The sequence below is a fragment of the Rutidosis leptorrhynchoides genome, chromosome 4 (assembly GCF_046630445.1).
Source record: "Rutidosis leptorrhynchoides isolate AG116_Rl617_1_P2 chromosome 4, CSIRO_AGI_Rlap_v1, whole genome shotgun sequence".
Lineage (NCBI taxonomy): Eukaryota > Viridiplantae > Streptophyta > Magnoliopsida > Asterales > Asteraceae > Rutidosis > Rutidosis leptorrhynchoides.
Window position 1 is genome coordinate 96,822,241 of NC_092336.1, and position 72,089 is coordinate 96,894,329.

The 72,089-nt window shown below is 34.1% G+C and overlaps 1 protein-coding gene and 1 non-coding gene across 2 annotated transcripts; both read right to left on the reverse strand.

Annotated features, from left to right (window-relative positions):
• Positions 1-31,079: 31,079 nt before the first annotated feature.
• TRNAD-GUC (transfer RNA aspartic acid (anticodon GUC)) lies at positions 31,080-31,151 on the reverse strand. Its single transcript has one exon. It is a non-coding gene; the product is annotated as a tRNA-Asp (tRNA).
• Positions 31,152-38,612: 7,461 nt separating this feature from the next.
• Positions 38,613-47,857, reverse strand: LOC139844519 (pentatricopeptide repeat-containing protein At1g26460, mitochondrial-like). The gene is given in 12 exon segments (XM_071834741.1): positions 38,613-39,296; positions 39,400-39,542; positions 39,637-39,742; positions 39,845-40,056; positions 40,445-40,582; positions 40,659-40,865; positions 41,938-42,209; positions 42,212-42,311; positions 43,817-43,924; positions 44,996-45,230; positions 47,182-47,471; positions 47,473-47,857. Coding segments are annotated over 9 exon segments (1,839 nt in total). The 5' UTR covers positions 47,791-47,857; the 3' UTR covers positions 38,613-39,296; positions 39,400-39,542; positions 39,637-39,742; positions 39,845-39,885.
• Positions 47,858-72,089: the final 24,232 nt, after the last annotated feature.

Below are 72,089 nucleotides of genomic sequence, written 5' to 3' on the forward strand. Positions count from 1 at the left end.
TTTAATGATTTGGCAACTAAATTACATGAACGATACGCCGTTTCGAAGGTAATTAAGCATACAACACAACCTAACACTTACAATTAACATTATCAAGCATTTAAAGCATCAAAATTCAATTTACTTCTATCAAACCCTAACTCAAAATCACAAATTCAACAATCTTGCATATGAAACTAATCTATGTCAACCTACATACCAATTTGAAGCTAGTGATGTTAGGAACACAATTAAATCATGAACTTTCATCATTAAACAACATATGAACACCTAAAACTCAAGATTAAGCAAGCATTCTTTCAATATGAACTAGTTACACCAAAATAGCAAGAACAAGCATACAAAACACATAATCATACTAGACTTGAGCCATAGACACTAATTAACAACCTTTTAACTCAAAAATCTCAAGAACACATAAAATTAGTGATTTTAGAAAGTTACCCAAATTTGATGAAATCGGTATGGAATCGAAGAGGAGATCACGAGGAGTTCAAATATGTAATTTGTTTGGCCCGAAGCTTGACCGATTGAATATGGATGAAGATTTGCTTTTTGATGAATTTAGAGAAAGAGTGGAAGTAATTAGGAAAAAGAGAAAATGAAATGTAAAATGGTGGGGAGGTGGTTGACTTAGTCAAAAGGCTAGTCACCACTTTAGTGTTTTGGCGAAACTAGTCCCTCGAGTTCGGTTACGGGTGCGTTAAATTACCTAAACATGATAATTTAAAACGCGTATTAACGGGAGATGTTATAAACATATAACGGAGTTTTAAATAGTTTAACAGAAAAGTAAACGGAAAAAGGCGGGATGTTACATAGGGTGGGCTTCTAAGTCCATGTACAATTAAAAAGCCCAAGTATGTATGTAATTAACAAGTTAGTCCAAATAAAGCCCAAGTAATTAACTATTAACCATAGTTAATCAAAATGATTAATAAATTTAATCATGAATGTAAATAATATTCTAAAAATATTATTCGTGAAAGTTTCGTGTGTCACAAAGACGTTTCGGGCATTCAAGAATCATGTATGGTAGCAAGTAAATGTATAGCAATACATTCGTTAAATCACAAGTATTAATAATAACCATTATTAATTAAGGATGGAAAAACCAGGGTCGTTACATTACCCACCTGTTAAAGAAAATTTCGTCCCGAAATTTTAAGGAGTGACCAAACAATGGTACCGTATTCGAATAAGAAGGGCGTATCAAAGTTCCGTGAGACTCGTGGGCTCAGAAGTAAGTTATTTACCTTGAAAGGTACTTCGGCGTATGAAAGTGAGAATAGGTATATGCCGTTAATTAAGTCTCTTGTCCTAAGAGGTCAACAAATTGATTTCGTTTCTGCTTAACATGGGTATGTCATCAGAATGTATCTTCACAAAAGGAAAGATGGTGTGTTTAGCCTTACAGGCACCCTCAGTAAGCTGGATGTGTGAAATGCATCCTGAATATTTCTAAGCTCATCTAAAACATCGAGCGCTTATGTCGTAATACAAAGCTGACAGGTAGAATGGAAAACATGATGATCACAACCATGCGATTTGATGTCTGGATAGTGTTAGCCACGGACTTTACTAACCCCTTGATTTTGGAAGGAGACCATAGGCATAAGGAACCCGATATTTAAGAACGTTTCATTTGAATAAGTGAATTGAAATTTAGCTAAAAGTGATCAATCGGACTGGCAAGCCATAAATATTCAAAGTGACTTCAGAATGGTCTGAACGAACAATGAGGGATATCACCTAGTTTACCATACTGCAGGTGAACCTATCCTTGGATGAAATGAAAACACAGTTTCGCAATGTAACTTCATCCTTTCAGCTACACGTTGAAGTTAGGGTTAACGTTAACTAGAGCAACATACAGTTGCAACCAATGAAGGAAGAAATGTGTAGAGTAACCACATCAGTGTCGTAATGTTTTAAGCAGTCCCCTCTTAAGGGATAACAAGATTCATAGGTTCTCAAAGTATCTTATATTACATTTCTGAAAGAAAGTCGCACGAAAGGTGTGGTCTTGAACGAGAGTGAACTCTTCGAGTGGTTCATTTTGAATTTATCCGTGTACTTAAGGGGATGTGCGGATGAGAAGATACGTGAACCCTTGGTCCTAACGAATGGTTTACTCCGAGTGAAAAGAATCTTCAAAAATGATTCTTGTGTCTCAACATACTGATTCATAGAGATGAGGTTTACGAGGGGGTTGTGATTGGCCGTGAAGTATTGAGAACAGTAACCCACCTAGTACCTTTCCTACAATAGGATGACCAATGAGTGTGCCTCAGAAAACTGATTTATCGGCCCGCGTTTTGTCATGTCTAGCTTTAAAAGAACATTTTATGGGTGCAAAAATTTTTCTAACAAAATTTTATAATACCGCCATCCAAAGTGACTCAAGAGTTTTTAACAAAGATCTTAATAGTAAGTTTCATCTCTAACAGAGGGCGAGAAAAAGTGTGATCCATACGTGGTGTCGTCTAATACGAAAACCTTTTATAAAATCAACTAAGGGAGTTTTGAAAAATAAAACTTTTAAACGTTTGTTGTGACAACGTAATCGGGATGAAGTTCCTAGTAAATTCAGAAGTAGGTACAATGTGTACCATTTTGCACAAAACTATTTGACTTAAGTTGAATAACTCAGTAAAGTAGCGGTCTTTAAATAATTTGAAGATATAACTTAGTATCAAAATAAGTAAGTATAAATTTATGCATATATGATTTTATAAGTCGTATAAGTGGCAGAAAAGTTTTTAGTACTCTCATTGTATGTAAATCTTGTGAAGACCGCACAAATAAACATCGTGTAAAAATTTTGATAGCTTTTCGTATTTCAGTGGTTGCGATTTGAAAAAGGTTGAGTGGAAAATCTTTGAATCATCGGTTGACCGGTTACTAGGTAATGAAAACAAATGACATAAATGTAGTTTTGGTAATTATCAGGACACAAGTCTTTGGGCCAAAAATATTCACGTGCGAAACCGTTATTAATGAAATGACCCGTTCATATACATTATAAACGATTCACAATGGTTGATTACATCGCGAGGTATTTTGACCTCTATATGATACATTTTACAAACATTGCATTCGTTTTTAAAAGACAAACTTTCTTTACAGCGAAAGTTGACGGCATGCACACCATTTCATAATACATCCAACTATAATTGACATAATAATAATCTTGATGAACTCAATGACTCGAATGCAACGTCTTTCAAAATATGCCATGAATGACTCCAAGTAATATCCTTAAAATGAGCTAATGCACAGCGGAAGATTTCTTTAATACCTGAGAATAAACATGCTTTAAAGTGTCAACCAAAAGGTTGGTGAGTTCATAGGTTTATCATAACAATCATTTCAATATATTAATAGACCACAAGATTTCCGTTTATAAATATATGTACACTCACAAGTGTATAAGAGTATTCTATAAATTGTAGGCACCCGGTAACAAGCCTTAACGTTCATGTTTTACCCTCTGAAGTACACCAGATCAGATGTGTTCAATATAACCTCGAAGTACTAAAGCATCTCATAATCATGATGGGGTTTGTCAGGCCCAATAGATCTATCTTTAGGATTCGCGCCTACCGTACATAGACAAGTAGCTTAATGTTACCAAGCTAAGGGTATATTTCTGGTTTAAACCCACATAGAATTAGTTTTAGTACTTGTGCCTATTTCGGAACACATTTATAAAACAGCGCATGTATTCTCAACCCAAAAATATGTATATAAAAAGGGAGTAATGAAACTCACCGTACTGTATTTTGTGGTAAAAATACATATGACGTCATTGAACAAGTGTATGGTTGGTCTTGGATTCACGAACCTATATCATTTGTGTATATTTTAAAACGTGTAATCGTAATCGAACAAATATATATATTATTATTAAAGATATATTTTTTATTAATAACTTATTTATTTCATTATATTTTCATTTTATATATTTTTAAATAAAAGTATAAGTTTTGTTATGTTATGTTATATGAGGTAAATATATTTATATCATTCCTTTGTTAAGACAGTAATTTAGTAATACAAAATAATATTTAAGGTGATAAAATAATTATAATACCAATATTAATAATAATGATAATAGTATTATTATTTCTATTAATAATAACGTAACTGATAGTTTTTAAGAATAATCTCATAATAATGATAATAGTAGTAATAATAATGATATAACAATTGTAAATATAATAATACTACTATTTAATGATAATAATAATAAATCGTAGTATGTTAGTAATAATAATAATTAACTTAGCCATAATAATAGTATTATTCAAATTGGTAACTATAATAATAATAATAAAAAAAAAAATAATAATAATAATAATAATAATAATAATAATAATAATAATAATAATAATAATAATAATAATAATAATAATTTTGATATGAAAACTACCTCAATAGATGCCTAAAAAAAAAGCTTCCACGAACGAGACTCGAACCCGCGACCACTCGTTTACACACAAACACGTTCAACCAATGGACCAAATTCATTTTTCTGATATTAATCCCATCTAAATAATTATAAACCGTTTTCTTATATCTCTTTTTCTTCCTTTTCTTTAACATTAAATTGACATCATAACATCAATCATCTTAATTCTATTATCATAATCATTTAACGGATCATCACAGGATATCATCATCATCAATATCATCGTACATCATCATAATCACAAAACCTCATCCTAATCGTTATCATTACTTTATGATTGGTATCATTAACATTACACCACCATTATCATTGTTATCACCATAGTATACCCGACACCCTGTCTCATCGAACTTTGACAGAAACAAAAAGGGTTTACCTAAACTAATTTGATATTGATCCGGCCCAACATTTGGAACAACATGACCACGCCCCAAAATGAAAATAGATCACGGTAGCCCAAATCAAGTAAACAAGTCCAATATTTCTGAGATGGAAAACAGGAACAAAGATTGGGTTGGATTCAGCTTGTTTGTTACATCGAATATAAAACAGAAACATGAAGGTGGTTGTTTGGGTTGTGAGGTTCGAATAGGAACTCAATAAATGACTGTACGATCACAAGGAGTAGCAGCAACAATTCATCAAATATCATCATAATCGTCATCACTATTTTATGTGTTTCTATACTCCAAAAAAAAATAGAATTAAGGAAACAAAGACCCACAAGTTAGTGGTCCACTTTAGAACATGGCATCCCAAGCATCGACCTACTTCATCTCTAACGTTTTATCATATAGTCAAACCTCACAAATTTAGTGGAAGACAAATGGTAGGGTCTTTGGTTAATTAATGTTGACCCAAACTGATTTGTATCCAGTGGTTTCATTTTTCAAAAAGAATATAAGTGGGGTTAACTTGGCTAAAGTTGTTGGCTAAAGGAATTTTTAAAACATCCCACTTAATATTAAATCAGGGGTTATGGCTTAGAGAATTCTATCAAAAGTGGCAGTAATAACTCGAGTGGGATATAGAGTCCAAGAGGGTAAACTTTATATCATCATCTTATATATATATATATATATATATATATATATATATATATATATATATATATATATATATATATATATATATATATATATATATATATATATATATATATATATATCACCTTCGTGACTTACCCCAGCACCCTCATCATCATTATCTTAAACGTTCACGTGATATCATCCTAATCATCCTCACTCTCATCGTTCTTGCTGTTAACAGACATTATAAGTTGAAGCAAGAAAGAATAATGGCAATAGAAGCAGCTTTTCGACATGATTAAAAGTAAACAGAAACAGAAAAGAATCATGGCAGTAGTATTGATGGTGTAACGGTGGTGACGGTTTCAATTGGCGTTCATGAACCCAATAGAAAAAAAAAATATGAAGGGAGAGAGATAGAGAGGTAATTCGTTGTATGTTTGATACAAGTATAAATGAGTAGAGGTGGTGCAACAGAAAGAAGTAATGGGTGGAACCAAACTTACAATAGCTCGATGGACATGGTGCTGGTAATCGTGATAGAAAGTAAACCGAACCTTCGTCGTTGATCATTGATATTGTTGTAGTTGATTGGTTGGGGTGGTGGTGGAGTTTTAATGAGTTCACGAAGAAATTATAGAATATATCTAGTGAGAGAGGAAGAAAGAAAGTGATGAGTTGTAAGAACAGAGGTAAAACGTGTTCTTCTAGTTTTTCTATTTTTCTTTCTCTTGAATTTGTAGTATGTAACTTATGTAAAGTCATTGCCTAATGGGTGTATCTATTGTAATTAATCATACTGTTAAGTGAAGTCGACGTATAACAAATTGGAGACACAAAATATTATTGCTGACAAAGAAAATAATGGATGAGATTGACTGCTAACAGATTCTTGTTTAAAGTCTTTGATGTATAATCAATTAGTCGACAGATTTATTCTCCAAGGACATAAACAAAATTAATAAAAAAATAGAAGTGGATAGCCAACTAATTTTGGAATTTGTTGTGTAGATTGTATTTGAGTTGTACAAATGATAAGGATGGTTTACCAATTGCAGAATAAATCGAAAGCTTATAGTGATCTAATAGAAACCTGATCCCATTCTTTTATAATTTTATCAAATTACTATTAACAATTAATATATATAAATAATAATACTACCTTTAATAATAATAAATAATATTACTAATAATAATATAATTATATTAAGGATAAATGATTGCTGTTAATAATAATAAGAATAAGAATAATAATATTTATAGTAACCAAAAATAATACTTAAGAATAATACTAATTATAATAATATTAGTAATTAATATTACTATATATATATATATATATATATTTATACACTCAATTGTTCGTGAATCATTGGGCACAGTCAAAGGGTCAATTGAATATATGAACATTGTTCCAAAATTTACTAGACTCAACATTACATACTTTGCTTATGGTATCGAAATCATATAAAGATTAAGTTTAAATTTGGTCGGAAATTTTTGGGTCGTCACAGTACCTACCCGTTAAAGAAATTTTGTCCCGAAATTTGATCGAGGTTGTCATGGATAATAATAAGAATGTTTTCATGACAAATATGAGTCGATAATTAAAGTTTTATCACCATCAGGTGATTTGAATAAAACAACTCGATTATTCGAAGCGTACGAGTGAAGTTATCACTAAATGGTGAAATGAGAAAGACATGCTTCATCATAACTTTTGACTAGTCATGGTTGAATTCCGAAATTCAAGGGATTTAAAAAAAAATCTTCGAAATCCATAAGATTTGATTCTTCGGTGAGTAAGGAAATTATGATCTCTTTAATTAAATGCGATCATCTGCCTCAATTGCTTTGTCTGATATTTTCCCTATAAATTTACCTTTTCCGTTCCATTAATTCTCACTACTTCAATAATTTCTTTCTTAATTCACATTTCCAACGAGTTTGAAAAATGTTTAATCCAGTTCTGATCCTTGTTCTTATTCTGACTAACGTATCTGTCTTTATTCTCTTCCAACTCCCACCGGAGGATTCTATTCACTTATACTATTACCTTGGGGTTATAGTATTTCTAATTCTCCCGTGTCTTTATCTTGCTATTCGTATTGATATACACGGTTTGTAATTTCTGTGTTGGTGATCGGCTTTATATTTTTCGGATCTCCATGCTATTGTTTTCTCTTCCCGACTTCAAGTCAAGCGAATAATGATCCAGAACTCGTAGATATAGAGTTTCGAATGATTATAACGTTCTAATCACGAAGGAATGTATTCTCACGATTTGATTGGTTAAATTACCAGAATCACTGAGAATGGAACTATCAAGAATATACTTTCTTGATATGTTCAGAAGTTAAGCAGAATGAAAGAGTTATGTAACATGGCACATGTTGACGTTATGATCTGTGAATCATCACGTTCCATTAGAAACTCATCATGACTTACTGTAATATAATCACGTTGATCAAGTGTCATTATATTATACTAACTCATGCATCAGTTCCCAACATTACTTCAATAACATTTATATTTTAAGCTAGAAAAGTTTACAGAATATAGAAACTAACAGTTTCTATATGATGTAACACTGATAGCACGAAGAGATTAATGATTTTAGATAAGAATAGTTATGAAAATATCTTCAGAAATATGGAAGATATTTATAATGAAAAATATGACGATATCTTGGAATTTCTAATATCAAAGGATGGTGAAGAAAATTTGTCCGCAAGAGTTTGGAGTCAGAAGCAAGGTATTCGCTAAAGGTTTCATCAGAAACAGCATCATCAGGATTCTTAATGTACAAGTTTAGTCCTTGTGATTTGGTCGTGGTCTCCTTCATGGTTTTCTCAATCTGTTTTTCAGTACCAAGTTTTCAATCGAGCGTTACTAACACTCCCCTCTTTATCATCAAACTTTTGGCTGTTTAGACCATCTACAATTTTTCTGTTTCCTCTACATTTAATGCTACGATATCTGAATCATCGGTTATCAATTCGAGGTGGTTTTAGGAGAATTGTGTTTTTAGATGATTAAACGCTGATGGTACTATAGTGGAATATGAAAGATTCTCCGGTAACAATAAAAGTGCATGCATATATATCAAGGTTATAATAAGGTTGTTTTGAACGAAAAGTCGAAGTTGTCTTGCTGGAGTTGTGACAAAATTAGCTATTTTCGAACAGGATTTGCAAAGTTATTTTAGATAATAATAACGCTAAAGGAATTAGCACAGCTACGTGTTAAATGTTTACTCAGGTTCCGAGTGTTTTCGGGTGCATAACTATATACATCAATCTTTTCTTCCGTAGATGAAGTGCGGTTGGTTCATCCTCTCGATTGAGGTGTTTTTAAGAATCATAAAAGGTTTAGACGTAGATTGTAATCGTCAAGATACAAATGAGGTTTAAGATGAAATCAAGTGGCAAACTTGAAGAATTGTTTAGGTTCATATATTATAATCAATATTTTAATTCATTTTAATTGTCCAATATTATTAGTCCACAGTCGATAGTCCACAATTGACAGTCCAATAATTCATATAAAGTTTAATATATAATATTCGAATTAATTAATACGTATCGTAACTCGTGTTCATGTCTCAGACTCGATCACAACTCAAAGTATATATATTATTGTAGAATCAACCTCAACCCTGTATAGAGAACTCGATCATTACTGCATATAGAGTGTCTATGGTGATTCCAAATAATATATATAGATGCGTCGATATGATATGTCAAAACTTTGTATACGCGTCCCGATATTTAAAGTGCGTAAAATAAATAACAGAAATTAAATGACGATAAATAAAATTGCGAGAATTAAAATTGCGATTATTAAATGTAATAAGTTAGCTAGGAACAGTTAGCTAGGAACAGTTAGCGTGAATTCTTAACAAAATTATTCATAGTTAATTTATTTGTTTCTAACAAATTTTATTTTTTTTGTCCAATGTTTTCTTCATTATGCCACTTGTTGGATTCTGATAGGTCAAAATCCAAATATAAAATTAAATGAATATGGTTATTCTATGGTGAACGGATTCATATTTTTGTAGATGTAAGTAGGATAGTAAATGAATGTTGAATCAGATTTGAAGAATATACCGTGTAACTTATTAATGTGAAATTTAAATATTCCTCAGGTATTACCTACCCGTTAAAATATTTTCACCATTAACAGTTTGTACAAAAAAAAATTTTAATTACAATCCTTATGAAAATATATATACATATATATATTTTTTTTCAGATGTAATCATGGATTTAATGAGTTAATATAATATTAATCTCATTTGATTTACCGTTAGAACAAGAGTATATAATCTCTAAAATATTAAAGATTACATAATCGCCATGTCGAACGAAGATAAATGATGTAGAACGATTCGTAGAACGATAATTATACTCGAGGTACAGAATGAGATGTTGAGGCGTGTGATGTTGAAACTTAGGTTGTTGGTGGTACTGGTATTGATGTTGGTGGTACTGTTGGTGCTGGTGATGTTGCTGAAGCTGGTACATTTTGCACCATATTTTCCAAGACTACAACTCGGGCGCGAAGCTAGTTGACTTATTATATTATTCCGAGATGATTGTCGGTAGGAACGAGCGAATGAATAAGGTTTAGAATCTGAGTTGTGATATAGTCGTGGCGAGATACTCTGGAAATGAGAGAGAAAATGGTGTTTCGGACTGGTTCGCCGTTAAGTGCTTCAGGTTCTTTGCCAAGAGGGAAATTTGGTTGATGGAAAAGATCACCTTCTTCGCGTCTCCATTGATTCAGTCGACCACGAACTCAGACCCAATTCTTTCAGAATTGATGATGGCTGATTGGCTGATCCATTCCAGTTACACTGCCTTCGGAGCTTAGGTGAATATCCATGTCGGAATAACTATCGGAATAGCTACCGGAATCTGAGGGACTCGAACTGGTTGAGGGATTCATCTCATACGAGCAGATGAAGGATTTTCGATAAGAAATAGATTATAGGATGTAGATTAGTACCCTGCAATACATAATTTACATATGCATATATAATACTAAAATCCCATAAGTTACTGAGGAATCTACGGAAGCTATCAGGCAAAGGTAACAATAACAGATACGCTAAGATATGAATTTATCTATACACTGTCTATGCAATAGAGGCAGTAAGACGTGTCTAGACTTTAAGGATGATAAGCAAATTATTTTCGACACGAAATGATAAGCAAAACTTTTGACATGCAGACACGGTCGAAGTCCAGACTCACTAATGCATCCTAACGACTTATCAGTTAGACATACTAATGCAGACCTGGTTCGCTAAGACCACCACTCTGATACCAACTGAAATGACCCGTTCATATACATTATAAACGATTCACAATGGTTGATTACATCGCGAGGTATTTTGACCTCTATATGATACATTTTACAAACATTGCATTCGTTTTTAAAAGACAAACTTTCTTTACAACGAAAGTTGACGGCATGCACACCATTTCATAATACATCCAACTATAATTTACATAATAATAATCTTGATGAACTCAATGACTCGAATGCAACGTCTTTCAAAATATGCCATGAATGACTCCAAGTAATATCCTTAAAATGAGCTAATGCACAGCGGAAGATTTCTTTAATACCTGAGAATAAACATGCTTTAAAGTGTCAACCAAAAGGTTGGTGAGTTCATAGGTTTATCATAACAATCATTTCAATATATTAATAGACCACAAGATTTCCGTTTATAAATATATGTACACTCGCAAGTGTATAAGAGTATTCTATAAATTGTAGGCACCCGGTAACAAGCCTTAACGTTCATGTTTTACCCTCTGAAGTACACCAGATCAGGTGTGTTTAATATAACCTCGAAGTACTAAAGCATCCCATAATCAGGATGGGGTTTGTCAGGCCCAATAGATCTATCTTTAGGATTCGCGCCTACCGTACATAGACAAGTAGCTTAATGTTACCAAGCTAAGGGTATATTTCTGGTTTAAACCCACATAGAATTAGTTTTAGTACTTGTGCCTATTTCGTAAAACATTTATAAAACAGCGCATGTATTCTCAGCCCAAAAATATATATATAAAAAGGGAGTAATGAAACTCACCGTACTGTATTTTGTGGTAAAAATACATATGACGTCATTGAACAAGTGTATGGTTGGTCTTGGATTCACGAACCTATATCATTTGTGTATATTTTAAAACGTGTAATCGTAATCGAACAAATATATATATTATTATTAAAGATATATTTTTTATTAATAACTTATTTATTTCATTATATTTTCATTTTATATATTTTTAAATAAAAGTATAAGTTTTGTTATGTTATGTTATATGAGGTAAATATATTTATATCATTCCTTTGTTAAGACAGTAATTTAGTAATACAAAATAATATTTAAGGTGATAAAATAATTATAATACCAATATTAATAATAATGATAATAGTATTATTATTTCTATTAATAATAACGTAACTGATAGTTTTTAAGAATAATCTCATAATAATGATAATAGTAGTAATAATAATGATACTAACAATTGTAAATATAATAATACTACTATTTAATGATAATAATAATAAATCGTAGTATGTTAGTAATAATAATAATTAACTTAGCCATAATAATAGTATTATTCAAATTGGTAACTATAATAATAATAATAATAATAATAATAATAATAATAATAATAATAATAATAATAATAATAATAATAATAATAATAATAATAATAATAATAATAATTTTGATATGAAAACTACCTCAATAGATGCCTAAAAAAAAGAAAAGCTTCCACGAACGAGACTCGAACCCGCGACCACTCGTTTACACACAAACACGTTCAACCAATTGACCAAATTCGTTTTTCTGATATTAATCCCATCTAAATAATTATAAACCATTTTCTTATATCACTTTTTCTTCCTTTTCTTTAACATTAAATTGACATCATAACATCAATCATCTTAATTCTATTATCATAATCATTTAACGGATCATCACAGGATATCATCATCATCATCATCAATATCATCGTACATCATCATAATCACAAAACCTCATCCTAATCGTTATCATTACTTTATGATTGGTATCATTAACATTACACCACCATTATCATTGTTATCACCATAGTATACCCGACACCCTGCCTCATCGAACTTTGACAGAAACAAAAAGGGTTTACCTAAACTAATTTGATATTGATCCGGCCCAACATTTGGAACAACATGACCACGCCCCAAAATGAAAATAGATCACGGTAGCCCAAATCAAGTAAACAAGTCCAATATTTCTGAGATGGAAAACAGGAACAAAGATTGGGTTGGATTCAGCTTGTTTGTTACATCGAATATAAAACAGAAACATGAAGGTGGTTGTTTGGGTTGTGAGGTTCGAATAGGAACTCAATAAATGACTGTACGATCACAAGGAGTAGCAGCAACAATTCATCAAATATCATCATAATCGTCATCACTATTTTATGTGTTTCTATACTCAAAAAAAAAATAGAATTAAGGAAACAAAAACCCACAAGTTAGTGGTCCACTTTAGAACATGGCATCCCAAGCATCGACCTACTTCATCTCTAACGTTTTATCATATAGTCAAACCTCACAAATTTAGTGGAAGACAAATGGTAGGGTCTTTGGTTAATTAATGTTGACCCAAACTGATTTGTAACCAGTGGTTTCATTTTTCAAAAAGAATATAAGTGGGGTTAACTTGGCTAAAGTTGTTGGCTAAAGGAATTTTTAAAACATCCCACTTAATATTAAATCATGGGTTATGGCTTAGAGAATTCTATCAAAAGTGGCAGTAATAACTCGAGTGGGATATAGAGCCCAAGAGGGTAAACTTTATATCATCATCTTTTATATATATATATATATATATATATATATATATATATATATATATCACCTTCGTGACTTACCCCAGCACCCTCATCATCATTATCTTAAACGTTCACGTGATATCATCCTAATCATCCTCACTCTCATCGTTCTTGCTGTTAACAGACATTAGAAGTTGAAGCAAGAAAGAATAATGGAAATAGAAGCAGCTTTTCGACATGATTAAAAGTAAACAGAAACAGAAAAGAATCATGGCAGTAGTATTGATGGTGTAACGGTGGTGACGGTTTCAATTGGCGTTCATGAACCCAATAGAAAAAAAAGAAAATAATATGAAGGGAGAGAGATAGAGAGGTAATTCGTTGTATGTTTGATACAAGTATAAATGAGTAGAGGTGGTGCAACAGAAAGAAGTAATGGGTGGAACCAAACTTACAATAGATCGATGGACATGGTGCTGGTAATCGTGATAGAAAGTAAACCAAACCTTCGTCGTTGATCATTGATATTGTTGTAGTTGATTGGTTGGGGTGGTGGTGGAGTTTTAATGAGTTCACGAAGAAATTATAGAATATATCTAGTGAGAGAGGAAGAAAGAAAGTGATGAGTTGTAAGAACAGAGGTAAAACGTGTTCTTCTAGTTTTTCTATTTTTCTTTCTCTTGAATTTGTAGTATGTAACTTATGTAAAGTCATTGCCTAATGGGTGTATCTATTGTAATTAATCATACTGTTAAGTGAAGTCGACGTATAACAAATTGGAGACACAAAATATTATTGCTGACAAAGAAAATAATGGATGAGATTGACTGCTAACATATTCTTGTTTAAAGTCTTTGATGTATAATCAATTAGTCGACAGATTTATTCTCCAAGGACATAAACAAAATTAATAAAAAAATAGAAGTGGATAGCCAACTAATTTTGGAATTTGTTGTGTAGATTGTATTTGAGTTGTACAAATGATAAGGATGGTTTACCAATTGCAGAATAAATCGAAAGCTTATAGTGATCTAATAGAAACCTGATCCCATTCTTTTATAATTTTATCAAATTACTATTAACAATTAATATATATAAATAATAATACTACCTTTAATAATAATAAATAATATTACTAATAATAATATAATTATATTAAGGATAAATGATTGCTGTTAATAATAATAAGAATAAGAATAATAATATTTATAGTAACCAAAAATAATACTTAAGAATAATACTAATTATAATAATATTAGTAATTAATATTACTATATATATATATATATATATATATATATATATATATATATATATATATATATATATATATATATACACTCAATTGTTCGTGAATCATTGGGCACAGTCAAAGGGTCAATTGAATATATGAACATTATTCCAAAATTTACTAGACTCAACATTACATACTTTGCTTATGGTATCGAAATCATATAAAGATTAAGTTTAAATTTGGTCGGAAATTTTCGGGTCGTCACAATTAAAAAGTGAGGTACGAAGGATAGAGCACGAGGATGAGAAGTTAATTGCTTCTTGAATTTGCAAAGTGCCAAACAGGTTATGACTAGTACTAAAGTCGGAATAATGATGGCATTAATACTACTAAATGAGAATCCCTTGGAATAAGGCAGGACTTAGAATTATGTAAGAAAGAGCATTTTTCCAGCAGGTGTGGTGAAATAAATCCATGGGGTAACGCATTAGTTTTGAATGGTTTAAGTGTTAGCGGATGCCCGAAGGCCTTGCATGACGTGGTAGTCTGTGCCCTTATCACATACGCATGAATCTTTCAATTTCGACGGTTATAAGGCCTTTATGATGACTTGGATACGAATAACACGAAAAGTTTTATATAATAAGCAACGAAAGTTTTATAGAAATTGTTCATGGTGACAATGTAGGAGAAGAAACGAAGTTCTTAGTAAATTAGGGTTATGTACCACACGTACCGTTCAAAGTATAATATCTTTTAAATGAAAGACTTGGTTTGTAAAAGTGAAGGTAAAGTTTCATATGTATTTGTCAAAAGTAATCATTTACTTTATTTTATGTAACGGGTACGATTTCAAAATTTTGTATGAATGGCAAACAGAATAAAATTATTTTTATAAAGCTTTTAGAGGATAGCATAGTAAAATAGTGTGTATAAAATTTTGGCAAACAAAAATGTTCATATTACGGGGGTTACAAGTTGAAAAAGATTGATGAGAATCGAGTAAAAGACTTTTGAAAATTTCGAGTGATATTTGAGGTAACAAAAAACCATTAATTAATTTTTTTTTTTTTTTTTTTTTTGTGATTGACGACTATTAGTAGGGCATGAGTCCTTTGACCAAAAAAAGCTTAAGTGTGAAGTTGTTGCTTATAAGTGAGATACGAATGGGAGGGCATGACGATGAGAGTTAACCACTCATTGATTTTTGGAAAATTTCGAACTGGTATGACTAATATCGAAATAAGAAGGACGATGTTGTGGTTATCATCGAATAAGAAATTCCTCGTGACACGTTAGGATTTAGAGTTGTGTAAGAATGAGTATCAAATGAGATTCTTGGTAAATCTTCAATATAGAATTTGGATTGCTGAAGTGACGGAATACAATTTCCTTTTAGTATCGTTGTGCAAGTTTGTCCATTGTATCGGTTTCTTTCATGGCTAGAGGTGAGCAGTTTTGGCGAGATGGTTAATAATAACCCAGATGATTTCCTAACCTCATACCGTCTCTGGTAGTTAATGATGAATTTTTTCCCATTTCCATTGTGGGATTTCGGGTTGTTGTCATGTAACTAATAAGGTTCAGTTTTCGGGCTACATCTCTCCCCATAATAGTTTCACCATTCTTGCGAGGTATACAAATAAATTTTCCCATTATAAATAAATTCCGCTTTCATCCTTGAAAGTCAGTTCGTTCCAACTATTTCATCAAAGCTTCCTAGTTCGATGAGTATTAGGTTAATCTTAAAGTTCATCCCAAATCAAATCTTACTGTACTACTGTTAAAAATTCTATCAATCTTCTCGAATAACATATGCCTGTACGTAGGTAACTAATCCGTTTTAACTACTACATTAAAACTCCCAAGTTTGGTTAATATGAGGTCATCTCCAAATGACCCACCTGTTAATCTTAAAGTACTACCTTAAATTATTCCTCTATCTTCCTCAGTTTACCATTTGCTTGTGTCCTATAGAATACTTAATTCCCATGGTTGTTGATGGTTTATTATTCATGATAATGCTAAGGTTCTTAGATGTAAGGTTTCTATCATTCTAGTATTAAACAACTCTGAAACAATAAAACGTTGTGCCGAAACGTACCCTAACAAGAATCAGGATCCATGCAAGTTTCCATAATGATTTCTTTACCGCAGGTAAGTTTAAAGTTTTTCCTATATGAGAACTTTCTCCTTAAATGTCCAGGGTGTCGATATTTATAACAAATTTTCGGGTTATCAATTCTGCAATCAAAGCCCTTCTTGTATGGTATCTGGGCTACGTGGTTATTCCTACCTTTAACAGACTATAATGCGTATGCTCAAATGATCCCTGTCAAAATTTTCCCTGGATCACCCCATATCCCTCATGTAGTAACATTGGAACTTCTGCATGATTTACTTCAATATAATCACGCTGGCCTGGCGTCATTATATTGTACTAAATCGTACGTTCATTCCAATATCATTTCATATGGTCAATGTAATGTGATCACTTCCAATTATACACAATTTCATCTAACTGTGCTTTAACCATGCTATCTCAAAACAGAATCGGCATAACTAATCTCACAGCTTCTCGATGTGGGTGCGTAGGTTCCGTAGATCAAGTATTAATGCCTAAGTGTCCCGAAGTTTCTTCAAAGGTTTGGATTCAGGTAACGTTGTTAGGTTCCTTCTAGATATTCATTCCGGGCCTCGCGTCGGGTTGTACGTGTAGCAAGTAGTGATACAATATGTCTCGAGGCGACTCGCAAGTCTTTGGGTATGGCTGAGTATTAGTAGAAGACACTATGACCTCACTAAAGGGAATGCCTTTCCGACTTCTCCAATGTCTAGGAGTGGTAGGGACCTAAGTGCAGAAGTGTTGTTAGATCGTTGAGCAGTCGTGAAGAATGAAAGAGTTAAGTGACGGTCATGAAAGCGTACAGTGTATGTGTCAACTGAACAATCTTCTAGATTGCGTGAAGAAATGTTTCGATCTCTGGAATGGTGGAACAGTAGCAACAGGTGGATTACACTACTAGTTCTTAGGGTTAGACGAGTGGGAAAGTAGTTCAGGAAAACATCTGAACCGGGAAGGATGAGTTCTCCAAGTCGGTATAGCGGATAGTAGACAGGTAGCAAGAGCGTAATCAGGCATAGCAACTACAGCAGCCTAGATTGTTCACAGCAGTATGTAGCATGGCAATAGTAACAGTATCATACCGAGGTAACATGCTAAAGGCAGATAGTGGCATGTAGTAATATATCATAGTAGCATGCAATCGAAGGCGAATAATAGCATGCAGTAGTGAAACATGTAGTAGCATACGGCATATAGCAGTAAAAAGTAAGCAGTAGCATGCAGTAAGTTCAGCGGAAACAAGTAAACTAGCAAGTTGTAGATTAGTCCTATTAGTGAATCCTACTCGGGTCGGTCTTAGACTCACTAATGCAACCTAATTCCCTACAACCAATGCTCTGATACCAAATGTGATTCCCCGTACAAAACCATCGTGTACGAATCATCAACAACAGGATCATTACAAGATTAAGTACTATATGCTGTAGTAAAAGGAGTTGCATTCACGATAAAAAGGTGACGTCATAACCGACATCAAATGTTTTACACCAACAGTATGCTTCTACGAATAGCAAACACGGATAAATGTATGTGACCCTTAGGTTGTTACAAAACATAGTTTCAAAGGTAATAAAGTCTGAATGCAAGTTAAACAGTTCATGCGGTGATAACACTAGAGCAGCGGGTGTCTACGGCAAGACTAGCACGACAGCGGAAGCAAATAACCTTAAGCACCTGAGAAAAACATGCTTAAAAACGTCAACACAAAGGTTGGTGAGCTATAGTTTAAGTATAACAGTATGTAAGGTAGGCCACGAGATTTCAGTGCTACAAAGAGCGTTTCAAAACAGTAATACAAATCAGTATGTTTAAGTATATGCTCAACCGTGGGCACTCGGTAACTAACTTAACGTTTATACCCCCTGAAAGTACACTTGGCAAGTGCGTATGTTTACGAAGTATTAAACACTCGTTAAATGCTAGCGCGACTAGCCCGAGTGGGGATGTCAAACCCTATGGATCCATATCTAAGATTCGCGTTCATGGTTCAAAAACCAATGATTAAACGTTACCGAGCTAAAGGGAATGTTTATGCCGTTGTATAACCCACACATATATAAGTTTAAGTACTCGTGCCTAGTATGTAAAACATAAAATCCACATGTATTCTCAGTTCCCAAAATAAGTTAAAGTAAAAAGGGAATGCTATAACTCACAATGATAAGTAGTGGTAAAGTATGACTCGGAAAGTAAGCAAGTAATGAAGGTTGTCCAAACGGGTCCTCAACCTAAGTCAAATAGTACTAAGTCAGTAGATCTTCTGAATAGGTTTAAAAGTATGTAAATGAGGTCTTAAGGGTCATCATCATTCATCATTAAACAAAAGGTGTAAAGTAAGTTTCGTTTATGAAAGTAGTTTAAAACAAAGGCTGAGTTCGGTCAGTCACCACGGCCTATATACCTACTGAAATAAGGTGAGACCAGTGTCCATGGCTCTGTATATGAGTCCTTTAGTTGTGGTAAAAATTACAGAAGCAAACTCATCTTCGTTTGACCGTGGCGACGGTCTAAGTGCGAGTAGGTCAGAAATTTCTGCACAACGTTAAAAGGACATAGTGACGATCGGAGGGCCATAAATCCTAAACCGTAACTCGGATTAAGACGAGTCCTATATGAAAAGTTATCTACTCGAACAGAGCTATTTGAAAATAATAATCACAACAGCCCAGGTCTTACTTATCAGACCCATAATACAGAAAACAGACAGGTCAGTAGGTTCCAGTGGTTCTTGGTGTTCGATGCTTATCACGGTTCTCATCCTTGATGCATGTAGCTTCAAGTGTACAACTCGTTGATGTGTTTGCATCATTTTCACCAAGGTTTGACCATCATAACCCAAGTGTAATTCTAAGACATGAAGCACAACTCACTTAAGTGTTGCAAGTGTTTTGATGAACCAAAGTTACATCAAAGTCTTAGATCTAACACATACATGAACTTTAAAACTAATAATAAGTTACAAACTTGAAAGTGAACTTATGAAATCAAGATCTTAAGTTGTAGAACATAGTTCTTAGTTTGATCTTGAAGATCCAAGACTCAAAAGTCTAGATCTAACATAAGTGTACCAAGTTATAATTAAAGAAAGCTTACTTACATGTTCTTGAACTTTCAAAGTTAACTTTAGTTCAAGATTAATGAGATCAAAGTTAACTAGTAATATTTGACCAATAACAACCAACAAACATGAAATAAAAGTGCATAATATGAAGTAACAACTAAATAAATAAGTAAAAGGTTCATGGTTGTTCATACTTTAAAGATTCAAACCAAAGTTTGATCTTTAGAAAGTAAACTTTTAAGTTTACTTCATGAGCTTCAAGTATGATTTACAACCATGAACTTACAATCTTTGAAACAACATATGTAGAACATAAACTAGTAAGTTTAGTTCTTGTGTGTTCTTATAATTACAAGATAAAAGAAGAATGAAACTAATGAGTTTGATTCTTGTATATGTAAGTAAGTAACAACAACTAGTAAGTAACAACAATCAAAGACAAGTAACAACAACAAAAGAATGATGATGATGCTTATGGTTGCTACGGTTTTTTTAAAAGAAAAGAAAAGAAGAAAATAAAATCTTCAAGTTACTTACAATCTTTGAGAGAAGAGAGAAAGAAATGAGAGAAATGTGAAGTAAAATTGGTGTGTGTGTAAAGTGAAATGAACAAGTGAAGTATGCAAGTATTAAGTGATAAAAAAAAAGACTTGGACTCCCCATGAGGCCCTCATGGGCGACGGCTAGAATAAGGGGAGGGGGAGGAGAAAAATCCACAATGTAAACTCATGTTGTTTGTTTAAAAGTTGGTTATAAGAGGGGTTTTTATGGGAACTAGATGTAAAGAGTTTGTAACTTGATTCCATGAACCAAACCACCTAGTTAAACCTTAATGATGATACTTACATGAGTGTTGGGCTAATTAAGTCCATTAATATGAGTAGGGTGGGCTTCTAAGCCCATGTACAATTAAAAAGCCCAAGTATGTATGTAATTAACAAGTTAGTCCAGATAAAGCCCAAGTAATTAACTATTAACCATAGTTAATCAAAATGATTAATAAATTTAATCATGAATGTAAATAATATTCTAAAAATATTATTCGTAAAAGTTTCGTGTGTCACAAAGACGTTTCGGGCATTCAAGAATCATGTATGGTAGCAAGTAAATGTATAGCAATACATTCGTTAAATCACAAGTATTAATAATAACCATTATTAATTAAGGATGGAAAAACCAGGGTCGTTACAACATGAACTCGAAATAAAAGTCGAAGGTGGTGGTTTCGCTCACTTTAGGTTTTGAACAACAACCAATTTTAGCTTGAATCCGAAACAGGCATAGATATTAGTAATCGAAGATCGTGATGATGTTGGTTTTTAAGTGGGTTTCGAATAAGAATTTATGTAGTAGTAGCATCAAAAGAATTTGCGGCTGAAACATTGAAAAGAGAGGTATAGAAGGTGGCGGTTTAAGGGTGAGGTTCACGGTGGTTTAAGGTGATTTTATGTGATGATCGATGGGTGTTTTGGGTTCTTGTTTTGGTAATCTAAAATGGACAGAAATGTATATAGAAGGATGTTTTAAAGGGTGTTGGTGAATGGTTCTCGGACACAAGGAAGAAATTGAGAAAAGGAAGGCAAGTGATGTGTGTTTTATTAAGTATCAATTTATCATATATATATATATATATATATATATATATATATATATATATATATATATATATATATATATATATATATATATATATATATATATATATATATATATATATTGGTCATGGTATCTATTAACTTGTAAATCTCTAACTCCACATTGTGGTGGACATGATGTGGTGGACATGAGCTGTAACTTTGTTTGTAAGTAATAATATTTTGCATTTCTTAAAAGATAGTGATTTAAAAAGTGAAAACGGTGTGTTCCAAATTAATCATTTACATACTCACGGATATAAATACTATTACTCTACCGACACCTTTTCTGTGGAGTGCTAAATCGTACTCCGTTGTTAATTAGAGGCGGATAAAAGTATTCAGATAAATTCCAAATTTTTAGATTAACTAAATTTATTTATTTTGGTCATTATGGTATGAAATTCGATCCTTAATTATTAAATAAAAATTACATTAATTATTCACTCCCAATCTCAAGTAAAATATAAAAAGTTTTAAAATTTAATAAATAGCTCCTAAATACATTTTTACTAAGCCTATAATTTATAAAACTCATTTTCGAATCACCGTTTATTTTAAAATCACATAAGTTCCTTTTTAACTCGTTTACTATCTATTGAATGACAATTGAGCGTTACCGTCGTTTATTAGATAACTTCGAAATCACAAAATATATATATATATATATATATATATATATATATATATATATATATATATATATATATACTCTTTAAATAACAATTATAATATATTATTATTATTTTTCAACATTGATTATAACAATTACAATATATAATATTTCTTTTATAATATACATATATATTTATAAATATATTTAATTATATGCATATCTATATATTATATTTTAAATTAATAAATTAAATATACTGATATTATTTTATATATTTATTTTCAACAATTAAATCATATATTATTTCAAATAATAATTCAAATAAAATTATATATATCTATTTACAAATTAGTTGTTCGTGAATCGTTCGGGAGTAGTCAAAGGTCAAATGATATTATGAATATAGTTTACAACTTTGTTACACAACATTACTGACTTTGCTTATCGTGTCAAAACCATATTAAATTAAGTTTAAACTTGGTCGGAAATTTCCGGGTCGTCACAAGATCCGAGTTCTCCAACCTTGGGAATACTTCATGGTTGTTTTCAACCCTTCAATGCTCACCCTAAGATTCGAACCTGAGACCTCTTGCAAGGATGTCAGGGTACCTATGGCTTGTTCTAATATGTTTCAGTTAATGTCACTCCGTATTTAGGTTTTGGAAGATATGTAACTCAAACAATTGGGTTAGATGATTCATTGAGGGAGGCTTAGCTAAAATAATTAAATATGAACTATTACTATTTCATTTAAATTGGGCCTATTGGGGGAGGTTGAGCACCCGCTGTCCATCCCTGTATCCGCTACTGATCCGAATGAAATGATTCAACACCGAGTGGAAAGGACTGAGTCGTTCGGTATTAACATGTTTATTTATAAGATATGAATAACAATTGAGCTTGAACGAAAAGAATGTGTTTAATCATTCAGAGTTGAAAATTTTCACTATTATTTTTCTTGAATTATATCCAAAATATTTATCTAAAAAACTACTTATATTCATTTGTTTAGTGAAGTACGTAGGATAAAGTTAAAATAATAATTTTACATAAAATTGTGTTGGTACAAAAGATTATTAAAATATATTATTGTCATTAGAATTTAGAATCAAGTTTAATCAGAACTTTGAATTATTTGTTTTTTAAATTATGCAACACTTAATTAATATGTAGACGTAGACACGTAGTCTAATACGGAGTATAAATACTTTTGAAAGACACCTACTATTATTATTATTATTATTATTATTATTATTATTATTATTATTATTATTATTATTATTATAAAAATAAACTTAAAAGTTTTAAAACTTACAAAAAATTAGTGGGAAGCCTAGAGACAATCTGGGCCCCCACACCTCTAGCAATAGCAAAACCTATCATAGTAAAAATATGAGCAGCAGCACCGGCACCAATATCTTGCGCCATCGAACTCTTCTGAACCCGCTTTAGCAAAGAAACAGCCTCCTTCTCTAATTCCCCAAGGGAAGAAAATGAGAAAGGGATGAAACCATAACCAATCGCCTGACAGCTAGATTCGTACTTGACCCGCTTCCGACGAGCCGCATCAACCACAGCACGTCCAGGGACAAAGTCAGAAAGCCCAGACTGTGTCAAAGGAGAAGACCCTGTCAAGTCAACACAAACATCGCGACCACAATCCCAGGAATAAAGTAACACATCTGCCGGTCTGAGGGCCCTGTCGCTCCCTCCAGAAAACCCAATGTCAACCTCCTTTCTCGCTGAAATCTCAGATCGATAACAAACATCAACAAGAGAATCCCGAACAATATTATGTCGATGCTTAATACCCACCATACCAGCACAAGACACCGCGTGATCCCCAAAAATATCCCCAGTAAAAACCCTTGAACAGGCAGAGCATGCCGTCGAGATAGAGAACAATGGAACACCTAACCGGTAGCACAACACACATCGGTAAGTCTTTGCGTTCATCGTCTGACCCAACCCCAAAATAGGGACTGCCCTTAGCCAAGCAGAGGTGTGATTACCCTGCTGTGATTTCCATAAGGCCGATTGTCGGGGAGATAACGAAAAAGTGGATTCTGCAGAAGCGGTAACCTTTGTGAAATAAACATCTGCCAAAAACTCGTGAATTAATATTATTATTATTATTATTATTATTATTATTATTATTATTATTATTATTATTATTATTATTACTACTACTACTATATATTAATATTATTAACTACTCAAAAACTTGTGAATTTAACGAATATTTAATGAAAAATTGTTAAAAATGGAAAAAAAACATAAAATAATAATTAATTCAAATGTAACTCTTTTGTAAGACCAAAATCCAAATAAATTAAAACATCTGCTAATAATTGAATAAAAATTATATAGGTATAACTTCTCGTTGGTAATCAAACGACTTCAATCTATTTAGTTAGTTGTGCACGATGAGTAATGTTAATCGATGTTTTTTCTTATACTGAGTATGTTTTGGATTTTTCAAATTAAAAATACGTAATTCATCGGCCAGTAAAAAAGATGAAAGTTGAATAAAAAGGAAATATGGAGTATTGAACAATTTGATTATAATGTATTTAAAATGCATTTGAAGCTTCAAAGTAGAAATGCGTTTGGTTTTTTTCGGACCCTTTTAGGGATTCATGTTTTGATGCAACCGTTTCATGTATTTCCATGTCAACGGGAACGAAACTTAGTGTATCACAAAGGAGGTATTCGTTCCACCCAAATTTAACGGGGGAAAAATGTGCACTAAGAGAAAAAATTTGTACCAAAAAATAAAGTTTTTTATAGTGCTTACCTCTGCTGACTTAATTTATTAATTTTTTATACCCGATCCATCTGTATCCGGGTTCAAGTTCCGCCACTGCATGTCAATTTTGTAGTTGAAAAGCTTAGTTCTGTAAAATAAATATGTTTTTGTCGTTGAATCCGTATTAATTGATTTCTCAAGCTATGAAACCATAACTTGCCTACAATACCTTATAATAGGTAAAACACAAATAAAGAACTTCACATCCTTATACTTGGTAACAATAGGTACACTCGCCACATCATGTAAACAAATCGTGTAACATATCTAGATTATATAAATCATCCACATAAATTTTGAATAAAGGTAAAAGGGACAACAATATTAAAGGGTCGGACAATGAACTCGGGTAATTGTGTTTATATTAAATACGAGTATTTTTTTAACTATGCATGCTTGCCTGAGTAGCCACCGAGTTGCCCAATGAAGCAGACCATCCGGGTTTAATTCATGGCTATGCCAAATTGTTCAAAAAGAAAGTGTGACTAGAGAGTGCGCATAATGCGCAATTCACCCGGTACCGGGTCTCGCGCTCGGAGGGTTTGATTACCCGAGGTTTTACCTTCTATGAATGAGCCAATGTGTTCGTTCATAGGGGGTTTCCTCACTTACCCAAAAAAAAAAAAAAAAAAAAAAAAAAAAAAAAATAGTAACGGATCGTTAAGGTCTCTTTCTTTGCAAGCATATATGCAAGACTCTGAAGTTAATAGACTTGGCATGTCTACATTATCAAAAATTATCAAAACATAGAGGTTACATTTACATCATAATAGCAATTGCATCAACAGAAATAGACCTACATGTCACATTGACCAAAATCAATAACCCATACTTTTAGTAATTTGTAGTCTCCACTGCCAAATAAACATTTATTCTTTACAATTATTTAGACTATCTATCTATATCTATCTATCTATCTATACATTATATAAATCACGTAACTATAATCCTACGTATCAACTCCTCGTTAAATCCTACCACGTGTCAACTCCTCATTTATTCCCGCCACGTGTCATTATTTCCATTTATTAATCGAATTATTAGATTTCCTAATTTAATTTAATATACAGATTTTATTACCTAAAATATTATATTATATCATATTATCATATAATATTATATTAACAATTATAATTAATATTAATATTATATATTATATTATTATTATGAAATTGTTTTAAATGATCATAAATAAATAAATAATATTTTTTTAAACGATACATGTTAATATATATATATATATATATATATATATATATATATATATATATATATATATATATATATATATATATATTAATAATATTTATATATATAAAATGTTCATATATTGAAAAATTATTGACGATATTTTTTATTGTAATATAAATTATAAAGTAGAAGTAGATAATTCGTAATTAATATTATAATATTATTAACGAATGATATTATATATAATATAAAATTAATTTACAGTGTAAGCATAAATTAAAAAATTTAAGTTAATATAATATTTGTAAAATAGTATATAAACGCACGGGCTCATATTATCAATTGAAGTTAAAATGGTTATTTGATCATTCTTATTTAGATGTATGTCTCTTCTGCTTCGTTTGAAATTTTGATATAATGCAATTAGTATGTACTAAAAACATATACAATTAGATATGTACATAAAATATTATTCTTAACGATCAATTTTAAAACAACTTCATGTTTAGTATTTTATCAATTATTTTTCAATTGAAGTTACAATGATTCCAACGGACGGGCTCATAATCTATGCGTTAGTATTCAATACAATGTTTTCAATACAAATGTTATCAGTAATAAAAGATTTTTTTATTGTAATTGTATTATATATTTGATAAGTATCAATATTAACGTTATCGACTACTAATTTATACAAATGTCGTGCAGCGTACTAGCTTATATAACTAGTATGCTAATAACGCAGACTTATATAGCCACTGTACTTATATATTATATATACAACTTATAAAAGAAACATATCAATACACATTTCAGGTTTCATTTGTTTATGGTCATTTGAAAAATTCCCAAATTCATTTCCGAGGGCTTCAAGCTACCGAAACTAGGGATGGCAATGGATGTTCGATTCATCGGATATTCATCCGATCTAATCCATTTAGATGGAGATGGATGATCTAAATTGATGATAAATGAATATGGATATGGATGATGTGAAATATTAATGGATCGGGTACGGATTACAATTTACCATCCATGGATATATCCATTTACCACCCGAAATACATATATACATATAAATATATACATATTTACTTAAATATATACATGTTTTACTTAAATATATGCATATATATTTAAATATCCTTATATGTGTACAATATAAACTATTAAAATGTTATCAAAAATATATATTGTGTGGATACAACTATGTGAATAGTATTAAAATCATATATCTTACATATATTACGCATCTTTGTTAAAAATATTTTGATGATTTCATTTCATAATAAGAATATTTTTAGAAAAACTTAACATTTAACGTATACCCGATAATCCGCTTAATTCAACAGATATGAATATTGATGGATGAATTATATTTAAATAGATATGAATATGGATGTGGATTTTAAAAATTAAATAGATATGGATATGGATATAGATCATCCGCAACTGAAACTCTATACAAAACTAATCAGGAAGTGCCTAATTTAGGTCTATGGTTACTCCGTATAGTCATATATATATGTCCAAAAGAAGTCTCTCATGCCATTAACCAAATGGCATAAAATTAAACACAAAAATAATTCAATAGATTTTCAGTCAAAAAATAAAAACTTACAACACCATCAAACTTTAAACCGAGACAATCACAACTGCTCCATGCGGGGTATCTTCAATGCTCCTGTTGCTAATGATGTACCACCCGTTGGGGTTTCGAAATCGCCTTCTCAGGAGGAGATTTGCTCTTCCGTTTCAAAGCAAAATTGTTCGGTGTCAGTGAACTTGAACTCGGCTCCACTTTTGAGATCTGTTAGGGCGTTAGGACACGTAATATAGTGTTATATTGTTATTATACGAATGTTGGAAAACATATTATAGTAAAGGACTCGAGTAATAGTATTTTTAATATTAAAATCATTTAAATATTTTCTCAATGTGTCACCGATATGGTGTAAACGGAGGAACTGGAAGGACCGTCTAACATATATTCAAACTCTTTAAACTTAAGCTTATCATCAAGAGCATTAAGGACATCAATCTCATTGATAACATCATTTACAGTGTATCCCGAGGTTTTAAAGTCAAGGTTGTACGAAGTGAGCTTAATGATGAAGGCAAACTGCTTATGCTTAAAGTCTTGCAACTCAGATGAAAAGACACTTGGATCATTACTCTATAATGGGCTAATGTAATAATATGACGTTTAGAATCATATGGTGAATTTAGAAAGTGAGATATCGAGAAATAATATTAAAGTACAAACTGAAGTAACATAGAAATTAATTTATCAAAAATAATAGTTAAATAAAGTAAGTATTCTTAAGATTTTTGTACAAGAGCGTTTATCCAAGAGCGTTTATCCAGTTGGTACTTTTAGTATGTTAGCAAGTTGGTTATCAATAAACACTAGTTCACAACATCTAGTTTTCATGGTGAAGCATTAACCAAAAACAACCATCTTTGAATTATACATATTTAGTGTAGTATCAGAGATCAATTATGAATGGATACCAAGATCTATTAGAATAGTAGAGTAGCTATTTAAAAAGTTTGGTATACCTAGGGTATGATAAGGATAAAGCTATAGATGACCAAGATGATAAGGATATTGACTACCATATATATCCTAATATATATTTAATGTATATCTTAAGTGTATCTCCTATTTATTAGCGTAGATTGGTTGCTATTGTAGTTCATGTACAATACATTTGTAACTCTATATATTGTATTCTCAATCATTAATGAATTCAAGTTAATCTTATAACTCTCTATGGTATCAGCAGCCTGTCGACATTCCTAAGCCCAATTTTGTTTTCTCGGCAGCCTACTGCAATCTTACCATGTCCTCTCACATGATCCCAAACAATGCGGGTCCAAAACAACCGATTATTGTTGTGACACTTACCAACATAATCAAACTTACATCCATCAATTACATCTCATGGAACATTCAATCCACGCAACTTTGGAATTTTTAGACGGCACACATCCTCCACCAGCAACACCTATCGCTTCTGATGACAGTTCTACACCCCAATCCAACCCTGCGTACATTACTTGGGTACGCCAAGATCGCTTGCTTTTTGGGGCACTCATTGGTACTCTCGATCAGCATGTTGTTCCGCTTGTTTCACTCACAACCACCACGAAGGATTTACGAGGCACTCTTGCTAATACCTTCGCTAGTGCATCCAGGGGGCATATAAAACACCTCAAACCCCGCCTAAAGTCCATCACTAAAGAGCCACAATCTATAATGGAGTATATGAATGCTATCAAGTCGTGTTCTGATCAGCTAGCATCACTTGGTTCCACGATGTCGCCTGAAGATATAACAGATCGTGTCCTTGAAGGGTTGGATGACTCATATAAAGGTATTATTGATGCGGTCAATGCACGAGATAAAGTGATTACCTTTTCAGAACTTCATGCAAAGATGATTAACCGTGAACTCATCATTCAATCGCAGCTCAGTCTGACCACTCTTCCGGTTACTGCTAACCCCACTTTTACCCGTACAAGTAATCGGCAATCATCTCCATTTGGTCAGCAGCTTCGATCACCATCTAATACCAAGTCACCATCATTGTACTTCACTGGTAATCGTCCATTCTTGGGTAAATGTCAATGGTGTCTGCTTTTCAAAAAAAAATAAAAAATTGTCAATGGTGTCACGCCAAAGGTCACTCATTGCAAAAGCACCTGGTATTCGCTGAAGTGCATCCTTCCATTCAACCACCATCATATCAGCCGCCAAATCCACAAGCAAACGTGGCGGTTGTCACTGGTTCTACTTCAGCTCCACAATAGTTGCTTGATTCCGGAGCATCTCATCATGTAACAAAAGACCTCGCCAAACTATCAATGCACAATACGTATGACGGCACTGAAGAAATTGTCATCGGTGATGGTAAGGCGTTAACTATTACCCACACTGGCTCATCTTCGATTACAACACCTTCTAAACAACTTAAGTCATCTAACGTTCTTTATTCACCCGATATTCATCGTGATATACTCTCTGTTTATCAATTGTGCCTTGGCAATCATTTACTAATTTCCTTTACATCTGATATTTATCTTGTGAAGGATCGATTAATAGGCACAGCTCTCATCTCGGGTCAACCTAACCAAGGAACCTATCCCATCTCCACTGCTGTCTCTACCATCAAGGAACCTATCCCATCTCCACTGCGGTCTCTACCATCTGTGCATACTCTACAGTTCGAGCTACCGCACACGATTGGCATCATCGCTTGGGGCATCCTGCTTTAGCTACCTTTAAATCTATTGTTGCGTCTTTACCTATTACTGTTTCTAGCAATGCTAATTTTCATTGTAATTCTTGCTTTATTAATAAAAGTCACAATCTTCCATTTCATAATAATACTTTGACTTCACATTTTCCGCTTGAACTTATATATTCCGATGTGTAGACCTCACCTGTGTATTCGTTCGATGGGTATAAATACTATCTTACCTTTGTTGATCATTTTACTCGATATATGTGGTTTTATCCTCTCAAGAACAAGTCCGACACAAAAGCAGTGTTCATACGTTTCAAAACTCTTATTGAGAAATTTAATCGACCAATAAAAACGTTATTCTCGGATAACAGTGGTGAATATTAGATTAGTACCTTTTGATTGAAGACGCGGTTAATATTAGATGAAAAATTTCTCGTTCACTTTGCTCCAAAATCAGTTTATTATCTTATGATTCGAGACATGGTTAATATACTCCATCCGTCCCCAAAAAAAAATTTCTCATTTGACTTTTTATTGAATTTAAGATATAGTGACGAATTGTCTAATTTGCCCTTCATTTAATGTAGTTATAAGAGTAACTAATAAATTAATTGATATATTTAAAGCTAAATTTTCAAAATTAAAAGGAACATAATTGAAACTATAATGATATTTAATAATTATTTGGATAAAGGAACAGTAATTTGGAGACAAACAAAAATAAAAAGGTCGAACAAATCAATATGATCAAAGTTTTTGAATGCTGGTAACAATAACTTGTTTTTCTTTTGGCAAAAACATAATCGCCGCTGCCGGGGATCGAACCCGGGTCACCCGCGTGACAGGCGGGAATACTTACCACTATACTACAGCGACAAGACGATATCGTGTTTTGATCTTAAAGTAATGTATCCAACATGTACAAACCTCTTTCAATGTAATGAAATACAGAGTACTATTTTGAAGTTAAATAAATCATCATGATATGAAAACATTTAACTTTTGGAATAACCATTGATTTCAAGAAACTTTAACTTAAAAAATTACCAGGTTCATGCAAGCTTGACCTCCCACACCTAATGATATTCTAAAAATTTTACATTCTACTTTCTCCATCCGAGTACTCATATTGTTATTTTGAGTTGTTAATGATAATAATAAATCTTTAGTGATAAGAGATGTTATTTTATTTTATTGGTGAAACAGTGTAGTTACCGAAAATTCTTAAATACTTTTAAAAATGTATAGAGTCCGTTTAATCTATACGATTATTATCGTTTCATGACATAAATATAAATATAGAGATCGAAATGTAAACTGTTAAAACACTTGGTTTTCAATCATTTGTAACTTTTTCTTCTAGCCCCTAGTTTATTGTTTTAATGATATTGTCGTTCCAAAAAAAATCTATTGGTTTCAAAGTTTGGGTCATTAAAGCGCTACTACAATGTCAACATTTTTATTCAGATTGCTACCTAGTTTATACATCTTATTTTTATTCAAAAAATCTATTGATTTCTTGTTTTAAATGTTTTTCCCATAAAGGGGAGATTATTGTCGGATCCATAATTTTTAAGTTGTTAAAACCTGTAACAACTTATGTTATCTGAGAAATTTTACTTTTTATCTAGAAAAAAAAAACGCGGTTGGTACTTGTAGTTTGTTGCGTAGTTGGTACCTATGCTTTGATTAACTTTTATGTTTGGTAGTTTGGTACCTCAACCCTATTTCAGTTAGATTTTGATGGTTAACCCTCACATGTGCCACACATGTGAGGACAAATTCGTCCATTTAAGCATAATCACAATCAGATTTATAATTTTGCAAGAACTATATGCTTGAAAAGTGAACTAATTCTAATATGTATAGTTGTGAATCAACTTTACCAAAATAGTATATCAGTTACTGTATTTACGTTCATACTGGTTCATAACAGTTAAACCTAAATTATGTAGCAAATGCTAAATTCAAATCTGAAATATTTCACTACTTGAGTCAGTTCTGAGCAAAACCCAATAGCTAATTTTAAATAAGAAACAACCCCAAATTAAAAAGATACAAACTTTATCAACAAAACAAATCTTTTCAACAAATACTCACAACCCAAAATCAAAAAAGATATAAACTTATCACAAAATAACAATTTTTTTCAACAAATACTCACAACCCAAATAAAAAAAAAAAATCCAAACTTTAGATAAAATGAAGTTTGTAATAAAGAAAGAAAGGGATAACATATAAAAATACTTGCAACCCAATAAGGCAAATTAACAACAGCAGTCTGAGATAGCAAGCCAGATAACACCAAAACCACAAAAAGAAGAAAAACACCAACAAGAAGCACAACTCATGGTAGTGTTATAATTCAGTAGGCTTATAACTACCTTTAGTGGTTTGATTCTTGATGTTATAATTCAGTAGGCTTATAACTACCTTTAGTGGTTTGATTCTTGATGTTATAATTCAGTAGGCTTATAACTACCTTTAGTGATTTGATTCTTGATTTAGAATACTAATAATGAAGTGTAAGAACAAAGATGATAATGGAGAGAAAGAAAGAAACACTTTGTAAGTGTGAGAAATGGTGCAAGTTTAATGCTTGCATTCATGAGTATTTATAGCCTAAAATCTCAATATAAAAATACATACTTTGTGTACCAAAATTGACTATATGTATACACCAAAATTGACTATCCATATCTATATTATTATTATTATTATAACACTCCCCCTTGGATAGCAATTTTATTTTGTTGAAGATCAACTATAAATTACTGCCTCGTTAAAAACCTTGCTAAAGAAAACCCAGTGGGAAAAAACTTTAGCTAAGGGAAAAAGAGTGCAGCATGGAGTTGACTCCCCCTCAAGTAGACATCGCTTCATCTGTTACATCTTTTGAACATGTCTCATGCCAATGTTATGAACGTGTGTTCTGAAAATAGCAGTTGGAAGTGCTTTCGTGAAAAGATCAGCAGAGTTTTTGCTAGATTGCACATATCTCATTTCAATCTGGTTGTCCTTAATGAGATTTTGAGTGTATGAGAAGAATCTAGGTGGTATGTGTTTTGTTCGGTCACTTTTGATATACCCTTCTTTCATCTGTGCTATGCAAGCTGCATTATCTTCATAGATAGTTGTTGGACTTTTATCGCGTTCTAGTCCACAAGAATCAGTAATGAGTTGTGTCATTGATCTCAACCAAAAACATTCTCGAGTAGCTTCATGTAATGCAATCACTTCGGCATGATTTGACGATGTAGCAACAAGTGTTTGTTTTTGAGAACGCCATGATATTGCAGTACCTCCATTTAGGAATACATATCCAGTTTGAGATTTAGCTTTATGTGGATCAGATAAATAACCTGCATCTGCATAACCAACCAAATCTTGTTTTGATTCGTTAGAATAAAATAATCCTAAATCAGTAGTTCCTCGAAGGTATCGAAATATGTGTTTGATCCCATTCCAGTGTCTTTTGGTAGGAGCAGAGCTGAACCTTGCCAACAAATTAACTGCAAAAGAAATGTCAGGTCTTGTACAATTTGTAAGATACATAAGAGCTCCAATTGCACTAAGATATGGTACTTCTGGTCCAAGAATGTCTTCTTGATCTTCACATGGACGAAATGGATCAGCTTCAACATTGAGTGATCTAACAACCATAGGAGTACTTAATGGTTTTGCCCTGTCCATATTGAAACGTTTCAAAATCTTTTCAGTATATGTTGTTTGATGTACAAGTAAACCATTAGGCATATGCTCAATTTGTAAACCAAGGCAATACTTGGTTTTTCCGAGATCTTTCATTTCAAATTCTTTCTTTAGAAGTTGAATGTCTTCATGGATCTCTTTATTTGTACCTATGATGTTAAGATCATCAACATAAACAGCTATGATCACATATCCGGATGTTGTTTTCTTAATGAAAACACAAGGGCAAGTAAGATTATTTGTATACCCTTTGCTTATCAAGTAATCACTTAATCGGTTATACCACATACGTCCCGATTGTTTTAACCCATATAAAGATCTTTGTAATTTAATCGAATACATTTCTTTGGGTTTTGCATTTGATGCTTCTGGTACCTTAAATCCTTCAGGTATCTTCATATATATATCACTATCAAGTGATCCATATAGATAAGCAGTCACAACATCCATGAGATGCATTTCTAAATTTTTAGAAACTGCCAGACTGATTAAGTACCTAAAAGTAATTGCATCCATAACAGGAGAATAAGTTTCTTCATAATCAATTCCCGGTCTTTGAGAAAAACCTTGAGCTACAAGTCTAGCTTTATACCTTGTAACTTCATTTTTCTCATTTCTTTTTCGGACAAAAATCCATCTGTATCCTACAGGTTTCACATCTTTAGGAGTGAGAATGATGGATCCGAAAACTTTTCTTTTATTGAGTGATTCTAATTCAGCTCGTATTGCTTCTTTCCATTGAGCCCAATCATGTCTATTTTGACATTCAACCATAGATGTTGGTTCTGGATCATCATCATTATTCATGATGTCATATGCAACATTAAATGAAAATTTCTCATCAAGATTTTTCATTTCATTTCGGTTCCATAATATTTTTGAATATGCATAATTGATTGCAATTTCTGTATTGACATCATCAATCTCCTCTGCAGTAGGAGTACTGATTTGTGGTTCTTCTTGAACACTTTCTTTTACTTCATTATCAGCTGATTTTCTTTTTCGAGGATTTTTATCCTTTGAACCGATTGGTCTTCCACGTTTCTGACGTGGCAAAGATTCATGAGTGACGTTATTGCCAGCTTTTGGAATTTCAATTCGAGCTGGAGTATTTACTGCTGGTATATATGATTTTGTCACCGTTTTTGTATCTGTAAATGCATCAGGCAATTGATTTGCAAGTTCTTGTATATGCATTATCTTTTGAACTTCTGTCTCGCATTCTTTTGTGCGAGGATCAAGATACTTTAATTGAGGTTCACACCATGAAACATCATTTTCTTTATTTTTCATTTCTCCCCCTAATCTAGGGAACAATGTTTCATTAAAATGACAATCAGCAAAACGTGCTGTAAAAACGTCACCTGTCATAGGTTCAATATACCTTAATATTGAAGATGTTTCATATCCAACATATATTCCCAACCTCCTTTGAGGACCCATTTTTGTACGTTGTGGTGTCGCAATTGGAACATACACTGCACAACCAAATGTTCTAAGATGGGAAATATTTGGCTCTTGACCAAAAGCAAGTTGTAGGGGGGAATATTTATGACTTGCACTTGGTCTGATGCGAATCAATGCAGCAGCATGTAAAATTGCATGACCCCATATAGATACAGGGAGTTTTGTTCTCATTATCAATGGTCTAGCGATTAACTGTAAACGTTTAATCAATGACTCGGCTAAACCATTTTGTGTATGCACATGAGCAACAGAATGTTCAACAACAATTCCTATAGACATGCAATAGTCATTAAATGCTTGAGATGTAAATTCACCAGCATTATCAAGTCTCACCCTTTTAATGGTGTAATCAGGAAAATGAGCTCTCAATTTAATAATTTGGGCAAGAAATTTTGCAAATGCCACATTACGGCTTGATAACAGACAAACATGAGACCATCTGCTAGATGCGTCTATTAGAACCATGAAATATCTAAATGGTCCATATGGTGGATGAATTGGTCCACATATATCACCTTGAATTCTTTCAAGAAACATTGGTGATTCTTTCTCAACCTTAAGTGGTGAGGGTCTAGTTATCAATTTTCCAAGAGAGCAAGATGTACATGGAACCATTGTATCATGATGGATTTTTCTATCCTTTAGTGGATGTCCATGAGTACATTCAATAATCCTTTTCATCATTGTTGATCCTGGATGGCCTAATCTGTTATGCCATAAACTGAATACACCAGGATCAATATATTTTTCGTTAACTACCATATGTATTTCTGGTACATTTATATGTGTATAATGTAATCCAGAACTAAGTCTTGGCAGTTTTTCAACCACATGACTCTTGTCAGTGATACTTAAATATTTCTCATTTTCTGTTGTCACTGACTGATAATCATACCCGTTAAGGTATATGTCGGAGAAACTCAATAAATTTCTGCTTGACTTGGGAGAAAATAAGGCATCATTTATTAAAAATTTTGTACCATTTGGTAGTATGAAATTTGCCTTTCCTATCCCTTTTATCAAGTTAGCAGGTCCTGATATTGTATGTATAGTTCCTTCCGTTGGTTTTAGATCAATAAAATATTTCTCGGATTTAAGTATAGTGTGTGTAGTTCCACTGTCTGCTATACAGAGATCTCCACCACTTGATTGATGTTGTATTCCAGCAAAATTCATATTGAACTTCATATATAAGAAATAAATAGTGAGTACATTAATATTACACAATATTTTAAACGCAAATAGATAGTACTGAAACATTTAGCAAACATAATGACAAAGACAGACGATATTAAATCGTTTATTTTTCAAAAGACACACAACTTAAACATTCAAGAAATCTTCATATAAATCAGATGGTTTCTCAGTGACTGTTGGATCAATATTATCCACAAAATTTACTTCCTTTTCTTTACCTTTCAGCGAATCCTGATACATCTTAATAAGATGTTTAGATGTTCGGCAAGTATTAGCCCAGTGGCCCATTCTACCACATCTGTAGCAAGATTCTTCAGAATTTTTAGAAGAATTTTCTTCAACATCTTGTTTAATGGGCTTGTTTTGTGGTTGATATTTATATTTTCGTGGATTACTATTTCTTTGACCACCACGGCCACGACCACGACCACGACCACGCCCATTACCATTACCATAAGGATGGTTTCTACCATAGTTATGGCTTTTGGCATGATGATGGTGATGGTTATTATAACCACGACCTTGCCCGCGTCCTTGTCCCTGTTTATAATTATTTGCAGTATTTGCTTCAGGGATTGCAAGTGTACCAGTAGGACGGGATTGCTGATTTTTCATTAATAGCTCATCATTTTGCTCTGCAACTAAGAGATATGAATTAAGTTCAGGATATGTTTTGAACTTTAGCATTCTCAAATTTCTTTGCACTGTGATGTTTGCAGCATTCATTGTGGAGAAAGTTTTCTCCATCATGTCTGCATCACTAATTTCATGTCCACAGAATTTAAGTTGTGAACATGTATTATACAGAGCTGAGCTGTATTCATTTACTTTCTTAAAGTCTTGGAACCTTAATGTTCTCCATTGTTCCATTGCAGCTGGAAGTAAAATTTCTCTTTGATTATTGAATCTGCTTTTGAGACCTTCCCATAAAACATGGGGATCTTCTACAGTCACATAATTATTTTGTAAGCATTCATCAATATGTTGATGAATAAAGCAACATGCCGTAGCTTGTTCTTTTTCAGAACAAGTGTTGTTTTCATTTATGGTTTCAAGAATGCCCATTGATTTAAAATGCATTTTTACTTTTATAACCCATGGCATGTAGTTGTTTCCAGTTGATTCTAAAGGAGTAAATTTAAGCTTTTCCAGATTCGACATTTTCTATTATCAAAAATTAAAACAAACATCATGATAAATTAGAGTCAATTTATATTCATAAGTATATAAACATTAAACATAAATTTAATATAACATAAATGATAAGTAGGTGACAGTGTCGACCATGTGTAAGCAATCATAAATAAATGTTATATAACAAAAATATAAATATTAGTAAACATAAATGAAAATTTGGCGACAGTGTCGACCATATATTTTTTCAGGTGGTATAACCGACCTATATCATTCTGGTGGTATAACCGACCATATATCATTTTGGTGGTATAACCGACCATATATCATTTTGGTGGTATAACCGACCATATATCATTTTGGTGGTATAACCGACCATATATCATTTTGGTGGCAGAGCCAACCATATTTAGTATTAAGATTATCGTGCTGATAACGTGTTATAATTCAGTAGGCTTATAACTACCTTTAGTGGTTTGATTCTTGATGTTATAATTCAGTAGGCTTATAACTACCTTTAGTGGTTTGATTCTTGATGTTATAATTCAGTAGGCTTATAACTACCTTTAGTGATTTGATTCTTGATTTAGAATACTAATAATGAAGTGTAAGAACAAAGATGATAATGGAGAGAAAGAAAGAAACACTTTGTAAGTGTGAGAAATGGTGCAAGTTTAATGCTTGCATTCATGAGTATTTATAGCCTAAAATCTCAATATAAAAATACATACTTTGTGTACCAAAATTGACTATATGTATACACCAAAATTGACTATCCATATCTATATTATTATTATTATTATAACAGGTAGGAAATAATTACAAACAACGCCAGCTAATATCCCTATATTTTCACTAAAATCAATAGCAACAACAAGTATTGTAAGTTGCTGTTGTGAATAACCCCCATAATGTTTTTAATGCACCAGAATATAGTACGAAACAATACAAGTTTCCAGCAGTTATTCCCACCCATACGGCGGCCGCAAACCCCACCCACGGCGGTCGTGTCCCGGCTTTTACGATATGCTCCATACTAATGATGAAATTAGTTATTGTTGGATACAAGAATAGTTGAATTGAAGTGGATAGTGAAGAGTGATGTGTGAATGTGAATTCATATATACTTTTAGAAAATATGTTGTTTGCGGAATTTTGTAAGATCCGGTGAAGTGTTTGTTATTTGAACATGAAACTGGTTTTTCCACGTTTTAAATCTGATTGCGACTATGCTTAAATGGACGAATTTTCCCTCACATGTGTGGCACATGTGAGGGGTTAACCATCAAAATCTAACTGAAGTTAGGTTGGGGTATCAATCATAAAAGTTAATCAAAGCATAGGTACCAACTATGTAAAAAATAAAGTTTAGGTGTTGTCAAGATAATGTAAACAAACCACAGGTACCAACGGCGTAATTTTTTCTTTTATCTAACTTCTACTTTTTACCAGAATCTAAAAAAGACATATCTTCATATGGGTCATAGTGATGGGTGTCTTCTTCGTATTCGCCTATCAATATACATACAGAGTGTTACACGGTTTATTCAAGAGGTACATTCTCGTTTCCAAAATAATAAACACGAGAGTTTTTAGTAAAAAACATCTAAATTACCTTATTATTAGTGTAATACCACAAGCAACATCATTAACCCTTAGCCACCACATTCGAAAGCATCTTGCATCGCACTAATAATTCAGATTTATCTCGCCCTACTATCATTTTGCAATACTTAATCAACCTCACTGTTCGTCTTGCTAAAAACAAAAATAACACAAGAAAACAGAAAAATCTACAATCTTGTTAAGAAAAAAAAAACAAAGAAATTTACAAATGTTGTAATGATCTCACCAGCTGGCCAACACAAGAGCAGATTAGAAAACTCTGCAAACTGAAAATATACTTGGCAACTGCCACGCTGTCAAATTACAAGAGCTGCCAAGTCATTAGCCGATACCTGCAACACATTTTTCACAAGCCGATTAAAACCATAGTCAGATTTAACTTATTGTACTCCGAATCAAACCCTAAGAAATAAGACTAAATGAATGATCCATACCTAATGTTAATGGGTCTCTTGTGTGCTACTACTACTACCTCTTAAGCATACTGTGTGCTGAATAGGTCTCGTCGATTCTCTGTATCCATGCGGATTTTAAAATCTTTTGCCAATGACTCAACTTTATCATTACTTTCATAATCCATCTCCCGCACGCAACGTCTGCGAACCTTTTTCAAAATCTCCTTCGTCGGTTTATATCCGGAAACCACCTGCTTGCAGTGCATCATAACATTATATCAAAATTAGATTTAATTTGCACATAACTTTAAAGTTTCGTTTTTTTACCCATTTAATTTACAGCGCATCATACTCCATCCGTCCCAAAATTACTGCCCCGCTTTGACTTTTTAAGTCTCTCTTATAGAACTTTAATTTTAAATATTTTCGTTTGTATTATATAATACTTTGATGAAAATTATACCAATGAAAACACTTTTTAATACCTAAGCTGTTCATATAATTTTCATCAAATATTATATAGCACAAATAAAAAAATTTGAAGTCAAAATTTATAAAGAAAGACTTTAAAAGGTCAAACGGGACAGTTATTTTGGGACTGAGGAAGTAACATTATATCATAATTAGGCATGTCATTACCATATCGTCAATTGTGGAAAGTGCGGCTTTTATATCTCGCTTAATGAGATGAGCAGCAACTAGAAGTGCATATGACTTTGCATTAGGCTTAACACCCAAACTTACAGAGTGCTCGAACACTTTCACGGCTTCATCTCTCTGCAAACGTAAAAATAAATTACTTAAAAAATAAATCATATATGACAATTTCTGTATAAATAGCACTGAAATCAACCTTCTGTAGCTTCTCGAAAGCACACAAGAGAGCATTGTACGAATGAATATCAGGAGTCAACCCAAAACTTGACTCCATGGCGCTGAAAGTTTGATATGCTCGATCAACATCCCATATATTTGCACACCCTAAAATAACACAGTTTAGTGCAGCAACAGACTTGTATGGCGGATCTGCACGGCTCAAATTCTCCAATTGATAGTAAACCTAAAATAATTAAAAATAAAAAAAAAATTAAGTTAGCAACTAATCAGACGATATAAGGAAGGTGTGCGGTCCAGTTTCTATTTCAGACACCAAATTTTGTTTCCTCCATAAAAAACCTTGAAACTCTAAAAAAACTTCCTTTTAAGTTTATCTCTAAAGGCTTCTTACTGTCACCATACATTAAATTTTTACTATATTATGAAAAGAAAAAAAAAAAAAAAAAAAAGTTTGGATCTCTAACGTCTGAAAGTTTAAGATTCCAATATATTTTTCTTAACATAGGTACTTTATTGAAATAGAAACTGGGGCAAACTTGGTCACATTAGTATATGATCAAGCCAATTTTCACTTCTTTTTTTTTTTTTTTGGGTAAAAAGCCAATTTTTACTTGAGTGCAACTTGTAAGGCGAACCGCCTCTTTACACTCCGGGTGGCCGTATTAACCCGTACAGATAGTTCTCATCGAGGGTGGGTTTGGTTGTGGCACTTCACGAATGTTGATGAGAGGAGAAGAGGTTCTCCATCTCTTGTTTGTATCTTTGTGTATGTGTAGAATGATCCCTGGAAACCTCCTAGTCTCTTTATATAGGAAGGAGTGGGCCAAGCCCACTAAAGATGGTCCCCTAAAAGGAGCCCACCAATAAGTCCATAGACTAAATAATATAGAGGCCGATCAAGGGTGGTCCATTAAGAATGGCATGTGGGTATTAATAATACACACATCATCGGTATACAATTTCCTTAAATATAGAAGGTGCATGAGAAAGCTTCTTGTATATAAACAGTGTTGCAGAACTCAGAATTACTCAGCGAGTACTCGGTCAAACTTAGTCAAAACTCGGTCAAAATGGGCCAAAACTCAGAATTACTCGGAAAATCAGTTAAAACTCGGCCAAAACTCATGATTATTCGGAAAATCAGTCAAAGTCAAACTTGGTCAACATCCGACATCCGAGTACTCCGCGAGTAGCCAAGTACTCCTTATAAAGTCCCGACCGATAACTCCCCGAGTAGCAATTTTTGCAAACCTTGTATACGAAGTAAAAAAAACTATATTAACTGTGATACTTACCGTATCTAAAGTTGCAAATCCGTTCTTCAAGCATGCCACAACCAATGGGTATAAAGTAGTGAACGGAGAAAACAGATCCTCTTCCGTTTCTTTAGGAGAATCCTTATAAGCAATCTCAAATTCATGCAACGTACTGAAAGCCTTCTGCAAATTTCCAAACGAAGAGTACGCAAATATCTTCGCAAGGTAAGATTCGGGGCTCGGGACTTTCTTCTGGCGTAAAGATCGCTTAAGAATTGCCCATGCGCAATCTAAGAGTTTAGAGTTATAATTTTGCCAGCATTTGTTAGTGCATTTACAATTAATCCTTCGTCTACAGAAAGCAACACGGGTGGCCGTGCAATTTCTCCACGAGCAATCCATCTTGCCATGAAACCGACCGACCCAAATTGATTTGGTTAAATTGGGTTGGCTTATTTGGTTTTGGTTTGGTTTTTGGTTTCAACCGAAAATATTAACGGTTTTTGGTTTGGTTTTGGTTTGTAAAATGTACATTTGGTTTCAAACCGAAAAACCGAATTATACAACTATTTATGGTATATATATATATATATATATATATATATATATATATATATATATATATATATATATATATAGGGGTAGGATCAAGAGGGAAGTAACCAATCGGGGGGAAGCGGGGGGAAGCAAAAACTTTTTTTTTTCGTTTTTTGAAAAAACTTTGTTCACGAACATTATAGATGAGATGAAAATATGAACATTTAGTAGAGACACTTTGTGATAAATGTTTTTATTTTGGCGGGAAAACGCTCGAAGAAGTAATATATAACAATTATCGTGTTTTTCGAGCGTATGTTGAGGTTTTAGTTATTGGGGTTTAGATATTAGGGTTTATAGGGTTTAGATATTAGGGTTTAGAAATTTAGGGTTTAGGGTTTAGATTTAGGATTTAGATTGAGTTTTTAACACGAACGGTTTAGAGTTTAGGGTTTAGGGTTTAGAGTTTGGTGTTTTGGGTTTATGGAATAAACCCAAAACACCAAACTCTAAACCCTAAACTCTAAATCGGGCTAAATTTTACTTCACAAAACATGAAGAAAAAAAACGTTCATATTCTTCACGAACAATATTATCTTAAATGTTATTTTTGTCGATCGTTTTCCCGCCTAAATAATGACATTCATCGCAAAGTGTCTCTTCTAAATGTTCATATTTTCGTGTGATCTTGATGCCGGGAAAAAAAAAATTCCAAAAAAAAAAAGAAAAAAAAAAAAAATTTGCTTCCCCCCGCTTGGTTACTTCCCCATTGATCCTGCCCATATATATATATATATATATATATATATATATATATATATATATATATATATATATATATATATATATATATATATATATATATATATATATATATATATATATATATATTAAAATATTTAAATTATTAATATTTAATTTTATTTTGGATTTGAAGTTTGGATTATCGTTTATTTGTTCTTGTTTAAGTTTGTTTTATTGGTTTGATATTACTTCAACAATTGAATTTATATATATATGTTGAAAGTGGAAGCTTAATTCCTTCTGGTTTCGTTTTTAATTTTTGAGCTGATGGTGGTGGTTGTACAAATTTAGTTTAGATTTCACTTTATATTGCTTATGGTGTTTGCAAGTTATAACTACAGTTCATTGATATTACCAAATATGGGTTGTAAAAAAACTACACATGTTTTTATATGTAAGACTTAATTTGGTTCAAACCGAAACCGATCCATGTAAACCGATTTATTATTTGGTTGGATTGGTTTGGTTTTGTCAAATTTGGTTTGGTTATTGGTTCTCAAAAAAATTCTTAAAAACCAAATAAACCAAACCGAATAAACCACGTAAACCGTAAACCGACCGAATGAACACCCCTAAACTCGAGGGCGTAAAACGCTAACTCGCTATTATCTGATTGTGTTGCAACGTCGATTATGTTATTGCACACGTTCCAGGGTGGACATAAGGCTTTGTTTTGATCCATTTTCTGATGAGCAATGAAAGAAGTTGCAACTTTAGTAAAGTGAAATAACCAAATTCTACAGCATGGAATATATCACTAATAACACGGTGGGTCCAACGGGTAAGGTAATAGATCAAAACAGGGTAATTTTGATATGGGTCGGATACTTGGATTGACCAAGAAGACTTCAAGTCAAAATATTTGAAATTTACCATACATAGCTGGTGTCTATGGAAAAGAATTCGCATAGAATGAGTTTATTTAAGAAAGTTGGGAAGTAATAAATTCATAAAAGAATATTACATTGGATACTCATTATATTCTATATTTACCGGATGATATTTTTGTGCGATATACATCAACTAGCCTTTAAGAGCCCGTGCGTTGCACGGCGACTCTTAATCAAAAAAACTGAACATATATGTTATATCATTCCGAAATATAGTATTCGAAAACGTTATTATTGATATTGATTAGCTGTGCGATACAATTAGAATGACGGAACCCTTGAGTATTGATAATATTTATATTCAAAGCAAATGTTTTGAGACAATAAAAACTGGCCTAATGTCTTCTTGTTTGGCACAAAATTAACATTATACATGTGTTGTGAGATTAACCTTACTACATGCTTACTCAAAACTTGCTTACTCATAGATCCTTCTCCTTAGGGTTTTAGATAACATAACAAAAGGTATATTTAATCACTAATAATCTCAAAATTTTGAGTAGAAGGGTTATATGCATGTAATATACACTTTGGAGACTTCTAACCTTAGGAGTCATCTCCTTATAGGCATTTTGCTTATTTACAGAACCTTTTTTATACGTTAAGGGTAACAACGCCTCCAACGGTGCTTATATAAAGGTGTTTATTTCAGCACTAAGCCAGCCAACAAGCACAAGCTATTATTACCTATACCGTCAAGTAATCAATAGTGCTTATTGTGTTTTAAAAAAACACAAAAAGCTAATAAGCATAGAAAAGGGCACAATCCCAATAATCATATTCAAAATAATAAATAATCTGAATCGACAAGTTTAGTAGTTAACTAGTAGAATTTGCCAACTTTATTTAGAATAAATAAAACATACCTTACATCTCTCTATAATTGATACTAACGTATCTGACCATCCCGCAATAAGACAGCTCCGCACACATTCTGTGAATACATCAACCGACAACATATTCCCCGATTTTAAGGTTAAGTCGATGTACTTTAATGCAGCATGAATCTGATTTTGGGATAACAGCAACCGAACAACCAGATGATAAGACTCGTCATCAGGCATAGCATCCTTTAATTCCTTTCCAGTCTGGAGCATCCTAATACACAGAATAAAGATCCAATCATAACACGGTAAACGGTTTGTAAAATATAGAATGGTCTTTCTTTAAGAGAAAGTAAGTAACTTTTTCAATAAACACCTAAAACTTCGTTTGATTACTCATACAGAGTATGTATTATGTTGTTACCTACAAGAGTTCAAAAAACATATCAAAAAATAATATAAAGATCACTACCATTATACAGTACACTTCATTTCTGTTTCTATTTCTGCAGAAACAGACTACACGCAAAAATAAAATAAAAAAATTACACTCCAGTTGGAAGAAAATAGTGAAGAAACATGCAGTTGGCGACCAAGGTACTCTTTTTGTGGTTGCTGAACACCGTCAAGTAGTAAGGCAAAGAAAAGCGTAGATAACATTTCATCAACCGTATAGCAAGCAATCGCGTAAAGAAAGATGTGGGATACTTGTTATCTCCTTCTACGATATACTGTTGTCTTATCCAAGTTGGAAGGTACTTCTTTATACTTTCGCATGTCTGTGAGTTCTTAATATATAAGGTATTGAATACCAAAAAAAGATAGTATAATCATTTGTAAAGAAGTGTCAGACTATAACTATACTTGATGCCTCTCTAACACAAGTTTATAATTAAAGGTGCAATTTATGTCGTGTTGAGTCAGCGGGTTTTAATCAGAGAACTCTAACAAAGCCTGATTAGTCATTCGTATTGGCGGATTGAAAGCGCTTAGCCAGAACAAGACCCATTTAGCCTTTTTATCTAAATTGGGCAAGCGAGTTGTTCAGGCAAACGTGTAGTAAACGAGTAATAAATAGGTTGAATTTTAATTATCAAGTTTCTAAAGCTTAATTGAATAGGTGGATTCAGCTCAACCACATCCGGTTCATTAAACAAGTTGATGGCTTCAACATATTTGACCCACCAAGCTGATAGCAGTATAGCACCAACCCAAACCCACTTGTTTCATAGTGTGTTTGGCATACAAGCTTAGATTAAGGTCATTTTTTTTTTTTTTTTCATAAGCTCAAGCTAGTAGCAGTGTTTGGTAAACAAAATTTTAAGAACTTATGGGAAAAATAAGCTACTTTCAGTAGCTTCTGAAAATAAGCTAAAAGAAAAGAAATATTAAATTACATTATTACCCTTATCATTTACTTTTTCCTTGTATGTCATTTTACATCTTTAAGCTCCAGTTAGTTCACCAAACTGTTATAAAACATAAGCTCCAGCTTCTAGCTTGAAATATAAGCTTTAGATACAGCTCCAGTACCTCCACCAGCTACCGACTAGCTTTGCCAATAACACGGTTCGTGTCATGTCAGAAATCGCCACCCCTAGATTCTAAGAGTACTCCATCTCTAATAGTTGCCTGACCTACCTTTAATAACACTATCAAAATTTAATTTTATAAACTGTAACTTAATTGATTAAAGCTTTAGGCTTTTTGCATCATAATCTCTTTTTTTTCTTTTTTTTTTTAACATCAGTTCGGGATTGCCCAGGGGGACTAAACCACCCACGCGTTCATCTCTCGCAGTTGCATAACCCGCTCCCAACTGCTCCCCAGGAGGAAACCCGGCCCAATCCAAGGGCATGGGCGGTAAACCCCCCCCCCCCCCCCCCCCCCCACTGCTCTCGCAACGCGATGTGCGGAAGGCATCCTTGGATGGAATTCAAGGGTTAAGGGGAAACCTTGTGTGCAATGATGCACCCCACGTGAGTCGAACTCCTGACCTTTCGCTAAGATAACTATGATAATCTCTTATCAGCTGAAAACTCATTATGCCTTCCAGTATACATTTGTATACTTCCTTATAAACTAACCCTATTCATATATCAACTATGATATTTATAGTAGCTTTCCTATATACATAAACACTAATTTACACTAAAGTACTAAACTTTTGTGAATACGTGATCAAAACTAATCATCAAGGTATGGTAATAGAAAATGAATTAATCATATCGATTAATTTCACAGCAGCTTCAGGCTCTCTAGCCCGATACATAGCCTTAAGTACCAAACTAAAAGATGCTGTATTTGGTACAATGTTATAATCATCCATTTGTGAAACAAAATCCAATAATTCACCAGCAGAAGCACCCATCATTAAATTAGCCCTTAAATAATGATTATACAAACTTACATCAGGTTTATTAGGTTTCCCATTAGCATCAAGTGACCTGATCCAATACCCAAACAATGTCTTTATATCAGACCAATTTTGTGACGTCATCCAATCAGCAAACACATTTTATGATTGCGTCACCATCTAGGGTTTGTGAAAGTGCTTCTATTCCTGCTGAAGGTTGCTGTTGTGCAAACCCCGTGGAAATTAGAGATGGTGACGTAGATGATGAGAAATTAGGGTTAGGGTTTCGCCAGTTCTCGTAGTAGAGTGGGCTGCCGGAAGCCGGATTTGGTGGTAGCGGGACGGCAGAAGACGGTACTGGTGGTTGTGGTTCAGCTAATTGTGATTCTTGTAATAGAAAGGTATAGGTTGTGATGAATTTAGGGTTTAGGGTTTTAGAAAAAGGTTTTAATTTACGAATTAAGATCGCCATAGATGCCATTTCTTCAAGGTTTTTGCTTTATGATCAGAAGTGTAGGGATGTGCCTGTCTTAGGGGGTTGTTTGAATCGGGTCATTTGGTTGAACTGATTCTTTAGATAAGACAGTAACTAATGCAGCGTGATCGGGCAATTTGGAGTCATCACGCCCCCATAGCGCCGCTATGGGGCGCGATCGGAGCAGTTTTGGGGTGGCGCGATGGCAGCTTCACGGAGAGGTGATGGTGGGAGAAGCGAATCAGGTGGTGCCACGTAGTGGGGGTGTTGCAGGTTAACGTTGAAGGAGCCGTTGGTATTTTTTTATTTTTTTTTTTATTTATTATTTAAATCTCTTCTCTCATTTCTATATAGTCTCATTTAATTCAAATTCTCTCATTTACAAATCTAACATTTCTCAAAATCACAAAAAATGTCTCAAAATCCTGATCAAAATGAGTTCGGTTCCGGTAACCTCTACAACTTCGGATCACCAAATATGCCCGGTTCAAGCTCTAATTCTCCGCACAATGTTCGGGGTAATCGACCATTTGGGAATGTCCCGCAACGAAATCTTCTTCAAGATTTTAATAATCCGGCATTTTTTTCTCAGTTTCTACAACAACAACAATTTCAACAACAACAACAACAACAACAATTTCAACAACAATATCACCAATCTTTTCAACGACCTATTCAACAATGTTTTTCATCACAATTTTCTCATTTCGCCCAACCGGGTATTATACCATTTCAACTTTCAAATACTCAACCATGGCAACAATCACAATCAACATTTACCCCTTTAAAACCCGAAGAAGTTGAAGAAGTTCGTGTTGAGCCGAGTGAACCACAAGTACGACTTCGAGCTAGTCATAAACGAAAAGGAAAAAGAGTTGCGAAAGAACCACATATTAAAAAATTGTGGATTCCGCAAGAAGAAATTTGGTTGGCTACTTGTTGGATAGATTGATCAGAAGATGCAGTTCGTGGTTACTCGCAAAAAAATGAGGCATTTTGGCAAAGAGTTCGAACTAAGTTTAACAAAAACGATTTCGGATATTTATGAAACGAATATCAATTAAGTGGAAATGGCGTCATTTGGATAAGGCGTGTAAAGATTTCACGGCCTTATATAATGAAGAAGAACGTAACTCAAGGCATAGCGGTCGCGTCGAGGAAGACATATATAACGTAGCGGTGTAAAGATATCAAGACCAGAATGCGAAGCAGTGGAGTTACAAGGAGGTTTGGGAATTCTTAAAGCTGCGACCTAAGTGGTATACTCCACCTGCAGTTGGTGGTAGTGGGACCAATGAGGGACAAACAACTTAAAAAAAAATAACTCAAACAAAAATGAATAAACAAATAAAAATGTGGGACCAATCTAACCCATCACACAACCATGACGCCTACCACTACAAACTTCATCACGCCATCATCCCATCACATTTGCCAACTCAGCACTATACCCTACAAAAACCCTCATCACCCCATGAACCCCATCACCATTATATATGGTCTAACAGTAGTGTTATATGTGAACACATACGTATGCACCATATCATTTGTCATTCAACAAACTTAAAGAAAAGAGATTGTGCTAATTGTATGTGAAAATTTGTGTATTTAGAGTGTTTAGTATTGTAAAATGGATTTATAGGCTATGGTTAAAAAAAATTGAACGTGCAAAAATTATTGTAAAAACTATGTTAACAAATTAGAACGTTAATTTATCTACTTTTGTTGTAAAAGCGAGAAGGCAAATTAGTCATTGATCAAACTATAACAATCGAGAAAATAACACCAGCTAACCATGTCTACTACATGGAGAACACCGCGACTCTAAACAACGCTATGTACAGCACACAGTGGAGTATAAAATACAAAACATACGTTGCAAGTGATGCAGAGAGAGCAGCACAACGCGAACTAACATACACATACATTCCACGATTCATTATCCAATTGTGTCACTCGATCTTTTTATCTCTTAATCTATGTGAAATTCTATCAAACGGTTTAACTTGAATATTATTTAGAGCTACCAGAGGATTCTAACAATTTGTTTTCAGTTATTCTAAAGCAAATAACCACATGACCATTCAACCGCTTGCCATATTTTTTCCCCGAATTGTGTCATTTCTTGAGACGAGTTACCACGAAACATGTCGTTAATGCTAAGGTTAGATACGTTACCTACATACCACCATTTGTACATTTGATCCCCTACATCCTATGCGTGTTTGCAGAATATCAAGCAGTGTTCAACCATTTCAAACTCGTCGTCACATACAGGAGATCTCCCCGTGCAGGGAGTCTTCGTTTCAAGGCTCTTCAAACGAAAACTTCATTTTTTTTGGCACCAAATTGTTGTGTTTTTTTGCAAAGGCTGAGGACTGGGTCATTAACATATTATCGTCGATTAATGCTTAAAGTTTACAAACAATGAGAACTCTGTTTTTTGCTAAGTTCAACTTCCACATGTCATTTTTCCTACGATAAAAAACATAAGAAGAAATTGCATTTTGCATTTCCTCTAGCTCACTATTAGTGCACCCTATTGGAAGGTGAATCCAGTTCCAATTGAAGCAAGTAGATGAACCATTCCACTCGATCCTATCTTTTATAAAGACGTTCATGTCCGCTTCCAATCTATATAGCCTCATAAATCTTTCTTTTAGGCGCTGATTTTCTATTAGTAACTCATCCCAAAAGGTCGTGCTCTCCCGTTACCCACCATTCCGATAAAGGAACTTGAGAAAGAAATTCCAATGTTGCTAATTTCATAACCTGCATTAAAGGAGGCTGATGAGTGACACGATCCATAACTAAGCCACTGCATGATCCATAAATACTTTTTATAATTTTTAGCCAAAGAGCCTCAGTTCAGTTTTGAACCGCCATCACCATTTTCCGAATAAAACAAGATTTTTGCTATTGAGTGACCTGATATTTAACCCCCATCCATATAGGATAAAAGAATAGCATCCCATTTAATCCAAGCTATTTTATTTTTCGAACCCTGATATCAACCAAAGAGTCACGTTTTTACCCCCGATAATAATCCCAAAAATAATTGTCATAACCCGACCTTAACCATAAGGACGAATACAATAACATATGATTTCATCGCGAGGTATTGACCTCTATATGCGACATTTTTCAAAAACTGCATTCGTTTTTACAATACAAACCATAGCTTTTATTACAAATACAAGGTTTAAACAACTTAATAATGATTATCGTTTAGCGATAATCTTAGACTTACAAAATTTACATGTGATAATAACAATACGACCTCCAACATATTTTACATTACAAATCCTCCGATATGCAGTTTTATTTTTGACACAAATATGCATACTCAAGATCTTGCTTAAATTCAACATGTTGCAGCGGAAGCTTTTAGTTATCACCTGAGAATAAACACGCTTAAAACGTCAACATAAAGTTGGTGAGATATAGGTTTAATGCCGGCAGCGTTATAAATATAGACCACAAGATTTCATATATAAACGTTTTAATAAAAATATTCTAAGTTGTTGAGCACTTGATAACCATACTTAACATTTAATCAACGTCGCATATTCCCTTTATTATGAAATCTTACTACACCGTACCGAGTGTAGTTACCGAAACGAAGTACTGTGCAACCGTTGAATACTGGTCGTCCAGTCCGGTTGGGGTTGTCAGGCCCGATAGATCTATCAACAGGATTCGCGTTTACAATACCTCATGTAAATAATAGTTAACAAGTTACAGGGAAGTATGCCAGTGGTACAACTCAACGTAGAATATATATTTTTAATCACTTGTGTCCATAACGTAAATCATAAAATGCATGTATTCTCATCCCGAAATATTTAGAGTTTAAAAGTGGGACTATATACTCACCTTTTCCTTGAAGGTATTTAACTCGACTTGGTCTCCGATAGATATCACGAACCTAACCATATATATAATATATCAACATATTTTCTTTTCAAGTAATCGTTACATATATATATACTTATAATACTTTTAATATTTTCTTAGTCCGTAGTTAGCAGTCTGTTGTTAATGGTCCACAATTAGTTGCTCAATAAAATAAATAAAGACCCCATCGTATTCGTATTGATCAGAATTAATCTCGACCCATGGTACCATGTTGTCAAATGACGTGTTGCGTACATAAAGTACCGTGTTGTCAGATGACGTGTTGCGTACAATCATGAGGTCTTATGATTAATCTTCTCGTGTTGTTTACGGGTGGTCCTGAAATATATAAAATCAAATCATAAGTAAATATATATTAAATATTATGTTAATTAGCCAAGATATGATTAATCCGATTTTGTCATAATATGATATATTACAGGTTTTGAAGTGTTTTAAAAATCAAATTAGAAGGATCTATTTAGTTTGCGAACAGGTTTGAAATCATTCAAACTATGTTCTTGTTGTTAAAAATTTTATAACACAAAATAAGATAGCTATATAAATATGAATCGAATAAGATTATGAATAAGGTTACTACCTCAAGTTACTTGGATAAAGCTACTGGAAAAGATAGAAAATAATCTTGATCAAACTTTCTTATGATGATTATAGGTCGTTCATGAAGCTAGTTCTTCATGAGTATTTTCTGAGATTGTGAAGAACACTTAGAGTTCCTAAGAGTGTGTTTTTGGTTAGAGAAAGATGGTTGTAAGAATGAAATGAAAAACCAAGGTGATGGTGATACTTATAGGACAGTCTGGTTGTTGAGGGAACAAGGACAAATTATTGTGTTGAATTTTTGAGTAATAATGTATGCTAGCTTACAAATAAGATTCCCTCTTATCTAGGGCAGATCTAAGGCAGATAAGGATATTGATTTGATGTGTATTTACCAATAGTAAATACGTATAGATGATGGGTATGATACGGTAAAAGAAGCTCAAAATCGGGCTTTTATTTTGGGTCCAACTGGGCCAAAAATAAAATTTTAAGACATTTTTTAATAAAGCAATGTTAGCCCAAAAAAAAAATTCCAAGCTGACCTGGCAGCTCGACCCCAGCCAGGGGCTCTGCCCCTTGGACCCCGTCAGGGGTTGCCACCCCTTGGACCCCGCTTATCGGGGGCGCTGCCCCCGAACCCCCGTCATAATCAAGATAAGTTCAAACAAGTGTGCACTCCACACTTCCCCAAACTTGTTCGATATTTATCAAGATTATTTTAGTTACAAATTAATCCTATTACACTTAAATCATATTGGTGACATAAATCACAATACATTATAGATTGTAAGTATATATGTCAAAGAACGTTACATATAGTTATCGTTTTGAAAACTTAAGTTAGTGGTCTCAAAGTATACTTATAACTCATTGTTGTTAGTTCACAATGAAATGTTAAACCATCCTTAAATCATGTTAAATATGTATAGATATGTACATATACATAATCGTATAATTATCGTGTGTTATATAGTTCGTGATATCATCGGTCAAATTGGACGGTCAAACGTTGTGTAAAACTCTTTTAAAAAATATAAGTCTCAACAGTTTGGATTGCTTATCATGTTGGTGAGGTTTAATTTATGTAAATATTAATCTCATAAGTATAGAATGATCGGAAAATTCCGGGTCGTTACAGTACCTACCCGTTAAATAAATTTCGTCCCGAAATTTTAAAATTGTACCTATTTTGCGTTCTCGGGAAACAAATGTGGGTACTTTCGTTTCATCCGATCCTCTCGTTCCCAAGTAAACTCGGGACCCCTTCGAGCATTCCAATGAACCTTAACGATCGGTATGTTGCTCTGCTTGAGTTGTTTAACTTCACGGTCCATGATTTCGACTGGTTCTTCTATGAATTGTAGTTTCTCGTCGACTTGGATTTCTTCAAGAGGAATGGTGAGATCTTCCTTTGCAAGACATTTCTTAAGGTTTGATACGTGAAATGTATTATGTACTCCGGCGAGTTGTTGCGGTAACTCGAGTCGATAAGCTACCGGTCCAATGCGTTCGATGATCTTGAACGGGCCTACATACCTTGGGTTCAGTTTACCCCTTTTACCGAAACGTATTACACCTTTCCAAGGTGACACCTTTAACATAACCATGTCACCGATCTGAAACTCTAATGGTTTCCTTCGGACATCTGCGTAGCTCTTTTGGCGACTACGGGTTGTTTTCAATCTCTCCTTGATTTGCACTATCTTCTCAGTAGTTTCATGGATGATCTCGGGTCCAGTTAATTGTCGATTTCCTACTTCGTTCCAACATATAGGGGATCTACACTTCCTTCCGTACAGTGCTTCGAATGGTGCAGCTTTAATGCTCGCATGATAACTATTATTATACGAGAATTCTGCTAATGGTAGATATTTATCCCATCCATTTCCAAAATCGATCACACATGCCCTAAGCATGTCTTCAAGAGTCTGAATTGTTCTTTCACTCTGCCCGTCAGTTTGCGGATGATATGCGGTACTCATATCCAAACGAGTTCTTAGGGCCTCCTGTAGTGATTGCCAGAACTTTGATGTAAATCTACTATCACGATCGGATATAATGGAAATAGGTATTCCATGCCTTGAAACAATTTCCTTTATGTACAGTCATAATAGTTTCTCCATTCTATCCGTTTCCTTTATAGGCAAGAAATGTGCAGATTTGGTGAGTCGATCAACTATTACCCAAATGGTGTCATAACCCCAGGCAGTCTTAGGTAACTTTGTGATGAAATCCATGGTAATACCATCCCATTTCCATTCTGGGATTTCTGGTTGTTGAAGTAACCCTGACGGCTTCTGGTGTTCTGCTTTAACTTTAGAACAAGTTAAACATTCCCCAACATACGTTGCAACGTCTGTCTTTAAATTAGGCCACCAATAATGCATCTTAAGATCTTGGTACATCTTTCCAACTCCAGGATGTATCGAGTATCTTGTCTTGTGTGCCTCATTCAATATCAACTTCCTTAATCCACCCAACTTCGGTACCCAAATACGGTTTGCAAAATATCGAATTCCGTCTTCCCGTATAATGAGTTGCTTCGCATACTTTTTCATTATTTCATTTCCTATGTTTTCTTTAGTAAGAGCTTCTCGTTGAGCCTCTTTGATTTGTGAGTTGAGATTCATACGAATTTTTATGTTCATCGCTCGTACTCGAATTGGTTCTCGTTCCTTTCTGCTTAAAGCGTCGGCCACTACATTTGCTTTCCCGGGATGATAGCGAATCTCACAATCGTAGTCGTTTATCAATGCCCTCGATGGCTAGAGTGAGAACTGGTGTATGACATATACCGATATTAGTCGTTTAAGCACGTTTAAGTATGTTAGGTTACCGGTAATATTAATAATTTTTTGTTCCAATTCAGTGACGTAGAACATTAGTATTTAATTAAACAAGATATTAACAATCAATTGAAATGATTCAAATAATATCAAGTGTGTAAATAATTAAATTAAACAAATTGGTTATCTCAACGTATCAGTAATGCATACCCAATTACATAGATGATATTAATTGTCAAGATTAACAAGAGAATGAACGATTTGAGAAGTAAACATAAGTTCATATCTATAGACTTGAGATTTCATGAAGCATGATCTAGTTTTATAAAAAACTACTCCGTATTTGATAAGTAAGGAAACATGATAAAATCGTATCACTTCAAATCTTCTACCAGAATGGGGAGATATTCGTTTGAATGAAACCTCTTTATTCTTATATGTTTAAGTTTTCACGCGTATTGATTAAGTCTTTAATATTGATCTTGATCTTGATCTTGTCAGATTATGTAAGTTGTAGTTCCTCTCAGAAACTATGTTCTTTACTACATACTAGAATCTATGATACTCAAATTCATATTCATTTAAACTTAACAATATTTTTATTTAACCAAAATACTTTTAACTTATTAGCTTTTATATAAGAGCTCTCCCAACGGTTCATTCTCCCTAGCTATCCACAAGTTCGCCTACCTGAGCGTCGTTGGCAGTGCGCCGCCCATGCCTCTGTCCGTCCAACCGCCCTTTTCCATTTCTTTTTCAATCATGTTTGAGGACAAGAGTATATGTATATTGAACTTTTATTTTTTTTCTCGTATATGTGTACATTTTATTAAGACAAAATTACGTTCGTCGTCCCTGAACTTGTATCCAACCTTCTCAGGTCATCCTTATTCTTTTTTTTTTTGCTTGTGTTGTCTCTCATGTTGTAAATATGAACACAGGTCCTCCTTCTGTCAACATTCCGTCCAAAATTCTGTTAACCTCAATCATGTGCGAAACATGTGAGGGTATTTTGGTCATTTTAATGTTGTTCTTCCCTTTTCCACTTCTTCTCCACTTTCCCTTCTTCATCCATCCCAAAAGTATAAAACCTAATATCTCAACAAATTCACATAACAAGATTTATAATGACGTACGTCCCGCCATGGCCGTCACGTGCGACGCATGACGTATCTTGTAGTGACCCGAACTTTTCCATGTTTATATATATTAATTGAGATTGATGTTTACATGATTAAATGTTTCCAACATGTTAAGCAATCAAACTTGTTAAGACTTGATTAATTGAAATAGGTTTCATATAGACAATTGACCACCCAAGTTGACCGGTGATTCACGAACGTTAAAACTTGTAAAAAAAAAACTATATGATGACATATATATGGTTATATATATAGTTAACATGATATTATGATAAGTAAACATATCATTAATTATATTAACAATGAACTACATATGTAAAAACAAGACTACTAACTTAATGATTTTGAAACGAGACATATATGTAACGTTTATCGTTGTAACGACATTTAATGTATATATATATCATATTAAGAGATATTCGTACATCATAATATCATGATAATATAATAATTTAAAATCTCTTTTGATATTATAAACATTGGGTTAACAACATTTAACAAGATCGTTAACCTAAAGGTTTCAAAACAACACTTACATGTAACGACTAACGATGACTTAACGACTCAGTTAAAATGTATATACATGTAGTGTTTTAATATGTATTTATACACTTTTGAAAGACTTCAATACACTTATCAAAATACTTCTACTTAACAAAAATGCTTACAATTACATTCTCGTTCAGTTTCATCAACAATTCTACTCGTATGCACCCGTATTCGTACTCGTACAATACACAGCTTTTAGATGTATGTACTATTGGTATATACACTCCAATGATCATCTCTTAGCAGCCCATGTGAGTCACCTAACACATGTGGGAACCATCATTTGGCAACTAGCATGAAATATCTCATAAGATTACAAAAATATGAGTAATCATTCATGACTTATTTACATGAAAACAAAATTACATATCCTTTATATCTAATCCATACACCAACGACCAAAAACACCTACAAACACTTTCATTCTTCAATTTTCTTCATCTAATTGAACTCTCTCAAGTTCTATCTTCAATTTCTAAGTGTTCTTCATAAATTCCAAAAGTTCTAGTTTCATAAAATCAAGAATACTTTCAAGTTTGCTAGCTCACTTCCAATCTTGTAAGGTGATCATCCAACCTCAAGAAATCTTTGTTTCTTACAGTAGGTTATCATTCTAATACAAGGTAATAATCATATTCAAACTTTGGTTCAATTTCTATAACTATAACAATCTTATTTCAAGTGATGATCTTACTTGAACTTGTTTTCGTGTCATGATTCTGCTTCAAGAACTTCGAGCCATCCAAGGATCCATTGAAGCTAGATCCATTTTTCTCTTTTCCAGTAGGTTTATCCAAGGAACTTAAGGTAGTAATGATGTTCATAACATCATTCGATTCATACATATAAATCTATCTTATTCGAAGGTTTAAACTTGTAATCACTAGAACATAGTTTAGTTAATTCTAAACTTGTTCGCAAACAAAAGTTAATCCTTCTAACTTGACTTTTAAAATCAACTAAACACATGTTCTATATCTATATGATATGCTAACTTAATGATTTAAAACCTGGAAACACGAAAAACACCGTAAAACCGGATTTACGCCGTCGTAGTAACACCGCGGGCTGTTTTGGGTTAGTTAATTAAAAACTATGATAAACTTTGATTTAAAAGTTGTTATTCTGAGAAAATGATTTTTATTATGAACATGAAACTATATCCAAAAATTATGGTTAAACTCAAAGTGGAAGTATGTTTTCTAAAATGGTCATCTAGACGTCGTTCTTTCGACTGAAATGACTACCTTTACAAAAACGACTTGTAACTTATTTTTCCGTCTATAAACCTATACTTTTTCTGTTTAGATTCATAAAATAGAGTTCAATATGAAACCATAGCAATTTGATTCACTCAAAACGGATTTAAAATGAAGAAGTTATGGGTAAAACAAGATTGGATAATTTTTCTCATTTTAGCTACGTGAAAATTGGTAACAAATCTATTCCAACCATAACTTAATCAACTTGTATTATATATTATGTAATCTTGAGATACCATAGACACGTATACAATGTTTTGACCTATCATGTCGACACATCTATATATATTTCGGAACAACCATAGACACTCTATATGTGAATGTTGGAGTTAGCTATACAGGGTTGAGGTTGATTCCAAAATATATATAGTTTGAGTTGTGATCAATACTGAGATACGTATACACTGGGTCGTGGATTGATTCAAGATAATATTTATCGATTTATTTCTGTACATCTAACTGTGGACAACTAGTTGTAGGTTACTAACGAGGACAGCTGACTTAATAAACTTAAAACATCAAAATATATTAAAAGTGTTGTAAATATATTTTGAACATACTTTGATATATATGTATATATTGTTATAGGTTCGTGAATCAACCAGTGGCCAAGTCTTACTTCCCGACGAAGTAAAAATCTGTGAAAGTGAGTTATAGTCCCACTTTTAAAATCTAATATTTTTGGGATGAGAATACATGCAGGTTTTATAAATGATTTACAAAATAGACACAAGTACGTGAAACTACATTCTATGGTTGAATTATCGAAATCGAATATGCCCCTTTTTATTAAGTCTGGTAATCTAAGAATTAGGGAACAGACACCCTAATTGACGCGAATCCTAAAGATAGATCTATTGGGCCTAACAAACCCCATCCAAAGTACCGGATGCTTTAGTACTTCGAAATTTATATCATATCCGAAGGGTGTCCCGGAATGATGGGGATATTCTTATATATGCATCTTGTTAATGTCGGTTACCAGGTGTTCACCATATGAATGATTTTTATCTCTATGTATGGGATGTGTATTGAAATATGAAATCTTGTGGTCTATTGTTACGATTTGATATATATAGGTTAAACCTATAACTCACCAACATTTTTGTTGACGTTTAAAGCATGTTTATTCTCAGGTGAATATTAAGAGCTTCCGCTGTTGCATACTAAAATAAGGACAAGATTTGGAGTCCATGTTTGTATGATATTGTGTAAAAACTGCATTCAAGAAACTGATTTCGATGTAACATATTTGTATTGTAAACCATTATGTAATGGTCGTGTGTAAACAGGATATTTTAGATTATCATTATTTGATAATCTACGTAAAGCTTTTTAAACCTTTATTTATGAAATAAAGGTTATGGTTTGTTTTAAAAATGAATGCAGTCTTTGAAAAACGTCTCATATAGAGGTCAAAACCTCGCAACGAAATCAATTAATATGGAACGTTTTTAATCAATAAGAACGGGACATTTCAGTTGGTATCCGAGCGTTGGTCTTAGAGAACCAGAATTTTTCATTAGTGTGTCTTTTCGAGTTTGTTAGGATGCATTAGTGAGTCTGGACTTCGACCGTGTTTACTTGAAAAATGATTGCTTAACAAATTTTGTTGGAAACTATATATTTTTAACATGTGAATATTATGTGATATATTAATCTCTTAACGCGTTTGATATTATGTGATAGATGTCTACCTCTAGAACAAGTCCCATTGACTCACCTAATAATAATGAAGAGTCAAATGTAAATTGGAATGATTCGTGGACTGATTCACAAGTTCCCGAAGAGGAACCGGAAGAAGAGTCGGAACCGGAAGAAGAATCGGAACCGGAAGAAGAATCGGAACCGGATGAAGAAATAGAACCGGTGGGGGAAATAATAAAACGGGTAAGTAAAAGAAAATCCTCAACCAACCGACCAAGGTTAATTATGGTCAATGGTGTTTCCGCCAAGGAAGCAAAATATTGGGAGGATTACCAATTCTCCGATGAATCGGATTCCGACGAGAATTCCGATGATGTTATAGAAATTACCCCAACTGAATTTAAAAAGGCAAAAGAAAATAATAAGGGAAATGGCATAAAAATAGAGAAATCTAATTCCAACCCCGATGAACTTTATATGTATCGTCAACGCCTGAAGTCCTTAAGTTGTAACAATGACCCGGGAACCTCTAAACCACCAGGTTTTTCTAAACCAATGTGGACAACGACGGCTCGTATTAGGGGAACATCATATATCCCTAGAAACTTGGTAAAACGAACCAAAACCGAAGAAGAAGAAACGAGCGAGTCGGAATAAGATAGTTGTATTCGTGTGGTGTAATATATGTAATATAGTGTTCTTATGCTTTATGATATATGTAAAAATTGCTTGTATTAATAAGTATTTTTTTATGAATCTAACTCTTGTCTATTTTACAGTTTAAAAACACAAAATGGATAGACAACCCAATATTTTAAGAGACCTACCCGGAGACATGATTGATGAAATCTTGTCTAGAGTCGGCCAGAATTCCTCGGCACAACTATTTAAGGCGAGATCAGTTTGTAAGACATTCGAAGAACGTTCCAAGAATATCTTGGTTTATAAAAGACTTTCGTTTGAAAGATGGGGGATATCACATTGGGAAACCCATAAGTTACGATGTGTTTACTTTGACGCATATATTGCGGGGAACCCAAATGCTATTTTACGCAACGGGTTAAGAAATTATTTTGACTCAATATATCCGAATATTGGACTTCGTGATTTAGAAAAAGCGGCTAACATGCAACATAAAGAAGCATGTTATGCTTACGTATTAGTAATGTTCGCTTCTCACCAAAGTGAGAACAAGAACATCGGGCTATAACTATTAAACAAAACGTTTCCACAAGTGACGGAGTCGGTAATTGGGGTAAGAAATGAGGTTTTTAGATTATTACGGGACTGTTGGACATTACGTAACCCTCGTCCCTTTGACGACGTTACAACACGCTGTCTTATCAACGGCCATAACGGTTATGTTGCACAAGACCAAGGATGGGAAGTAGTCCTAGTAAAACCAGAATGCATGACTTGTTTCTGGACGTATGAATTACGTGTCTTTATTGCCTTTGCTGAACGACTTGTGTACTAGCTAGAATTATCTTCACAACTATCTTGTATCAAAGTTATTGTGTGCTATATTTCATGCTTTATGTAAAATAAGCGGTATTGTAAGTTTGTAAAATATTGTATAAAAGTTTGAACGCGAAATATTATTATAATCAGTTTTTCATATAGAATTGTAGTAGTTGAATTGTATATTAGCTACTAAGTATGAACTTAACGGGTAGGTACTACCCGAATTTAAACTTATAAAACGCTAATATGAAGAAAAAGCTTTTATAAATGAGTTCATATTATGCTACGAAATACTATTAACTACTCTTAATATTCTGTATGATTAACTTGTTCCATTTAACTATTTTGAAGGAAATGGCACCGACTACTCGACACACCGTGAATATGAATGAAGAGGAATTCCGTACTTTTCTAGCTTCAAACATAGCCGCAGTACAGGCTGCGCTACATACCAACAATAACCTTGGATCTAGCAGTACAGGAAATCGTGTAGGATGCACCTACAAAGAATTCACTGCCTGCAAACCTTTGGAATTTGATGGAACCGAAGGACCGATCGGATTGAAACGGTGGACCGAGAAGGTCGAATCGGTGTTTGCCATAAGTAAGTGTACTGAAGAGGACAAAGTAAAGTACGCTACGCATACCTTCACAGGTTCTGCGTTAACATGGTGGAATACCTATCTAGAGCAAGTGGGACAAGACGATGCGTACGCACTACCGTGGTCAGCATTCAAGCACTTGATGAACAAGAAGTACCGTCCCAGAACCGAGGTCAATAAGCTCAAGACAGAACTTAGAGGGTTACGAACCCAAGGATTTGATATTACCACGTACGAAAGACGATTCACAGAATTGTGCCTATTGTGTCCGGGAGCATTCGAAGATGAGGAAGAGAAGATCGACGCGTTTGTGAAAGGATTACCTGAAAGAATCCAAGAAGATATAAGTTCACACGAGCCCGCCTCCATACAACAGGCATGTAGAATGGCTCACAAACTCGTGAACCAAATTGAAGAAAGAATTAAAGAACAGACTGCTGAAGAGGCCAATGTGAAGCAAGTCAAAAGAAAGTGGGAGGAAAACGGTGATAAGAATCACCAATACAACAACAACAACAATTACATCAATAATCGCAACAATTATCCCAACAATCGCAACATCAATCGCAACTGCAACAAACGACCCAACAACAACAACAACAACAACAACAACAACAACAACAACTACAACAATTATCCCAACAACAATAATAACCGCAACAACAACAACAATCAGAAGCAGCTATGCCAAAGGTGTGAAAAGAATCACTCGGGGTTCTGCACCAAATTTTGCAACAAGTGTAAAAGAAATGGTCATAGCGCGGCAAAGTGTGAGGTCTACGGACCAGGGGTTAATAGAACGAAAGGAACAAATGGTGTCGGAACGAGTAATGGCGGAGCAAGTAGTGTCGGAGCAAGTTATGCCAATGTAGTTTGTTATAAATGTGGAAAACCGGGCCACATTATTAGAAATTGCCCGAACCAGGAGAACACGAATGGACAAGGTCGTGGAAGAGTTTTCAATATTAATGCGGCAGAGGCACAGGAAGACCCGGAGCTTGTTACGGGTACGTTTCTTATTGACAATAAATCTGCTTACGTTTTATTTGATTCGGGTGCAGATAGAAGCTATATGAGTAGAGATTTTTGTGCTAAATTAAGTTGTCCATTGACGCCTTTGGATAGTAAATTTTTACTCGAATTAGCAAATGGTAAATTAATTTCAGCAGATAATATATGTCGGAATCGAGAAATTAAACTGGTTAGCGAAACATTTAAGATTGATTTGATACCAGTAGAGTTAGGGAGTTTTGATGTGATAATCGGTATGGACTGGTTGAAAGAAGTGAAAGCGGAGATCGTTTGTTACAAAAATGCAATTCGCATTATACGAGAAAAAGGAAAACCCTTAATGGTGTACGGAGAAAAGGGCAACACGAAGCTACATCTTATTAGTAATTTGAAGGCACAAAAACTAATAAGAAAAGGTTACTATGCTGTTCTAGCACACGTCGAGAAAGTACAAACTGAAGAAAAGAGCATCAATGATGTTCCCATTGCAAAAGAATTTCTCGATGTATTTCCGAAAGAATTACCGGGATTACCCCCACATCGATCCGTTGAATTTCAAATAGATCTTGTACCAGGAGCTGCACCAATAGCTCGTGCTCCTTACAGACTCGCACCCAGCGAGATGAAAGAACTGCAAAGCCAATTACAAGAACTTTTAGAGCGTGGTTTCATTCGACCAAGCACATCACCGTGGGGAGCTCCTGTTTTGTTTGTCAAGTAGAAAGATGGTACATTCAGGTTGTGTATCGACTACCGAGAGTTGAACAAACTTACCATCAAGAACCGCTACCCACTACCGAGAATCGACGACTTATTTGATCAACTACAAGGCTCGTCTGTTTATTCAAAGATTGACTTACGTTCCGGGTATCATCAAATGCGGGTGAAAGAAGATGATATTCCAAAGACTGCTTTCAGAACACGTTACGGTCATTACGAGTTTATGGTCATGCCGTTTGGTTTAACTAATGCACCAGCTGTGTTCATGGACCTTATGAACCGAGTGTGTGGACCATACCTTGACAAGTTTGTCATTGTTTTCATTGATGACATACTTATTTACTCAAAGAATGACCAAGAACACGGTGAACATTTGAGAAAGGTGTTAGAAGTATTGAGGAAGGAAGAATTGTACGCTAAGTTTTCAAAGTGTGCATTTTGGTTGGAAGAAGTTCAATTCCTCGGTCACATAGTGAACAAAGAAGGTATTAAGGTGGATCCGGCAAAGATAGAAACTGTTGAAAAGTGGGAAACCCCGAAAACTCCGAAACACATACGCCAGTTTTTAGGACTAGCTGGTTACTACAGAAGGTTCATCCAAGACTTTTCCAGAATAGCAAAACCCTTGACTGCATTAACGCATAAAGGGAAGAAATTTGAATGGAATGCTGAACAAGAGAAAGCGTTTCAGTTATTGAAGAAAAAGCTAACTACGGCACCTATATTGTCATTGCCTGAAGGGAATGATGATTTTGTGATTTATTGTGATGCATCAAAGCAAGGTCTCGGTTGTGTATTAATGCAACGAACGAAGGTGATTGCTTATGCGTCTAGACAATTGAAGATTCACGAACAAAATTATACGACGCATGATTTGGAATTAGGCGCGGTTGTTTTTGCATTAAAGACTTGGAGGCACTACTTATATGGGGTCAAAAGTATTATATATACCGACCACAAAAGTCTTCAACACATATTTAATCAGAAACAACTGAATATGAGGCAGCGTAGGTGGATTGAATTATTGAATGATTACGATTTTGAGATTCGTTACCACCCGGGGAAGGCAAATGTGGTAGCCGATGCCTTGAGCAGGAAGGATAGAGAACCCATTCGAGTAAAATCTATGAATATAATGATTCATAATAACATTACTACTCAAATAAAGGAGGCGCAACAAGGAGTTTTAAAAGAGGGAAATTTAAAGGATGAAATACCCAAAGGATCGGAGAAGCATCTTAATATTCGGGAAGACGGAACCCGGTATAGGGCTGAAAGGATTTGGGTACCAAAATTTGGAGATATGAGAGAAATGGTACTTAGAGAAGCTCATAAAACCAGATACTCAATACATCCTGGAACGGGGAAGATGTACAAGGATCTCAAGAAACATTTTTGGTGGCCGGGTATGAAAGCCGATGTTGCTAAATACGTAGGAGAATGTTTGACGTGTTCTAAGGTCAAAGCTGAGCATCAGAAACCATCAGGTCTACTTCAACAACCCGAAATCCCGGAATGGAAATGGGAAAACATTACCATGGATTTCATCACTAAATTGCCAAGGACTGCAAGTGGTTTTGATACTATTTGGGTAATAGTTGATCGTCTCACCAAATCAGCACACTTCCTACCAATAAGAGAAGATGACAAGATGGAGAAGTTAGCACGACTGTATTTGAAGGAAGTCGTCTCCAGACATGGAATACCAATCTCTATTATCTCTGATAGGGATGGCAGATTTATTTCAAGATTCTGGCAGACATTACAGCAAGCATTAGGAACTCGTCTAGACATGAGTACTGCCTATCATCCACAAACTGATGGGCAGAGCGAAAGGACGATACAAACGCTTGAAGACATGATACGAGCATGTGTTATTGATTTCGGAAACAGTTGGGATCGACATCTACCGTTAGCAGAATTTTCCTACAACAACAGCTACCATTCAAGCATTGAGATGGCGCCGTTTGAAGCACTTTATGGTAGAAAGTGCAGGTCTCCGATTTGTTGGAGTGAGGTGGGGGATAGACAGATTACGGGTCCGGAGATTATACAAGAAACTACCGAGAAGATCATCCAAATTCAACAACGGTTGAAAACCGCCCAAAGTCGACAAAAGAGCTACGCTGACATTAAAAGAAAAGATATAGAATTTGAAATTGGAGAGATGGTCATGCTTAAAGTTTCACCTTGGAAAGGCGTTGTTCGATTTGGTAAACGAGGGAAATTAAATCCAAGGTATATTGGACCATTCAAGATTATTGATCGTGTCGGACCAGTAGCTTACCGACTTGAGTTACCTCAACAACTCGCGGCTGTACATAACACTTTCCATGTCTCGAATTTGAAGAAATGTTTTGCTAAAGAAGATCTCACTATTCCATTAGATGAAATCCAAATCAACGAAAAACTCCAATTCATCGAAGAACCCGTCGAAATAATGGATCGTGAGGTTAAAAGACTTAAGCAAAACAAGATACCAATTGTTAAGGTTCGATGGAATGCTCGTAGAGGACCCGAGTTCACCTGGGAGCGTGAAGATCAGATGAAGAAGAAATACCCGCATCTATTTCCAGAAGATTCGTCAACACCTTCAACAGCTTAAAATTTCGGGACGAAATTTATTTAACGGGTAGGTACTGTAGTGACCCGAACTTTTCCATGTTTATATATATTAATTGAGATTGATGTTTACATGATTAAATGTTTCCAACATGTTAAGCAATCAAACTTGTTAAGACTTGATTAATTGAAATAGGTTTCATATAGACAATTGACCACCCAAGTTGACCGGTGATTCACGAACGTTAAAACTTGTAAAAAAAAACTATATGATGACATATATATGGTTATATATATAGTTAACATGATATTATGATAAGTAAACATATCATTAATTATATTAACAATGAACTACATATGTAAAAACAAGACTACTAACTTAATGATTTTGAAACGAGACATATATGTAACGTTTATCGTTGTAACGACATTTAATGTATATATATCATATTAAGAGATATTCGTACATCATAATATCATGATAATATAATAATTTAAAATCTCTTTTGATATTATAAACATTGGGTTAACAACATTTAACAAGATCGTTAACCTAAAGGTTTCAAAACAACACTTACATGTAACGACTAACGATGACTTAACGACTCAGTTAAAATGTATATACATGTAGTGTTTTAATATGTATTTATACACTTTTGAAAGACTTCAATACACTTATCAAAATACTTCTACTTAACAAAAATGCTTACAATTACATTCTCGTTCAGTTTCATCAACAATTCTACTCGTATGCACCCGTATTCGTACTCGTACAATACACAGCTTTTAGATGTATGTACTATTGGTATATACACTCCAATGATCAGCTCTTAGCAGCCCATGTGAGTCACCTAACACATGTGGGAACCATCATTTGGCAACTAGCATGAAATATCTCATAAGATTACAAAAATATGAGTAATCATTCATGACTTATTTACATGAAAACAAAATTACATATCCTTTATATCTAATCCATACACCAACGACCAAAAACACCTACAAACACTTTCATTCTTCAATTTTCTTCATCTAATTGAACTCTCTCAAGTTCTATCTTCAAGTTCTAAGTGTTCTTCATAAATTCCAAAAGTTCTAGTTTCATAAAATCAAGAATACTTTCAAGTTTGCTAGCTCACTTCCAATCTTGTAAGGTGATCATCCAACCTCAAGAAATCTTTGTTTCTTACAGTAGGTTATCATTCTAATACAAGGTAATAATCATATTCAAACTTTGGTTCAATTTCTATAACTATAACAATCTTATTTCAAGTGATGATCTTACTTGAACTTGTTTTCGTGTCATGATTCTGCTTCAAGAACTTCGAGCCATCCAAGGATCCATTGAAGCTAGATCCATTTTTATCTTTTCCAGTAGGTTTATCCAAGGAACTTAAGGTAGTAATGATGTTCATAACATCATTCGATTCATACATATAAAGCTATCTTATTCGAAGGTTTAAACTTGTAATCACTAGAACATAGTTTAGTTAATTCTAAACTTGTTCGCAAACAAAAGTTAATCCTTCTAACTTGACTTTTAAAATCAACTAAACACATGTTCTATATCTATATGATATGCTAACTTAATGATTTAAAACCTGGAAACACGAAAAACACCGTAAAACCGGATTTACGCCGTCGTAGTAACACCGCGGGCTGTTTTGGGTTAGTTAATTAAAAACTATGATAAACTTTGATTTAAAAGTTGTTATTCTGAGAAAATGATTTTTATTATGAACATGAAACTATATCCAAAAATTATGGTTAAACTCAAAGTGGAAGTATGTTTTCTAAAATGGTCATCTAGACGTCGTTCTTTCGACTGAAATGACTACCTTTACAAAAACGACTTGTAACTTATTTTTCCGTCTATAAACCTATACTTTTTCTGTTTAGATTCATAAAATAGAGTTCAATATGAAACCATAGCAATTTGATTCACTCAAAACGGATTTAAAATGAAGAAGTTATGGGTAAAACAAGATTGGATAATTTTTCTCATTTTAGCTACGTGAAAATTGGTAACAAATCTATTCCAACCATAACTTAATCAACTTGTATTATATATTATGTAATCTTGAGATACCATAGACACGTATACAATGTTTCGACCTATCATGTCGACACATCTATATATATTTCGGAACAACCATAGACACTCTATATGTGAATGTTGGAGTTAGCTATACAGGGTTGAGGTTGATTCCAAAATATATATAGTTTGAGTTGTGATCAATACTGAGATACGTATACACTGGGTCGTGGATTGATTCAAGATAATATTTATCGATTTATTTCTGTACATCTAACTGTGGACAACTAGTTGTAGGTTACTAACGAGGACAGCTGACTTAATAAACTTAAAACATCAAAATATATTAAAAGTGTTGTAAATATATTTTGAACATACTTTGATATATATGTATATATTGTTATAGGTTCGTGAATCAACCAGTGGCCAAGTCTTACTTCCCGACGAAGTAAAAATCTGTGAAAGTGAGTTATAGTCCCACTTTTAAAATCTAATATTTTTGGGATGAGAATACATGCAGGTTTTATAAATGATTTACAAAATAGACACAAGTACGTGAAACTACATTCTATGGTTGAATTATCGAAATCGAATATGCCCCTTTTTATTAAGTCTGGTAATCTAAGAATTAGGGAACAGACACCCTAATTGACGCGAATCCTAAAGATAGATCTATTGGGCCTAACAAACCCCATCCAAAGTACCGGATGCTTTAGTACTTCGAAATTTATATCATATCCGAAGGGTATCCCGGAATGATGGGGATATTCTTATATATGCATCTTGTTAATGTCGGTTACCAGGTGTTCACCATATGAATGATTTTTATCTCTATGTATGGGATGTGTATTGAAATATGAAATCTTGTGGTCTATTGTTACGATTTGATATATATAGGTTAAACCTATAACTCACCAACATTTTTGTTGACGTTTAAAGCATGTTTATTCTCAGGTGAATATTAAGAGCTTCCGCTGTTGCATACTAAAATAAGGACAAGATTTAGAGTCCATGTTTGTATGATATTGTGTAAAAACTGCATTCAAGAAACTGATTTCGATGTAACATATTTGTATTGTAAACCATTATGTAATGGTCGTGTGTAAACAGGATATTTTAGATTATCATTATTTGATAATCTACGTAAAGCTTTTTAAACCTTTATTTATGAAATAAAGGTTATGGTTTGTTTTAAAAATGAATGCAGTCTTTGAAAAACGTCTCATATAGAGGTCAAAACCTCGCAACGAAATCAATTAATATGGAACGTTTTTAATCAATAAGAACGGGACATTTCATATCTCCCAGCTGGACCCCTGGCTTCAACTTCAGGCTAGATTACTGCCAAGTCAACCTTATTCTTAAGCCACGATTATTCCTACGCTACGCTACCCGTAGCGTAGCGTTAATCATTTGACTTGGTTCACTCGGCTGCCTACCCATCCAACAAATTAGGAGAACGTGGAGTAGGTAGTGGGCATGATTAGAGGATTACAGGAGTGGTAATCATGGGCTAGTGGGCAAATGGCGGTTATCCTTGGTAACCGTCATCTTATGCCTATAAATACTACTCATAATCACTCATTCAAAACAATCGCACTTACCACCACTAATCACTCTTCTAAGCTCACCTTGGAGGCTCAGTAAAAGTCAACCACCACAACACCCCTCATACCCATCACGTTAATCGGAGGAATCCCTTCCGAAGGTTAGTCATTTTAATTAATGGCACTCAAGTCAATTTTGGCTTGATCATTTGGAGCCATCCGTGGGACCGTTTGATCAACATCTTAGCACAAGATGACAGGCGTTTCTAATCCATCACCAACTGTCAACTCTGGCAAAGAACCGTATAACCCTTTCAAGCCTAATGACGATAACTCTCATGAAACCCCTAACGAAACTATCAAAGGCGTCAGACTGCAGTTTGATGCTGATGGAGATGAATCTGAGCAACGAGACACGGAGGAGAAAAAAACCCAAGAGGGCCACATTAATCAACTCAAGCCCATCAACGACGAGGAAGCTATACACTTCCTGGCCAAGGGAGGTTTTGTCCTGCTTTCGCTCATGGCAAAAGGAGGCGAGAAGCCTACTGTCATGTCAAAAGCTCAGACCCGGGGCACAATGCGCACACTGTCTGACACTGGCAAGAGTTCTGGCAAAACCCGAGAGGAGGCGCGAATGGACTTAATTGAGAACTTGATTCTAGCCGCACCAGAGTCCATGAGTGCTCAGGTCGAGCAGCCTGGCGTAGCGGACAACATGTTGAATAACTGGTACACTATGATGGGAGATAACGTTAAACGGAAGTTTGAGGTTTCCGCAACGTCAGAAAAGTTTACTCGGGAGATAGCCACCCATCCGTTGCATGCGGTCCTCACTACTCCCCTTACGCTAGGGATGTATGACGACAGCACGGATCCGGAAGATTTCCTGCAACAATTTGAACATGATGTCAAGACGCAGCACTGGGATAATCCCACAGCGTGCCACATGTTCCCGGGACAACTCCAAGCTGTCGCGAGGGAGTGGTTCGCCAAACTACCTGCCTTGAGCATAACCAGCTTTACGGACCTCAGAACTAAGTTTGTGTAGCGTTTTCAGAACTTTAAGCGCAATGAACTGACCCACTTGGATGCGCATAGCATCAAGATGAGGCCGCGTGAATCCCTAATGAATTTTACTTCCCGCTTCACAGAGGAGTGCCAAAAGATCCCTGATCTGCCTGAATCGCAGCAAATCTCCGCGTACATCATGGGAATCTGTTAAACTCGTCATTTGTCGCTGGTGAAAGCGATGCGGCGTAAGCTGCCGAAAACGTATGTTGAAGTTGTAAAAATGGTAAAGGACTACGTACGTTCTGAGGAGTTTGCTGACGCTGCTATTGGGGATCACGGCGCAACAGACAGGAACGATAAAGAAGACAAGGGTAACGGCAAAGGCAATACATGTAATAAGTATAAAGGAAGCGGCAGCGGCGGAAGCAGGGGCTACGGACGCTCCAGTCATAAGTCTGACCATCGTAATAACTACCGTCCGTATGAATGGTACATTGCGAAAAGGTTGTCACCAGAAAAGGAAAGTTTGGTGAAGTCATTGTCAAAAACGCCTAAAGAAATTTTGGCAACAGAAGAGATAAGCAAAGATTTCCCGCCACCAAAGCCGATGCAGCCACGTTTTGCTGTAGATGAAAGTAAATGGTGTATTTTTCACTAAGATAAAGGTCACGATGTTGATGACTGCAGGGAACTAAAAAAGGTGATAGTTGAACGGCTGAAACTGGGGGAACTTGACCATCTAAAACCGTCACGTGTCAAAGTCCCCGGGACGAAAAAATTTACCTGGCAACTGGAAAAGGAAAAGGCTCCAGAAAAGCACATCCACATGATTCAAATGTGGCACGCGGGTCACGTTCGAAAGGCAGAAGTTTTGAAGGAATGGGAATGCGCCCCTATCACGTTTCCTGCCTTCTGGAGAGTTTGTCCGACCGACCTGCCCGTGATGATAACCGCAACGGTAGGACGATGCAAGGTCTCCAAAATCTATGTAGATACATGAAGTGCCGTTGATGTCTTGTACGAACATTGCTTCTTACAACTACCACAAGACATGCAGAATAGGTTAAAGACTCCACTTCATCCCGTCGCTGGATTCACATGTGAAACTACTTGGCCTCTGGGCCGAGTAAGTATTGACGTTACGTTAGAGGAAAATGAGAAGCGACGAACAGTGGCTTTAAATTTCGTGGTCGTTAGAAGTCAGTCGAAGTATAACATTATTATGGGACGGGAAGCGTTATGTGAATTCGGCGCGATAGTTTCCACTGTGCATGGAATGATTAAATTCCCGACCCCGTTAGGCGTCGCAACTGTTTTCTCCGATCGGGTCGTTGTAGGCCAAGTCGAACAGCCGCTACAACAGGCGGCGCCGATTGAGCATGGGGAAGCGTTATCATCAACCATTCCTTTCCTGAGAAAGCGGTACAGATTGGGCACACACTCACGGAAGCGACGAAAAGTGCGTTATGTGAACTTTTGGCAAATAATGATGACGTGTTTGCG